The following is a 60948-nucleotide window of genomic DNA, read 5'->3' on the forward strand; positions in this document are numbered from 1 at the left end:
CTACGTTGTGGTTTTAGCAGCCGTTGAGCACCAAGGCTGTTTGAGACATCTCGTTGTTTTGCACTAGCGGTTCTCTACACCACCCTGCTTGGCAATTCAGCTCCCAGGGGGCTGGGGGACTGTGCCCGGCGTAAAAGTCAGTTCTTTGCTGGCCAAGGAGGCAGACAAATTGCATAGCAGTTAGCGCCTTGCCTTTCATACCAGCTGGGAGGGCCTTGCCCTGCCCGTGCTGCGCTGTACTCCTACAGAGCTCCCGGCTTGTCCTCCCTCCTGGCACAGCCCCGCCCTTGCTGCTCCCAGACAGCCAGCTGCTGCCCCCGCCACCATGCAGGGTGCCAAGAGAGCCAGAGAAAATCCCCAACCCCTCCTCTCCATGCCTGGTGCCATTCCTGTCCTGCCCAACACTGCTGGAGGTGGAGGTGGTTCCCAGTCACCACAGGGCAGGGCTGGCCCAGCTGGACTGGGTGGTGGCCAGTCTTAAATGCTGCAAGGCATCCCAGGAAGGCTCTGGGCAGCCTGAGCTGGTAGAGCCTCCTGGTGAGGGTGAGGGATGAGGTGGCACTGCTGTGGCCTGCATTTTTGGGCTCTGTCTGCTCGTTTCCTGTCCCATCCGCAGGCCAGAGAATGCAGCAACCAGGTAGAGGAGACAAGCAAAAGCGGGATGGAGATGGCTGGCAAGTGGGTGCAGACATGAGCATGGGGAGTGTGGCCCCAGCCTGCGTGCTGCAGGGGCTATTGCTCAGCGGAAGGTATTTCACTGCAGATCAAGAGGTCCCTGGCACAGCTCCAGGTGCCCTCTCCATTGGCCCCTTTCCTTCTCCATTCATACTGACAATCTCTCTGAGCTGCTTCTTCCCTTGCAATGCTTCCCTCACCCACAGTGGAACGGCTGCGGGGAACGGACAATGCACCAGCAACCAACCGTCAGGGTTTCCCTTTTCCTTAAGATGCTGCACCATCCAGGCAGGCTACCGGCAGCTCCTCCTCTGCTGCTGCTCTGTTGGGAGCAGCTGGGTAAGGGACTGAAAGAAGCCCTCTGGGAAGCCTCCAGCTCTTTTCTGTCCCACCCATGAGGGTCTGTGATGGCAGGGGATGGTCTCCTGATGCCACAGTCACCACCATGTCCTCTTTTGCACTTCCACATCTTTCCCAGAAGAGGCGGAGACAGGAGAAACCCACCCCTCATCATCTCATCCTTAGGTTAAATTTGGAAAGCCCCTTGCGAAAGCTTGTCCATGTGTGCAAGGGCTGGGGAGGGGTCAGGCAGAATACCCCCAGAACCCCAGACAAGATCTCAGACCTATGACGTGTCTTCACTTCATCGTTAGCACTGCGGCCCATGTATGCACAGAAGGACCTCTTCTGTAGGTCATAGTCAGTGCTGTCCCCTTCTTGCTGTTCCCCCACTTGCTTGCTGCTCCACACCGGTCTGCCTGCCTTCGTGACACCTAAAGTGAGGGGCGCTTTGTGAGTGCTGGCAAGATCTCAGATCCATGAGGTGTCTTCCCTGCTTTGTTAGCAATGAGGGCCATGTTGTGGAAGCTCTCTTTGGAGGTGAGCTGCTGTAGTTTCAGGTGTAGGGAAGACAGCTGGTGACGCTGTGCTGCTTGGGATGTCAGAGCGAGACCAGGCTCTTAAGTTCTGCTCAACAACCACCTAACAGTGGACCCCTTATCACGGCCCATACTCAGCACTGGTCCGTTCCCTTCCCCCGACTTGCCCACCTTGTCAATGGGAGCAGAATTTCCCATTAATCCAGGAATTTGGGGGGGGAGGGGCGAGGACAAGTGCAGTAGGCAAGGGGGTTTTGCTGTCTCCCTGGGCACCACGTACAGTGTGGAGCTGAGCCCCACAGCTGCAGTGGGGTCAACTGCAGGCAGCCCAAAAGGCGACTGCGCGCCGTAGTTGGCAGGATTCGAACCTGCGCGGGGAAACCCCAATGGATTTCTAGTCCATCGCCTTCACCACTCGGCCACAACTACCTGCTCCAGCCCTCTCTGACCTGCTGATCATAGGCCCTCTGCAACGACGCCTGCCTCCCTGGCAGTTTCAAGGCCAGGCCTCATGCAAAGCCCTGCGGTTCAGACCTCCACTGAGCATGACGGGCACCTGGTGCCAGGCTTCCAGAGCCCTTGAGGGGCGTAACCCCAGGGGCTACAGCTGCAGCTCCCAGCGCCTTGTCCTCAGCCGGGCATCTGGGATATCCTGCCATGGGGGATGTTTTCGCTCCCAAGACGGCATCTCATCTGCTCCCAGGGAAGAAATGAAGGCTGCTGTGTGGAGGCAACCAGGGATGGCCGTGACTGTGGGGTGGGCTATTAGACCCCGCCTTGCTTCTCAAATTTATCTGAGGGGGACTCCAAGCCTGCTGTGAGCACTAGGGTGGAGACGCTCCTGCAGGGAAGATGGTGACCTCCTGGCAACACCTCCAGCCTCTTGGGGACGTAAGGTGGTGTCAACCCTTGAACAAAACCCACAACTGCCGTGCAGGTTGTGGGTGTGTAGAGGGAACGGTTTGCAAGAGTGGGAGAGATCTATGGAAAGGGCAAGGTGGAGCCTGGCTGAGGAAAAGTGTGGACGGGAAAGGGAGAATAAATGGGAGGTGTGGATGACTTAAAGGGAGATAGGAGAGACTTTGTTTTTGTGGAACAGGAGTGTCTAGGTCTTTTTCCAGCTCCGGCCAGCATTGTCCAATTCCTGAACATGGACTAAAATACCAAGCGGCCTGCAAAACTGATCATTTCCATCACTAGATGAAAGTAGCTCCTGTTCCCTTTTGGCTCTGGAGCAGGACTTATTGGGAAATGGCGTTGAGTAGTTGGTACGGAGGTAGTACATGTGGCAGTGCGTGTCTGCATGCAGAGCAAGGGTAGGAGGTGGCTGCAGTCGAGAGGCTGAGCATGAGGAGTGACTTGAGGAAGTGGGGGCGGGTGGTGCTGGAAGGAGGAGGTCAGCCAATGTGTGAAGTGGAGGAGCAGGAGGCAGGCCAGGCTCTGATCTGGAGGAGCAGGAGGCAGCGCTGCCCACAGGTGCGTTGGTGGTATAGTGCTGAGCGGAGCTGCCTTCCAAGCAGTGGATCCCGTTTCTATTCCTGGCCAATGCTGGCAGACGTCTCTTCAGCCTGGCTCCAGGGTGCCTTATATCTTCTGCAGGTAGCCTCTCCTGCTGAAATACCACCCAGCTTTCCCCTGAGGGTTCAAGCCATTCCCCTCGCCTCCCTGTAGCCTTGAGACCAACTGAGACCTGTGCTTTCTGCCTGCAGGGAGGGCTGCAGGCTGGGCTTCAGACTGCGGTGCTGGTGCAGGAGCCAGGAGAGAGGCATTTTAGTCCTGGAACTGGTGGTGCTGCTAGCTGCAACTGGCAGGAAAAGCATGCTGCTGTGGCAGGGTACAAATGAAGATCAACAATGCCTAGGTAGTCACCAGGGCACAGACTGTGCTTCATGAGGCCACCTATGCAATTTTGGAGTGCGGTGGGAGGAGGTCTATTGGCTCAAAGGCCTGTCTGTCTGATCTGAAGTCACCCTGGAGATGCTGACCTACCCCGTCCAGGATCCGGCATTGCAGAGACATCCTGAAGGTTACTGGAACTGGGTTTAATGATATTCCTGGTAGCTGAGAACTGAGGCACCCTCATTTTTTTCGCAGCTTATGGCCTGTGGGCCGAGGGAAACACAAGGAGCCTCTCTCAACAAGACTTTCTACCTGAAGGGGACGAAGCTTCCTAAGCCTCCGATTCCAAGGTTGCTTAAAGAAAAAAACAACGTTCTTTGCTGTGCTCTCAGGGTTGTATGGGGGGGGTTGTGTTAGCACAGTATTTACAGACTCGCACTCTGTCGTCAGCAATGCTACAAGTCGGTGGAACTACAAAGAGGGGGATCGTGGCTGCGCCTGCTCCGTTCCCTACTGAAATGCCCACCCTAACCCCACCTTGCAGTCACACTGCCTACGTCCAGACCTGAAAACCAGCGCTTTCCTCCTTTCCACTCCGTACCCATCCCCTGAGTTTATTTCCACAGCACCAATGAAACGGCGAATTGCAATGGCTGTTTTTCATATGAAGATTGCGAACAACAATTGAGAGGACCTATCAAAAGGTCTGTATTAACATTCACATCTGACCAGTGGGGACACTGACCACCCTCACAGTAAAACAGGGTTACTATGTGTGACATTTCTTGTATTTCCACCTCTGTCCATCGCCTCTTGCCCTCTCACTGGGCACCACTGACAAAAGGATGGCGCTCTCTTCTTTACTCTGCCTGTCCACCCTCCCATCCCAGCTGTTTAGACAGACGCCTAAGATGCCACCTCAGCCTTCCCTTCCCCAGGCTAACCAACCCCAGCTCTCCCAGCCTGTCCTTGTATGACAGATGAGCCAAGTCCTTGATCACCTCAGTGTCCCTTTGGCAGGGCGGACAGAGCCCTAGCTGTGCAGGAGGTGGAATCAGCCACACAGCGACACCCATGGAGTCCCTATGAAGGCACCTGGCATGCCGATGTCCAGGTCTCCTGCAGAGGAAGGAAACTTTGCAGAAGGCTTTCCACTTGCTTCCGGAAGCAGATTAGTCCAAGAGAGAAAGCGGAAGCAACAGCATTCAGTCAGGGGAAGACGTGCACCTGCCCCAGAGCCGATGCACCTTAAGCAGCAATGACTGCTGAGAGGCTTTGGTGGCGCAGTGTTGAGGAGAGTAATGCATCATCTGGGAGACTAAGCAGCGACACTGGATCTCGCTTTGTGCTTCGCTGCACGCTTGCATGTAGGGGGCCTTGGTTTACTGCTGAGCAGCTTAGGTGCTTTTTTCCTCCAAAACAACTGTGAGCAGCAAGGTGCATCACCAAAAGGAAAGGAGCTATAAAACCTGACTTCCAAATGCCAGGGCTCTGGCTGAGATTCAGGCTCAGAAAGGCAAGTTGTCCCAGCATGTTTCTGAAGGCACCCTCCACAACTCAGCTGAGCACGCGTGTCCGTTATTTCCTGCGGCCTCAGAAGTGTTGTCACCTCTGCCCAGTTCATAAGCCTGCTTCTGTCCTCTGTCAGGGGGTACTCAGGGCAGGCAGTGAAAAGTCACTGCTTCCTGAGCGTACGTGCAAGACACACTGGGTGCACTGGCAGAAGAAATTATGTTAGCTCTTGAATGCTTTCCATGGTGGTACTCAAGGGTGACGCTCAGAGATACCACAGGGCCGTGATGACTGGGTTACAGACTCACACTCCATTTCCCGAGGCTTTTTGGTCTTTCTCTTGCCCGCTTGCTTATTTTTGGTGCATTGGAGCTCCACCCTCAACTGGCGGTAGAGCTCGGGACAGAGTCCAGTTGCTCTTCCTTGCAGAGCAGGTGGCTAGCTGAGGGGGGAGAAGAACAAACCAGCACCAGTCTCCAGCTACGCTGCACAAAGTCTTTAATGAGAAGGAGCAAATGCAGTGGCACAGAACAGAGTGCCACTGAGAACACGCAGGCATGATGGTGTCCAAAATGGTTGTCAGGCAATCACAGAGCAATATGAGAACCCACGGGGAATGACGCTGTCAAAAGTTGCCTCTTCCCTGTATGTAGAGAGTGGGGGCTGCCTTTCCAGATGGGCTTCTGGGCACACGGGTAGGGTTGGCTGGTCCTGACAGCCAACCACAGGTCTGCCTGAGAGCAGGTGGGTAGGACGGGGTCAAGAAATGGCTGTCAGCCCAGGAACAGGTAATGGGTAGAGTCCTGCAAAACAAATTACTTATGGGCATGCAGCGTGGCATGTGGCAGATGCTCGTATCCAACCAAGTTATATAGGCCAAGAAACCTCTGCTAGAAACGATCCACCTGGCCTACTTGCACATTATACGACAGGGTAGAGAATCGTTACCCTAGCATTGCCCGCTTTTCACTCACCGATTGCCGAGCTGATGTACACTAGGCAAGTGTACAAGATATGGACATATCCGGTGCCTAAGAAGAAATCCAGGCTAGTTGCTGTGCCTTTTTAATTCAACCAAAGGGCACATTATGCCAGCACACGTTAGCCTGGGACAGCGTGAATGTGCCTCTGTCTGGGGCAGAGGGAGACCTGTGTTAGCTCAATGTTATGCCCTACGGTATTCCCAAAGGGCACCGTATTGGCTATATGTGCCTAGGTGTTGGTAGTGGAGGGGAGAGGGGGTGCTGCAGGGTGGCCCCTGTGAGACAAGGTAAGGGGCTGCCCTGTGTCAGACACAGCCAGTTCCAGCTCCACAGTGGACCCAACGCACGACACAGCTGAGCCATCAGCATGCCACTTGGGCAGCTAAAGGAGTGTGGTGTGAAGGAGTCAAGTTGAGCCCGGGACAGGGGAGAGGAAAGGCGCTGTTTTAGGTTTGTCTTGTTGTTTCTCACTGCGTGAATCTGTCTTGATTGGCAAGAAATTAATTGTCCCCAAACCAAGCCTGATTCACCTGCAACAATTTTTGCTAGGCCTTGTCCCTGTGTTTATCTTGACCCATGAGTTTTCTCATCCTGTTTTCAGGGCTCTGCATCCCCCGAGGGTGGGGAAAGGCGTGAGCAAGTGGGTGGGTGTTCGTCTGTGCTTAAACCACCACAGGTACATACACACAAACACAGGTACGCTTGCACAGGGCATGCACAGCTGGCACACGCATAAACGCCGATGGGGAGCGGCACCATTACCAGCACGCAGCAGCTCGCGTTTCCCTAGCCAACATCTCACACACAGAGAAGCGTGCGCGCACACCCCCACCCGCACCCCCACACGCACGCTGGATGTGGGCTGCTGGAGGTGCGTTGGTGGTATAGTGGTGAGCATAGCTGCCTTCCAAGCAGTTGACCCGGGTTCGATTCCTGGCCAACGCAGGGAAACTTTTCTTCAGCGGGGCTCCACAGGGCCTTGCCTCTCCTGCGCCAAAAGAGCCCAGCTTCCCTCAGCAAGTGCAGCTGCCGTAGGGTGGTCGAGCCGCTCCCCTTGACTCCCCCTGCAGCCTTGCCTCATGGCCAGGCCTCTGGGCACCTCCTAGCCCAGCAGACACAGGCCGGGCTTTTAGCAAGGCCCGCCTTGGCAAAAGCAGGCTGAGGGGGCTGCTCTGCACCATGCAGAGATTCTCAGGGAGCGTTGAAGCACTGGAGCAGGTGCCCAGAGAACTGTGGGATTCTCCGTGCCGGGGTATCCCACTCAAGTTTCAATGGGGCTCAGGCACTGAGCAGCCTGCTCTAGCTTTGGGGCTAGCCCTGCTTTGAGCAGGCATTTGGACTAGTGACCTGCTGAGATGCCTTGCAGTCTAGCTCCTTCCGTGAAGCTCAACAAGTCCCAGACAGAGCTGTGCCCTCCTTCCTCTGCACCATGGGCAGTAAGCGAGCCGCTTCCCCACAGGAACCGGAGCTCAGCCACAGACAGAGCTGTGCCCTCCTTCCTCTGCACCATGGGCAGTAAGCGAGCCGCTTCCCCACAGGAACCGGAGCTCAGCCATTGCTCAGCCCTCGGCGCATCTCCTGTCCTTTCTCCTTGACCCTCCAGCCCCTTTCCCACACACTGACTCCTTGAGACCGGCACAGCATTCCCCCAGGGGTTGGTGTGGCAGAGCCCTCCTTGCCCAGCCTTCCAGGCCCCGTGCAGGGAAGAAGGAAGCACCCTTGTTGCCCCAGGAACCACCCACGAGGCAGCACTGCCGTCCAAGTGCTTGGCTCACCATATCGTGAGGGAATGGAGGAAGTCATGGGAAAGGCAGACCTGGGCCTGGAGCCCACTGACCAGGTGTCGGCATGTGCAGAGTCATAGTTTGCTGACGGTTCTGTTGCTTGCTCCCATGAAGGATTGCCTTGGCCTTGCGAGACGCTGTCCCCGTGCTGGGTACTGTGTGGTCGGAAGTGCGTGTAGGAGCTGCGGTTGCCTGTCAGCAGCCCTTGGTGGGAGCAGGGCAAGGGTGCTCCCTGGAGCCAGCTCCCCCTGCAGCAGTGCCCGGAGGAGGCTGGCTGAGCTGGGCTGGCTCTGGCAGCTGTGGGGGAGCAGCAGCAGCAGCAGCAGCAGCAGCAGCAGCAGCAGCAGGAGGAGGTCAGGATGTCCGCGCAGTCTAAGGCACTGCATTCAGGTTCCCGTCTCCCAGGGAGACATGGGTTCAAGTCCCGCTTGTGGCAGGCTCTTCTCTACGGGTGGCCTCCTTCATGGCTTCTCTCTCTTGGCCTCCTTCTCTCTCCGCTGGGGGTTCTGCTCAGCCTGCTGACTATGTCTTGCTGCAGTCCCAGCTCCTGAAGAAGAAGAAATGGGCATACCCATGTGGCCACCAGTTGCAGGTAGCTACGCCTAGAACAGAAATTCCACTTTTCCACTCTCCCCTGCAAAACTCACATTCTGCATGCCTCTCACCTAAAATGTGGATCATGGGACATTCTTCAAACATTCACCCACAAAATGCTCTCTCCCTGCTTCCACCTTATCCTCCAACAACTCTTCTGGTTGGAAGGCATTTCAGGCAGTCAGAGAGTGCATCCTCCTGCTCCAAGCAGGCTCACACCAGCTGATCAGTGCTCTGTCCTCTCGGGTCATAAAATACCTTGAGGACAGACATTTCACAGCCTCTCTGGACCCCTGTTCCCTTGCTTTGGCACCCTCTGGGTGATCCTTTTTGTTCCTCTAGCCAGTCACAAACTGCCTGTTCAATTTCTGACCGTCAGCTCTCATCTGCCAGCCATCTCAGTAGCCTCCTTGTAGGCACTGGGAGGCTCCTATTAGATCCCCGCAAAGCCTTTTCTTCTCCCAGCTAAGCACGCCTTGGGTCCTCAGCCTCTCCTCACAAGGCCAGAGCCCCCGGCCCCTGACTATCCTACGAATCCTCCGCTGAACTTGCTCCAGTTTATCATCACCTTTCCTTGGTTCCCCAGGTAGTCCTTTTTCCCCTTTTTTGGAGACTGGGGCAACTTTTCCCTCTCGTTAGTCACCTGGGAGCCCCTCTGCCCTCTGCTCCCGAAGCTGGAGGGCTCCTGAGATGCATCCTTCCCTCTTTCAGGCCCAGTGGCACATTCTATAGGTGCCAATCTAGGATGTGGCATTGACCAGCAGGATTTCAACCCACAAAGTTTCCCTGAGCTGGCGGTTCCTCACCAGCAAACGTGGACAGCACCAGTAGGAACAGGGGTAGGTGGGAGTAAAGGCCCACAAGTAAGAGGCCAACAGGGACATTGCAGGCTCTGGGGCATTTCTCTCCAACGCCGCTGACAGGACAGAGACAGCCTCACGCCATCCCACCACAGGTTGCCTGAGCACTGGTGGCATTTTTCGGAAGGACCGCAGTCAGGAAGTGTGAGCCATAGAAGAGGTCTTCCTGTGCACGTGGGAAGAGGAAGAGGGGACATGCACAAGGTGGTATGAGAGCATGCCGGAGCACGTGGTGATTGAGGGAGCTGCTGAGGGAGCCGGGCTTGTTCAGCCTGGAGAAGAGAAGGTGAGGGGGCACACCTGGCTGCAGTCTTCTGCTGTGTGAAGGGGGCTGTCTGGCTTGCCAAGGCCTGCCCTCAGCCAGACAGAGCTCGGGAGTGCAGGGCCCAGGAGCGGCCTGGCCTCCTGTGTGGGTCAGCCTGGCCTGAGCTGCAGCTCCCAGGTTCTGGGGAGCTCTGGGAGATCTCGGCTTCCCACTGAAGCTTGTAAGGGGGACACAAAGTGTCCTCCCTGCAGTGTCCCAAAGGGAGGAGCAGCATCGGAGGCTCCTGTCATGGGAGAGAGCAGGTTCTCCCTCTTCCTTGCAGAGCAGGTGGCTAACGGAAGGGGGAGAAGAACAAACCAGCACCAGTCTCCAGCTATGCTGCACAAAGTCTTTAATGAGAAGGAGCAACTGCAGTGGCACAGAACAGAGACCAAGAAACACGTCTGCAGGGTTCAGGGAGGCACGGAGAACGGCCCATTTCCCAACAACAAGCTCCAGGCAAAGCGCTTGCCTCTCCCCGTTCTGCTCTCGCTGCTGGCAATCCCAGCCCACCAAGAGCAGTCCCTAACTCCGGCACCCTCCCCCGTCAGCAGGAGGTTCAGCAAAGCAGAAGAGAACGAGCCCTTTCTCAAGGAGCCCAGAGCAAAGCAGAGCCAGAGGAGGCACGGCGAGGCCTGCCGTGCAGCGAGGAGCAGCGGGCACAGGTCCCTCCTGCCAGGTGGGATGCGGACACCCAGCCCATCTGCAAGCCGTGGCCACGCTCCTGCTGCTGCAGGGTCCCCGTCTTCCTTCCTGCTCCGAACGGGATGATCCGCCGGCTTCAGCAGTTCAGACTGCAGCGAGGGGGAGGCAGACACAGCCCTGACCCCCCCAGACCAAGGGAGCCCCCAGAAGAGATGGGAACCCCCGCGGCGCTGAGGGAGCTCCCAACAGCAGCTGACAGAGAGGATCCCACAGCTGTGCTCTGAGGGAAAGAGGTGAGGATGGGGCCCGGCAGGGTCACCACCACCGGGGAGGCCTGGATGGCCACCGTCGAGTCGGCGCAGCGGGCGACACAGGGCTCACTGCAGCTGCTTGCAAGTGGGGTTGGGCCAGAAGCCCCACAGGGCGGTGGGAGACAGGGTCTGAAGCAAGACATCTCTCAGTGAGGGAGGCAAAGCTGAAACACAGAGCAAGGAGGGAGCACGAACCTCAGTATCAGTCTGTCTTTCTTTTCCTCAGCTCTCTCTGTGGACGCTCTTTGTTTTAAAAACACACACTGTGCCTACAGCTGCCACAGCACTCATCGTGCCCTCCGAGCTCCACAGCACAGGAAGGCTGACCCGCTTGTGGGATAGGAGCCAGCACAGGGGGTTTAAAGCACCTGTGGAAAGACTGATCATAGCCCATCTCCAGAACAAACGTTGCTGCATTGCAGAAGGCACTGGATGCGCTTGTCCGTTTGGTTAGAGACCACCTGCCTTAGGCAGTAATTCTGGTGGGCAGACCTCCTTGCAGCGGAGCCCCATTGACGCCGTTCTGCTTGAAAGAACCCCCCTCTTCCCACCTCTCCCCAGCCACCTCCACCAAAAGGGCAAGAGGTGACAGCCCTTCAACAGTTCTATTGCAAGGCCAAGCTGAGGCAGCCCAAGTATCAGCCTGAGTAGCCACCATGACAGCAGCTCAGCCCACAGAGAAAGACGGAGCAGACTCAGGCTTACCTCGTTCCTCGAGGAAAGGGAGGCAAAAGAGGAGGATGCAGAGCCTGGAGCAGCACAGGCTTTTATGCTGTGTCCCGCGTGCCCCATGGGGCCCCAAACATTCCTCGCTCATGAAGCATCTAAACACCTAGTAGTTGCCGCTTGCCGAGGCCTCGCTGGTGATTAAGCCCTTGTCTCTTTCACTCAAAATGTTTTTCTCCCACTTCATACCACCTAGAATTGTAGAATGAAGCATAGAATGGTTTTGGGTTGGAAGGGCGCCTAAAGATCATCTAGTTCCAATGCCGTTGCCATGGGCAGGGATACCTTCCACTAGATCAGGTTGCTCAAAGCCCCATCCAGCCTGGCTTGAACACTGCCAGGGAGGGGGCAACCGCAACTTCTCTGGATGACTTGTTCCACTGTCTCACCACCCTCCCAGGAAAGAATTTCTTCCTAATACCTAATCTAAATCTACCCTCTTTCAGTTTTAAGCCATTACTCTTCGTCCTATCCCTGCACTCTCTGATAAAGAGTCCCTCCCCATCTTTGCTGAAGGTCTCTTGGGAACCTTCTCTTCTCTAGGCTAAACCACACCAGCTCTCTCAGCCTGTCCCCCTAGGGCAGGTGCTCCAACCCCTTGATCATCCTTGTGGCCCTCCTCTGCACCCACTCGAGGAGGTCCATCTCTTTCTTATGCTGGGCGCCCTGGAGCTGAACACGGTATTCCAGGTGTGGTCTCACGAGAGTGGTGTAGGGGGAGAATCACCTCCCTCGACCTGCTAGCCACGCTTCTTTTGATGCAGCCCAGGATATGACTGGCTTTCTGGGCCGCAAGCGTGCGCTGCCAGCTCATATTCAGTTTTTCATCTACCAGTACCCCCAAGTCCTTCCCCGCCCGGCTGCTCTCAATCCACTCATGGGCCAGCCTGTATCCATGTCTGGGATTGCCCCGCCCCACGTGCAGGACCTTGCACTTGGCCTTGTTGAACTTCATGAGATTCGCACGGGCCCACCTCTCTAGCCTGTCAAGGTCCCTCTGGATGGCATCCCTTCCCTCTAGAGCATCAACCACACCACTCAGCTTGGTGTCATCTGCAAACTTGCTGAGGGTGCACTCAATCCCACTGTCCATGTCCCCGACAAAGATGTTAAATAATACTGGTCCCAGTACGGACCCCTGAGGGACACCATTCATCACTGGTCTCCACCCGGACACTGAGCCGTGGACTGCAACTCTTTGAGTGTAACCATCCAGCCAGTTCCTTATCCACTGAGTGGTCCACCCGTCAAATTCATGTCTCTCCATTTTAGAGACGTGGACGTTGTGCGGGACAGTATCAAATGCTTCGCGCAAGTAGATGATGTCAGTCGCTCTTCCTTTATCCGCCAATGTGGTAACCCCGTCGTAGAGGGCCACTAAGTTTGTCAGGCACGATTTTCCCTTAGGAAAGCCATGCTGGCTGTCACCAATCACCTCTCTGATTCCCACATGCCTTAGCATAGTTTCCAGGAGGATCTGCTCCATGACCTTGCCGGGCACAGAGGTGAGACGGACCAGCCTGCAGTTCACCAGGTCGTCCTTTTTTCCCCTTTTTAAAAATGGGGGTTATGTTTCCCCTTTTCCAGTCGCTGGGAACTTCACCGGCCTGCCACAACTTTTCAAATGTGATGGACAGTGGCTTAGCAGCTTCATCTGCCTGTTCCTTCAGGACCCTCGGATGCATCTCATCAGGTCCCATGGACTTGTGCACATTCAGGTTCCTTAGATGGTCTCGAACCTGATCTTCTCCTACAGTGGGTGGTACTTCATTCTCCCGGTCCCTGCCTTTGGATTCTGTGAATTGGGAGGCATGGCTCGAGCACTGGCTGGTGAAGACCGAGGCAAAAATGTTGTTGAGTACCTCAGCCTTCTCCATGTCGGTTATAGCTAGGTCTCCCAGTTCGTTCTTCAGAACGGGGGTGGGGTACAGCTTCTTTCACCTTCCTTTGTTGTCCTGTGTTCCTGAAGAAACCCTTCTTGCTATTTTTCACGTCCCTAGCCAAGTTCAGCTCCAGCTGTGCCTTGGTTTCCTGATCCCTTCCTTGCACTCCTGGGCCATTTCCCTATAAACTGCCCGGGATGGGTGTCCCTACCTCCACTGCCCATGCATTTTGGTTTTGTGTTTCAGTTTGGCTACGAGGTCTTGACTTAGCCAAGCTGGCCTGCTGCCTCCCCTGCCTGACTTCTTGCACGTTGGGACTGACAGCTCTAGCGCCCTAAGAAAAATGTCTTTCAATACCTCCCAGTTCTCGTTCGCTCCTTTATATCTGAGGGCAGTTTCCCAAGGCATCCCATGCACTAGCACCCTAAACAGCCAAACCTTACCCATCCTGCACCCCTCAAGACTGAGAATTGCACCAGGGCATGATCACTGCAGTCCAGGCTACCTCCAGTCTCGACCTCTTCTACTGAATTCTTCCGCACTAGTAAACAACACTTTGTTGTTGTTTAAACAGCAGGCTCTCCATCACCTGTACTAGGAAGTGGTCCTCAACACACTCCAGTAGTTTCCTGGACTGGTTGCAGTTCGCTGTGCCACTTTTCCATCAGATGTCTGGGTGGTCCAGATCAGTCCCCTATCAGGATCACGACCTGTGAGCGTGAGCCTTCCTAGCGCTGAAATGATTCGTCTGTGTCCCAGATTCATAAGGCCAATTAACTCGGAGGTCTCAGGCTAGTGTGGAGGAAGATTTTAAGTGGGTTTGTGTCATACGGATTGCCATTGTCACGTTGCCCTCTTCATGGCGAGTGTGGCCACCAGTCGCGGTGAAATTCAGCTATGAGCTCGCGAGTGCTTTCCGTGCAGGCACTCAAGCTAATCCTAAGAGACGTTTCTCCAATGGGTCATCGTAGACACACAGGAGACAGTGGGTAAGTTCAGGCAGAAGGTCAAGACTGCACAATCCCATACGGGAGAAGAGACGCACCTCTCCAGGCACCTAGCAAAGCTCAGTGGCAAAGAAGGATCATTGTGGGCTGGAGGGAAGCCCCTTGCGGGCAGGACTGAAGGCCACGAGGACCTTGCTTACAGTCATCAGGCTCTGCCACAGCCTGTTTTCCTGTTTTTTCTGCCCACAAGCCCAGGGAACAACGGCAGATGCTTAGCGATGAAGAGCAGACCAGAGGGTCAGGCGGGTCTCTTTCAAGTGACTTCTCCCTAGGCTCTCCATTGCCATGTCCCTTGATGACTTGGCCAGGCCCTCACGCTTCTTCCAACCAGGGGTCTGGGCCCAGCTTGGGAAGTGGAGAACCTGCTGGAAACAGGCAAATCAAGGCGTAGGAGGGTGATCAGAGAGGTGCCCGCATCCTTCCCTGAAAGAGACCCACACCCAAATTGACCTGTTTTGCTCAGCACGGTCACCCCAGAGGCCAAAGCCCTGGATGGCCTGCTTTTGAGGAGAGGCGCAGGGCAGGGAGCCAAAAGCTCATGGCCCTTTTTCCTGGGTCAGGCATGGGGTGGCCCCATTCCACGCATTTCAAACTATAAAGGGACGTGGGATCAGTCTCCCAGAGCACCTGGGAGTCATCGTGATGTGGAAGAGTTGGGGAAACCCCTGAACTCCAGGCAAACATGAGTCACCCTGCTGCGGACTTCAGTGGACACCGTGCCCTGGTCTCAGGCATGCCAGGGATTACCAGAGCTCATAGCCTCATTCCTCCCAAAGTGCCGCTTTCCTCAAGGGCATTTCCACACATTGTAGCACCATTTCTGAAACAACTGGTGCTTCTGTGCAATCTCGTGCCACTGCTGCCTTCCAAGGCATTGCCTTTCAGTGGCTCATCAAGGGCCCGTGAGACTCAGTGCACCTCAGAATAACGAAGGTTAGAAGGGACCTCTGGAGGTTCTCTGGGACCCAGACTTCCTGCCCCGAGCAGACTAAGCTTCCCATTTACCTCAGGAAGCTCTGGGCCTTGCCCCATTGACTTGTGAACACCGCCACTGTCAGAGAGCTCACTGCCTCTTGGGCAGCTCTTGCAGGGCTGCACTGTGCCCCCTGTCACTTCTTCTCCCCCAAAGACAGCTGGCATTTCCCTTGTTGCAACTTGTTAGTGTCGATCTTGCCTTTTTGCAGTGCACCTCTCTGGAGAGACTGGCTCCATCCTTACACAGCCTGCTGTAGCTGTTGGGAGAATGCAGTTCTTCACTTGCCTGGAATTTTCCTCTCACTGGCCCATCTGCTACTCAGGTACCAGGGACCTTGCAGGCAGCATCCAAGCTGCTGGCCTAGCAGGCAATTAGGCAGAAGGGAACTTACAAGCACATAGCCCAAAATGTGCATGCTGCTGCTTATCAGGAACACAAGCACCTAGCACAAGCCTTGTTCCTGCAGATGGCCTGCGGAACCAGAGGTGACAACATCCAAGGAGGAGTCTCTGGTGACAACCAGAGGAGTCAACATCCAAGCCACGTTCTGGCTTCTGGCCAATCAGGTACTCAGGTAGCAGGGAGCTCCCTTGCAGATAGATACCCATGCCGTCCTCCTGCTGCCAGCTTGTGAAGCACTCAGACAAGGAGGACTTCTGGAAGAGGCCACTCTGGATTGTCTTTGCAAGGTGACGGCAATTGGCAGAGGTTCCTGAGGCCTGAAAGAAAGTCAGTGTCACTCCTATCTTCCAGAAGGGCACAAAGGAGGACCTGGGGAACTGCAGGCTGGCCAGCCTCACCTCGATCCCTGGGAATGGGAAGGAGCAAGTCATCCTGGAAACCCTTTCCAGACACATGAAGAACATGAAGCCCGTTTCTGTGTGACTGTGCTCTCCTCTTTTTGGGTGTGGGTGTGGGTGTGGGGGTGTGTGTGTGTGTGGGTGTGTGTGTGTGTGTTTGTGTGTGTGTGTGAGGTGTTGGCCAGGAAACTTCAGCTTGCATCAAACCAAAATGGGGCACACCAGTCTGAATGTGGCCTCTGCAGTGCCGAGGGAAGGGCAACGATCCTTCCCCTCAGCTTTCATCCATGAGCTTGTGTTAGAAGGGAGCTTTCGAGATGACCCCCTCCAACCATGTGTCCACCAAACAGGCACGCTTTCACCTGAGCAGGAGCTTGAGGCATGGTCCCCATCCTACCAGCCAGGAGCTCTCACAGCTGAGCCTCCCAGGCCCACAAGTGGGCCACCAGAAGATGACAGTGAGGGTGCCAGCGCTGGTGAGAAGATTCCAGGGTTATGGGGTAATGTCTGGTGGTGGACAGGAGGTAACTATAGGATTAGGCGTGAAGGCTTCCTTTGCGATTTGCAGTGAAAGCTGTGAGCCAGACTCTTCTCTTAGAAGAGGGCACTGCAAAAGGGCAAGAGGCAACAATCACAAGTTGGAACAAGGGAAATGCCAGCTGTCTTTGTGGGTAAAGAACTGACAGGGGGCACGGTGTAGTCCTGGAAGGGCTGCTCAAGAGACAGTGACCGCTCCGACAGTGGTGGTGTTCAGAGGTTGACGGGAGCCTTCTGAGGTAACTGGGGAGCTTGGTCTGCTCAGACCAGGAGGCTGGCCAGAAGAACCTCCAGAAGTACCATCCCTCCCGCATTATTCTGGGGTGCACTGAGTCTCATGGGCCCTTGAGCAGCCACCAGAAGGCAGTGCCTTGGAAGGCAGCAGTGGCACGAGATTGCACAGAAGCACCAGTCGTTTCAGGAACGGTGCTAGGACCTGAGGAAACGCCCTTGAGGAAAGTGGCACTTTGAGGCTATGAGCTCTGGTATCCCTGGCATGCCTGAGACCAGGGCACGGTGTCCACTGAAGTCCGCAGCAGGGTGACTCATGTTTGCCTGGAGTTCAGGGGTTTCCCCAACTCTTCCACATCACGATGACTCCCAGGTGCTCTGGGAGACTGATCCCACGTCCCTTTATAGTTTGAAATGCGTGGAATGGGGCCACCCCATGCCTGACCCAGGAAAAAGGGCCATGAGCTTTTGGCTCCCTGCCCTGCGCCTCTCCTCAAAAGCAGGCCATCCAGGGCTTTGGCCTCTGGGGTGACCGTGCTGAGCAAAACAGGTCAATTTGGGTGTGGGTCTCTTTCAGGGAAGGATGCGGGCACCTCTCTGATCACCCTCCTACGCCTTGATTTGCCTGTTTCCAGCAGGTTCTCCACTTCCCAAGCTGGGCCCAGACCCCTGGTTGGAAGAAGCGTGAGGGCCTGGCCAAGTCATCAAGGGACATGGCAATGGAGAGCCTAGGGAGAAGTCACTTGAAAGAGACCCGCCTGACCCTCTGGTCTGCTCTTCATCGCTAAGCATCTGCCGTTGTTCCCTGGGCTTGTGGGCAGAAAAAACAGGAAAACAGGCTGTGGCAGAGCCTGATGACTGTAAGCAAGGTCCTCGTGGCCTTCAGTCCTGCCCGCAAGGGGCTTCCCTCCAGCCCACAATGATCCTTCTTTGCCACTGAGCTTTGCTAGGTGCCTGGAGAGGTGCGTCTCTTCTCCCGTATGGGATTGTGCAGTCTTGACCTTCTGCCTGAACTTACCCACTGTCTCCTGTGTGTCTACGATGACCCATTGGAGAAACGTCTCTTAGGATTAGCTTGAGTGCCTGCACGGAAAGCACTCGCGAGCTCATAGCTGAATTTCACCGCGACTGGTGGCCACACTCGCCATGAAGAGGGCAACGTGACAATGGCAATCCGTATGACACAAACCCACTTAAAATCTTCCTCCACACTAGCCTGAGACCTCCGAGTTAATTGGCCTTATGAATCTGGGACACAGACGAATCATTTCAGCGCTAGGAAGGCTCACGCTCACAGGTCGTGATCCTGATAGGGGACTGATCTGGACCACCCAGACATCTGATGGAAAAGTGGCACAGCGAACTGCAACCAGTCCAGGAAACTACTGGAGTGTGTTGAGGACCACTTCCTAGTACAGGTGATGGAGAGCCTGCTGTTTAAACAACAACAAAGTGTTGTTTACTAGTGCGGAAGAATTCAGTAGAAGAGGTCGAGACTGGAGGTAGCCTGGACTGCAGTGATCATGCCCTGGTGCAATTCTCAGTCTTGAGGGGTGCAGGATGGGTAAGGTTTGGCTGTTTAGGGTGCTAGTGCATGGGATGCCTTGGGAAACTGCCCTCAGATATAAAGGAGCGAACGAGAACTGGGAGGTATTGAAAGACATTTTTCTTAGGGCGCTAGAGCTGTCAGTCCCAACGTGCAAGAAGTCAGGCAGGGGAGGCAGCAGGCCAGCTTGGCTAAGTCAAGACCTCGTAGCCAAACTGAAACACAAAACCAAAATGCATGGGCAGTGGAGGTAGGGACACCCATCCCGGGCAGTTTATAGGGAAATGGCCCAGGAGTGCAAGGAAGGGATCAGGAAACCAAGGCACAGCTGGAGCTGAACTTGGCTAGGGACGTGAAAAATAGCAAGAAGGGTTTCTTCAGGAACACAGGACAACAAAGGAAGGTGAAAGAAGCTGTACCCCACCCCCCGTTCTGAAGAACGAACTGGGAGACCTAGCTATAACCGACATGGAGAAGGCTGAGGTACTCAACAACATTTTTGCCTCGGTCTTCACCAGCCAGTGCTCGAGCCATGCCTCCCAATTCACAGAATCCAAAGGCAGGGACCGGGAGAATGAAGTACCACCCACTGTAGGAGAAGATCAGGTTCGAGACCATCTAAGGAACCTGAATGTGCACAAGTCCATGGGACCTGATGAGATGCATCCGAGGGTCCTGAAGGAACAGGCAGATGAAGCTGCTAAGCCACTGTCCATCACATTTGAAAAGTTGTGGCAGGCCGGTGAAGTTCCCAGCGACTGGAAAAGGGGAAACATAACCCCCATTTTTAAAAAGGGGAAAAAAGGACGACCTGGTGAACTGCAGGCTGGTCCGTCTCACCTCTGTGCCCGGCAAGGTCATGGAGCAGATCCTCCTGGAAACTATGCTAAGGCATGTGGGAATCAGAGAGGTGATTGGTGACAGCCAGCATGGCTTTCCTAAGGGAAAATCGTGCCTGACAAACTTAGTGGCCCTCTACGACGGGGTTACCACATTGGCGGATAAAGGAAGAGCGACTGACATCATCTACTTGCGCGAAGCATTTGATACTGTCCCGCACAACGTCCACGTCTCTAAAATGGAGAGACATGAATTTGACGGGTGGACCACTCAGTGGATAAGGAACTGGCTGGATGGTTACACTCAAAGAGTTGCAGTCCACGGCTCAGTGTCCGGGTGGAGACCAGTGATGAATGGTGTCCCTCAGGGGTCCGTACTGGGACCAGTATTATTTAACATCTTTGTCGGGGACATGGACAGTGGGATTGAGTGCACCCTCAGCAAGTTTGCAGATGACACCAAGCTGAGTGGTGTGGTTGATGCTCTAGAGGGAAGGGATGCCATCCAGAGGGACCTTGACAGGCTAGAGAGGTGGGCCCGTGCGAATCTCATGAAGTTCAACAAGGCCAAGTGCAAGGTCCTGCACGTGGGGCGGGGCAATCCCAGACATGGATACAGGCTGGCCCATGAGTGGATTGAGAGCAGCCGGGCGGGGAAGGACTTGGGGGTACTGGTAGATGAAAAACTGAATATGAGCTGGCAGCGCACGCTTGCGGCCCAGAAAGCCAGTCATATCCTGGGCTGCATCAAAAGAAGCGTGGCTAGCAGGTCGAGGGAGGTGATTCTCCCCCCTACACCACTCTCGTGAGACCACACCTGGAATACCGTGTTCAGCTCCAGGGCGCCCAGCATAAGAAAGAGATGGACCTCCTCGAGTGGGTGCAGAGGAGGGCCACAAGGATGATCAAGGGGTTGGAGCACCTGCCCTAGGGGGACAGGCTGAGAGAGCTGGTGTGGTTTAGCCTAGAGAAGAGAAGGTTCCCAAGAGACCTTCAGCAAAGATGGGGAGGGACTCTTTATCAGAGAGTGCAGGGATAGGACGAAGAGTAATGGCTTAAAACTGAAAGAGGGTAGATTTAGATTAGGTATTAGGAAGAAATTCTTTCCTGGGAGGGTGGTGAGACAGTGGAACAAGTCATCCAGAGAAGTTGCGGTTGCCCCCTCCCTGGCAGTGTTCAAGCCAGGCTGGATGGGGCTTTGAGCAACCTGATCTAGTGGAAGGTATCCCTGCCCATGGCAACGGCATTGGAACTAGATGATCTTTAGGCGCCCTTCCAACCCAAAACCATTCTATGCTTCATTCTACAATTCTAGGTGGTATGAAGTGGGAGAAAAACATTTTGAGTGAAAGAGACAAGGGCTTAATCACCAGCGAGGCCTCGGCAAGCGGCAACTACTAGGTGTTTAGATGCTTCATGAGCGAGGAATGTTTGGGGCCCCATGGGGCACGCGGGACACAGCATAAAAGCCTGTGCTGCTCCAGGCTCTGCATCCTCCTCTTTTGCCTCCCTTTCCTCGAGGAACGAGGTAAGCCTGAGTCTGCTCCGTCTTTCTCTGTGGGCTGAGCTGCTGTCATGGTGGCTACTCAGGCTGATACTTGGGCTGCCTCAGCTTGGCCTTGCAATAGAACTGTTGAAGGGCTGTCACCTCTTGCCCTTTTGGTGGAGGTGGCTGGGGAGAGGTGGGAAGAGGGGGGTTCTTTCAAGCAGAACGGCGTCAATGGGGCTCCGCTGCAAGGAGGTCTGCCCACCAGAATTACTGCCTAAGGCAGGTGGTCTCTAACCAAACGGACAAGCGCATCCAGTGCCTTCTGCAATGCAGCAACGTTTGTTCTGGAGATGGGCTATGATCAGTCTTTCCACAGGTGCTTTAAACCCCCTGTGCTGGCTCCTATCCCACAAGCGGGTCAGCCTTCCTGTGCTGTGGAGCTCGGAGGGCACGATGAGTGCTGTGGCAGCTGTAGGCACAGTGTGTGTTTTTAAAACAAAGAGCGTCCACAGAGAGAGCTGAGGAAAAGAAAGACAGACTGATACTGAGGTTCGTGCTCCCTCCTTGCTCTGTGTTTCAGCTTTGCCTCCCTCACTGAGAGATGTCTTGCTTCAGACCCTGTCTCCCACCGCCCTGTGGGGCTTCTGGCCCAACCCCACTTGCAAGCAGCTGCAGTGAGCCCTGTGTCGCCCGCTGCGCCGACTCGACGGTGGCCATCCAGGCCTCCCCGGTGGTGGTGACCCTGCCGGGCCCCATCCTCACCTCTTTCCCTCAGAGCACAGCTGTGGGATCCTCTCTGTCAGCTGCTGTTGGGAGCTCCCTCAGCGCCGCGGGGGTTCCCATCTCTTCTGGGGGCTCCCTTGGTCTGGGGGGGTCAGGGCTGTGTCTGCCTCCCCCTCGCTGCAGTCTGAACTGCTGAAGCCGGCGGATCATCCCGTTCGGAGCAGGAAGGAAGACGGGGACCCTGCAGCAGCAGGAGCGTGGCCACGGCTTGCAGATGGGCTGGGTGTCCGCATCCCACCTGGCAGGAGGGACCTGTGCCCGCTGCTCCTCGCTGCACGGCAGGCCTCGCCGTGCCTCCTCTGGCTCTGCTTTGCTCTGGGCTCCTTGAGAAAGGGCTCGTTCTCTTCTGCTTTGCTGAACCTCCTGCTGACGGGGGGGAGGGTGCCGGAGTTAGGGACTGCTCTTGGTGGGCTGGGATTGCCAGCAGGGAGAGCAGAACGGGGAGAGGCAAGCGCTTTGCCTGGAGCTTGTTGTTGGGAAATGGGCCGTTCTCCGTGCCTCCCTGAACCCTGCAGACGTGTTTCTTGGTCTCTGTTCTGTGCCACTGCAGTTGCTCCTTCTCATTAAAGACTTTGTGCAGCATAGCTGGAGACTGGTGCTGGTTTGTTCTTCTCCCCCTTCCGTTAGCCACCTGCTCTGCAAGGAAGAGGGAGAACCTGCTCTCTCCCATGACAGGAGCCTCCGATGCTGCTCCTCCCTTTGGGACACTGCAGGGAGGACACTTTGTGTCCCCCTTACAAGCTTCAGTGGGAAGCCGAGATCTCCCAGAGCTCCCCAGAACCTGGGAGCTGCAGCTCAGGCCAGGCTGACCCACACAGGAGGCCAGGCCGCTCCTGGGCCCTGCACTCCCGAGCTCTGTCTGGCTGAGGGCAGGCCTTGGCAAGCCAGACAGCCCCCTTCACACAGCAGAAGACTGCAGCCAGGTGTGCCCCCTCACCTTCTCTTCTCCAGGCTGAACAAGCCCGGCTCCCTCAGCAGCTCCCTCAATCACCACGTGCTCCGGCATGCTCTCATACCACCTTGTGCATGTCCCCTCTTCCTCTTCCCACGTGCACAGGAAGACCTCTTCTATGGCTCACACTTCCTGACTGCGGTCCTTCCGAAAAATGCCACCAGTGCTCAGGCAACCTGTGGTGGGATGGCGTGAGGCTGTCTCTGTCCTGTCAGCGGCGTTGGAGAGAAATGCCCCAGAGCCTGCAATGTCCCTGTTGGCCTCTTACTTGTGGGCCTTTACTCCCACCTACCCCTGTTCCTACTGGTGCTGTCCACGTTTGCTGGTGAGGAACCGCCAGCTCAGGGAAACTTTGTGGGTTGAAATCCTGCTGGTCAATGCCACATCCTAGATTGGCACCTATAGAATGTGCCACTGGGCCTGAAAGAGGGAAGGATGCATCTCAGGAGCCCTCCAGCTTCGGGAGCAGAGGGCAGAGGGGCTCCCAGGTGACTAACGAGAGGGAAAAGTTGCCCCAGTCTCCAAAAAAGGGGAAAAAGGACTACCTGGGGAACCAAGGAAAGGTGATGATAAACTGGAGCAAGTTCAGCGGAGGATTCGTAGGATAGTCAGGGGCCGGGGGCTCTGGCCTTGTGAGGAGAGGCTGAGGACCTAAGGCGTGCTTAGCTGGGAGAAGAAAAGGCTTTGCGGGGATCTAATAGGAGCCTCCCAGTGCCTACAAGGAGGCTACTGAGATGGCTGGCAGATGAGAGCTGACGGTCAGAAATTGAACAGGCAGTTTGTGACTGGCTAGAGGAACAAAAAGGATCACCCAGAGGGTGCCAAAGCAAGGGAACAGGGGTCCAGAGAGGCTGTGAAATGTCTGTCCTCAAGGTATTTTATGACCCGAGAGGACAGAGCACTGATCAGCTGGTGTGAGCCTGCTTGGAGCAGGAGGATGCACTCTCTGACTGCCTGAAATGCCTTCCAACCAGAAGAGTTGTTGGAGGATAAGGTGGAAGCAGGGAGAGAGCATTTTGTGGGTGAATGTTTGAAGAATGTCCCATGATCCACATTTTAGGTGAGAGGCATGCAGAATGTGAGTTTTGCAGGGGAGAGTGGAAAAGTGGAATTTCTGTTCTAGGCGTAGCTACCTGCAACTGGTGGCCACATGGGTATGCCCATTTCTTCTTCTTCAGGAGCTGGGACTGCAGCAAGACATAGTCAGCAGGCTGAGCAGAACCCCCAGCGGAGAGAGAAGGAGGCCAAGAGAGAGAAGCCATGAAGGAGGCCACCCGTAGAGAAGAGCCTGCCACAAGCAGGACTTGAACCCATGTCTCCCTGGGAGACGGGAACCTGAATGCAGTGCCTTAGACTGCGCGGACATCCTGACCTCCTCCTGCTGCTGCTGCTGCTGCTGCTGCTGCTGCTGCTGCTGCTCCCCCACAGCTGCCAGAGCCAGCCCAGCTCAGCCAGCCTCCTCCGGGCACTGCTGCAGGGGGAGCTGGCTCCAGGGAGCACCCTTGCCCTGCTCCCACCAAGGGCTGCTGACAGGCAACCGCAGCTCCTACACGCACTTCCGACCACACAGTACCCAGCACGGGGACAGCGTCTCGCAAGGCCAAGGCAATCCTTCATGGGAGCAAGCAACAGAACCGTCAGCAAACTATGACTCTGCACATGCCGACACCTGGTCAGTGGGCTCCAGGCCCAGGTCTGCCTTTCCCATGACTTCCTCCATTCCCTCACGATATGGTGAGCCAAGCACTTGGACGGCAGTGCTGCCTCGTGGGTGGTTCCTGGGGCAACAAGGGTGCTTCCTTCTTCCCTGCACGGGGCCTGGAAGGCTGGGCAAGGAGGGCTCTGCCACACCAACCCCTGGGGGAATGCTGTGCCGGTCTCAAGGAGTCAGTGTGTGGGAAAGGGGCTGGAGGGTCAAGGAGAAAGGACAGGAGATGCGCCGAGGGCTGAGCAATGGCTGAGCTCCGGTTCCTGTGGGGAAGCGGCTCGCTTACTGCCCATGGTGCAGAGGAAGGAGGGCACAGCTCTGTCTGTGGCTGAGCTCCGGTTCCTGTGGGGAAGCGGCTCGCTTACTGCCCATGGTGCAGAGGAAGGAGGGCACAGCTCTGTCTGGGACTTGTTGAGCTTCACGGAAGGAGCTAGACTGCAAGGCATCTCAGCAGGTCACTAGTCCAAATGCCTGCTCAAAGCAGGGCTAGCCCCAAAGCTAGAGCAGGCTGCTCAGTGCCTGAGCCCCATTGAAACTTGAGTGGGATACCCCGGCACGGAGAATCCCACAGTTCTCTGGGCACCTGCTCCAGTGCTTCAACGCTCCCTGAGAATCTCTGCATGGTGCAGAGCAGCCCCCTCAGCCTGCTTTTGCCAAGGCGGGCCTTGCTAAAAGCCCGGCCTGTGTCTGCTGGGCTAGGAGGTGCCCAGAGGCCTGGCCATGAGGCAAGGCTGCAGGGGGAGTCAAGGGGAGCGGCTCGACCACCCTACGGCAGCTGCACTTGCTGAGGGAAGCTGGGCTCTTTTGGCGCAGGAGAGGCAAGGCCCTGTGGAGCCCCGCTGAAGAAAAGTTTCCCTGCGTTGGCCAGGAATCGAACCCGGGTCAACTGCTTGGAAGGCAGCTATGCTCACCACTATACCACCAACGCACCTCCAGCAGCCCACATCCAGCGTGCGTGTGGGGGTGCGGGTGGGGGTGTGCGCGCACGCTTCTCTGTGTGTGAGATGTTGGCTAGGGAAACGCGAGCTGCTGCGTGCTGGTAATGGTGCCGCTCCCCATCGGCGTTTATGCGTGTGCCAGCTGTGCATGCCCTGTGCAAGCGTACCTGTGTTTGTGTGTATGTACCTGTGGTGGTTTAAGCACAGACGAACACCCACCCACTTGCTCACGCCTTTCCCCACCCTCGGGGGATGCAGAGCCCTGAAAACAGGATGAGAAAACTCATGGGTCAAGATAAACACAGGGACAAGGCCTAGCAAAAATTGTTGCAGGTGAATCAGGCTTGGTTTGGGGACAATTAATTTCTTGCCAATCAAGACAGATTCACGCAGTGAGAAACAACAAGACAAACCTAAAACAGCGCCTTTCCTCTCCCCTGTCCCGGGCTCAACTTGACTCCTTCACACCACACTCCTTTAGCTGCCCAAGTGGCATGCTGATGGCTCAGCTGTGTCGTGCGTTGGGTCCACTGTGGAGCTGGAACTGGCTGTGTCTGACACAGGGCAGCCCCTTACCTTGTCTCACAGGGGCCACCCTGCAGCACCCCCTCTCCCCTCCACTACCAACACCTAGGCACATATAGCCAATACGGTGCCCTTTGGGAATACCGTAGGGCATAACATTGAGCTAACACAGGTCTCCCTCTGCCCCAGACAGAGGCACATTCACGCTGTCCCAGGCTAACGTGTGCTGGCATAATGTGCCCTTTGGTTGAATTAAAAAGGCACAGCAACTAGCCTGGATTTCTTCTTAGGCACCGGATATGTCCATATCTTGTACACTTGCCTAGTGTACATCAGCTCGGCAATCGGTGAGTGAAAAGCGGGCAATGCTAGGGTAACGATTCTCTACCCTGTCGTATAATGTGCAAGTAGGCCAGGTGGATCGTTTCTAGCAGAGGTTTCTTGGCCTATATAACTTGGTTGGATACGAGCATCTGCCACATGCCACGCTGCATGCCCATAAGTAATTTGTTTTGCAGGACTCTACCCATTACCTGTTCCTGGGCTGACAGCCATTTCTTGACCCCGTCCTACCCACCTGCTCTCAGGCAGACCTGTGGTTGGCTGTCAGGACCAGCCAACCCTACCCGTGTGCCCAGAAGCCCATCTGGAAAGGCAGCCCCCACTCTCTACATACAGGGAAGAGGCAACTTTTGACAGCGTCATTCCCCGTGGGTTCTCATATTGCTCTGTGATTGCCTGACAACCATTTTGGACACCATCATGCCTGCGTGTTCTCAGTGGCACTCTGTTCTGTGCCACTGCATTTGCTCCTTCTCATTAAAGACTTTGTGCAGCGTAGCTGGAGACTGGTGCTGGTTTGTTCTTCTCCCCCCTCAGCTAGCCACCTGCTCTGCAAGGAAGAGCAACTGGACTCTGTCCCGAGCTCTACCGCCAGTTGAGGGTGGAGCTCCAATGCACCAAAAATAAGCAAGCGGGCAAGAGAAAGACCAAAAAGCCTCGGGAAATGGAGTGTGAGTCTGTAACCCAGTCATCACGGCCCTGTGGTATCTCTGAGCGTCACCCTTGAGTACCACCATGGAAAGCATTCAAGAGCTAACATAATTTCTTCTGCCAGTGCACCCAGTGTGTCTTGCACGTACGCTCAGGAAGCAGTGACTTTTCACTGCCTGCCCTGAGTACCCCCTGACAGAGGACAGAAGCAGGCTTATGAACTGGGCAGAGGTGACAACACTTCTGAGGCCGCAGGAAATAACGGACACGCGTGCTCAGCTGAGTTGTGGAGGGTGCCTTCAGAAACATGCTGGGACAACTTGCCTTTCTGAGCCTGAATCTCAGCCAGAGCCCTGGCATTTGGAAGTCAGGTTTTATAGCTCCTTTCCTTTTGGTGATGCACCTTGCTGCTCACAGTTGTTTTGGAGGAAAAAAGCACCTAAGCTGCTCAGCAGTAAACCAAGGCCCCCTACATGCAAGCGTGCAGCGAAGCACAAAGCGAGATCCAGTGTCGCTGCTTAGTCTCCCAGATGATGCATTACTCTCCTCAACACTGCGCCACCAAAGCCTCTCAGCAGTCATTGCTGCTTAAGGTGCATCGGCTCTGGGGCAGGTGCACGTCTTCCCCTGACTGAATGCTGTTGCTTCCGCTTTCTCTCTTGGACTAATCTGCTTCCGGAAGCAAGTGGAAAGCCTTCTGCAAAGTTTCCTTCCTCTGCAGGAGACCTGGACATCGGCATGCCAGGTGCCTTCATAGGGACTCCATGGGTGTCGCTGTGTGGCTGATTCCACCTCCTGCACAGCTAGGGCTCTGTCCGCCCTGCCAAAGGGACACTGAGGTGATCAAGGACTTGGCTCATCTGTCATACAAGGACAGGCTGGGAGAGCTGGGGTTGGTTAGCCTGGGGAAGGGAAGGCTGAGGTGGCATCTTAGGCGTCTGTCTAAACAGCTGGGATGGGAGGGTGGACAGGCAGAGTAAAGAAGAGAGCGCCATCCTTTTGTCAGTGGTGCCCAGTGAGAGGGCAAGAGGCGATGGACAGAGGTGGAAATACAAGAAATGTCACACATAGTAACCCTGTTTTACTGTGAGGGTGGTCAGTGTCCCCACTGGTCAGATGTGAATGTTAATACAGACCTTTTGATAGGTCCTCTCAATTGTTGTTCGCAATCTTCATATGAAAAACAGCCATTGCAATTCGCCGTTTCATTGGTGCTGTGGAAATAAACTCAGGGGATGGGTACGGAGTGGAAAGGAGGAAAGCGCTGGTTTTCAGGTCTGGACGTAGGCAGTGTGACTGCAAGGTGGGGTTAGGGTGGGCATTTCAGTAGGGAACGGAGCAGGCGCAGCCACGATCCCCCTCTTTGTAGTTCCACCGACTTGTAGCATTGCTGACGACAGAGTGCGAGTCTGTAAATACTGTGCTAACACAACCCCCCCATACAACCCTGAGAGCACAGCAAAGAACGTTGTTTTTTTCTTTAAGCAACCTTGGAATCGGAGGCTTAGGAAGCTTCGTCCCCTTCAGGTAGAAAGTCTTGTTGAGAGAGGCTCCTTGTGTTTCCCTCGGCCCACAGGCCATAAGCTGCGAAAAATGAGGGTGCCTCAGTTCTCAGCTACCAGGAATATCATTAAACCCAGTTCCAGTAACCTTCAGGATGTCTCTGCAATGCCGGATCCTGGACGGGGTAGGTCAGCATCTCCAGGGTGACTTCAGATCAGACAGACAGGCCTTTGAGCCAATAGACCTCCTCCCACCGCACTCCAAAATTGCATAGGTGGCCTCATGAAGCACAGTCTGTGCCCTGGTGACTACCTAGGCATTGTTGATCTTCATTTGTACCCTGCCACAGCAGCATGCTTTTCCTGCCAGTTGCAGCTAGCAGCACCACCAGTTCCAGGACTAAAATGCCTCTCTCCTGGCTCCTGCACCAGCACCGCAGTCTGAAGCCCAGCCTGCAGCCCTCCCTGCAGGCAGAAAGCACAGGTCTCAGTTGGTCTCAAGGCTACAGGGAGGCGAGGGGAATGGCTTGAACCCTCAGGGGAAAGCTGGGTGGTATTTCAGCAGGAGAGGCTACCTGCAGAAGATATAAGGCACCCTGGAGCCAGGCTGAAGAGACGTCTGCCAGCATTGGCCAGGAATAGAAACGGGATCCACTGCTTGGAAGGCAGCTCCGCTCAGCACTATACCACCAACGCACCTGTGGGCAGCGCTGCCTCCTGCTCCTCCAGATCAGAGCCTGGCCTGCCTCCTGCTCCTCCACTTCACACATTGGCTGACCTCCTCCTTCCAGCACCACCCGCCCCCACTTCCTCAAGTCACTCCTCATGCTCAGCCTCTCGACTGCAGCCACCTCCTACCCTTGCTCTGCATGCAGACACGCACTGCCACATGTACTACCTCCGTACCAACTACTCAACGCCATTTCCCAATAAGTCCTGCTCCAGAGCCAAAAGGGAACAGGAGCTACTTTCATCTAGTGATGGAAATGATCAGTTTTGCAGGCCGCTTGGTATTTTAGTCCATGTTCAGGAATTGGACAATGCTGGCCGGAGCTGGAAAAAGACCTAGACACTCCTGTTCCACAAAAACAAAGTCTCTCCTATCTCCCTTTAAGTCATCCACACCTCCCATTTATTCTCCCTTTCCCGTCCACACTTTTCCTCAGCCAGGCTCCACCTTGCCCTTTCCATAGATCTCTCCCACTCTTGCAAACCGTTCCCTCTACACACCCACAACCTGCACGGCAGTTGTGGGTTTTGTTCAAGGGTTGACACCACCTTACGTCCCCAAGAGGCTGGAGGTGTTGCCAGGAGGTCACCATCTTCCCTGCAGGAGCGTCTCCACCCTAGTGCTCACAGCAGGCTTGGAGTCCCCCTCAGATAAATTTGAGAAGCAAGGCGGGGTCTAATAGCCCACCCCACAGTCACGGCCATCCCTGGTTGCCTCCACACAGCAGCCTTCATTTCTTCCCTGGGAGCAGATGAGATGCCGTCTTGGGAGCGAAAACATCCCCCATGGCAGGATATCCCAGATGCCCGGCTGAGGACAAGGCGCTGGGAGCTGCAGCTGTAGCCCCTGGGGTTACGCCCCTCAAGGGCTCTGGAAGCCTGGCACCAGGTGCCCGTCATGCTCAGTGGAGGTCTGAACCGCAGGGCTTTGCATGAGGCCTGGCCTTGAAACTGCCAGGGAGGCAGGCGTCGTTGCAGAGGGCCTATGATCAGCAGGTCAGAGAGGGCTGGAGCAGGTAGTTGTGGCCGAGTGGTGAAGGCGATGGACTAGAAATCCATTGGGGTTTCCCCGCGCAGGTTCGAATCCTGCCAACTACGGCGCGCAGTCGCCTTTTGGGCTGCCTGCAGTTGACCCCACTGCAGCTGTGGGGCTCAGCTCCACACTGTACGTGGTGCCCAGGGAGACAGCAAAACCCCCTTGCCTACTGCACTTGTCCTCGCCCCTCCCCCCCCAAATTCCTGGATTAATGGGAAATTCTGCTCCCATTGACAAGGTGGGCAAGTCGGGGGAAGGGAACGGACCAGTGCTGAGTATGGGCCGTGATAAGGGGTCCACTGTTAGGTGGTTGTTGAGCAGAACTTAAGAGCCTGGTCTCGCTCTGACATCCCAAGCAGCACAGCGTCACCAGCTGTCTTCCCTACACCTGAAACTACAGCAGCTCACCTCCAAAGAGAGCTTCCACAACATGGCCCTCATTGCTAACAAAGCAGGGAAGACACCTCATGGATCTGAGATCTTGCCAGCACTCACTAAAGTAAAATAAAAATAGAACAGTAGTAATAGTAATAATAACAATAATAATAAAACCAAGTAATAATAGTACAATAGTAATACAAAGCAAGCGATGCACTCTACAGTTGCTCACCACCCGCCGACCGATGCCCGGCCCATCCCCCAAGCAGCGATCGTTGCCCCTCCCCCGGCTAACTCCCCCAGCTTATATACTGAGCATGACGTCACATGGTATGGAATAGCCCCTTGGCCAGCCTGGGTCAGCTGTCCTGGCTGTGCCCCCTCCCGGCTTCTTGTGCACCCGGCAGAGCATGGGCAGCTGAAAAGTCCTTGACCACTGTGAGCGCCACTTAGCAAGTGGGGGAACAGCAAGAAGGGGACAGCACTGTATCATCGACATTGTCCTCATCCTAAAGCCACAACACAGCCCCATACCGGCTACCAAGAAGGAAATTAACTCTATCCCAGCTGAAACCAGGACAGTATGCACCCCTTATTCCATAACATTTACATCATGCCCAGGTCCCACATTATCCAACACATCCTCATTAACGACCACCCCTTCCTTTCCTTTGATACAACACACGAGTATCATTCCGTTAGTCTATATGCTATCCCTCTAGAACACTTGTTGAGTTCATTCAGTTTATGACTTTGGGATTCATCTGTCATAACGGTCTTTCTGGGCAGGAGAGGTAGTACGTGGTGCCGCAGTGCTAACGATGAAGTGAAGACACGTCATAGGTCTATCATCTCTGCACTTTGCTTGGTTTCCTCAGAGCTCATTCTTCGTTAGTTTGGGTGATTCTTGCTGTATACTGTTGATATGTCATATAGTAATCACAGAAGTGATGACATCCAGTATTATATAGCAACTAACATTATATAATTCAGTTCATTGGCTATTTTCACCCCAAATCAAATCTCCTCGAGGTACACATTGGGCTTCCCCATCCTCCCGCATCACCCACCAAGTGCACCCAGGTCCTTGAGCAAAAGCAATCCCACGAATGCGTTTACCTTTGCCTAAGGCGGGAGTAACCCAGACTGTCTTCCCCATCATATTTTTTTATGTGCACTACAGGGACTTTATCCCCTTCCACAGTACGTAAAAGTCTTGATTGGGCAGGGCCAGCTCGATTGGCAGATCCCCTGGTGTTGACTAACCAGGTGGCCTTTGCTAAATGCGTATCCCAATGTTTAAATGTTCCACCGCCCATTGCTCTCAGTGTAGTCTTTAACAGTCCATTGTATCGTTCTATTTTCCCGGAGGCTGGTGCGTGATAGGGGATGTGATATACCCACTCAATGCCATGCTCTTTGGCCCAGGTGTCTATGAGGCTGTTTCGGAAATGAGTTCCGTTATCTGACTCAATTCTTTCTGGGGTGCCATGTCGCCACAGGACTTGCTTTTCAAGACCCAGGATAGTGTTCTGGGCGGTGGCATGGGGCACGGGATATGTTTCCAGCCATCCGGTGGTTGCTTCCACCATTGTAAGCACATGGCGCTTGCCTTGGCGGGTTTGTGGGAGTGTGATGTAATCAATCTGCCAGGCCTCCCCATATTTATATTTCAGCCATCGTCCTCCATACCAAAGAGGCTTGAACCGCTCGGCTCGCTTGATTGCAGCGCATGTGTCGCATTCATGGATAACCTGTGCAATAGTGTCCATGGTTAAGTCCACCCCTCGATCGCGAGCCCATCTATATGTTGCATCTCTTCCTTGATGGCCTGAGGTGTCATGGGCCCACCGAGCTAGAAATAATTCACCTTTATGTTGCCAGTCCAGATCCACCTGAGCCACTTCAATCTTACCAGCCTGATCCACCTGCTGATTGTTTTGATGTTCTTCCGTGGCCCGAGTCTTGGGTACGTGAGCATCTACGTGGCGTACTTTTACAACCAGGTTCTCTACCCGGGCGTCAGTATCTTGCCACAATGCGGCAGCCCAGATGGGTTTGCCTCCGCGCTGCCAGTTGCTCTGCTTCCATTGCCGCAACCACCCCCACAGAGCATTTGCCACCATCCATGAGTCAGTATAGAGATAGAGCGTTGGCCACTTTTCTCGTTCAGCAATATCTAAAGCCAGCTGGATGGCTTTCACCTCTGCAAACTGACTCGATTCACCTTCTCCTTCAGTAGTTTCTGCCACCTGTCGTACAGGACTCCATACAGCAGCTTTCCACCTCCGATGCTTCCCCACAAGACGACAAAAAAATTATTTATTTAGATAAATATAAATAGATAAATTATTTATTTAGATAAATCTGAGAAGCAAAGCGGGGTCTAATAGCCCACCCCACAGTCACGGCCATCCCTGGTTGCCTCCACACAGCAGCCTCCATTTCTTCCCTGGGAGCAGATGAGATGCCGTCTTGGGAGTGAAAACATCCCCCGTGGCAGGATATCCCAGGTGCCCGGCTGTGGACAAGGCGCTGGGAGCTGGAGCGGTAGCCTGCCTGGATGGTGCAGCATCTTAAGGAAAAGGGAAACCCTGGCACCAGGTGCCCGTCATGTTCAGTGGAGGTCTGAACCGCAGGGCTTCGCATGAGGCCTGGCCTTGAAACTGCCAGGGAGGCAGGTGTCATTGCAGAGGGCCTATGATCAGCAGGTCAGAGGGGACTAGAGCAGGTAGTTGTGGCCGAGTGGTGAAGGCGATGGACTAGAAATCCATTGGGGTTTCCCCGCGCAGGTTTGAATCCTGCCAACTGCGGAGCGCCATCCCTTTTGACCACGCTGCAGCTGTGGGACTCGGCTCCATAGATAGGGTCCCTCCAGCCGCCCAGGGACTCGGCAAAACCCCGTTGCCTACAGCACTTGTTCTTGCCTCGTCCCGGAATTGCCTGCATGGATGGGAAATTCTTCTCCCCCTTTACAAGGTAGGCAAGTTAGGTGAAGAGAAAGGGCCAGTAAGAAGTCAGGTGAATGGTGGAGCCAGACTCACTGTGCGAATCCCCATAGGATATCATGTACCCAAATCCCCTACTGGCCTCCACCTCCTGAAACGGAACCTTTGAGCACCCCTATACTGTTAGGTGGTCTCCTGCATGGTGTGTACAGATTCCGAATCACCCAGGCCAGGAATATGGTAAAATTAATAGAACCCGATATGAGTGGGCTTGGTTTATCAAACGTATGTCGTATGGAGACACTGACCCCAACCATCCAGTTGATGAGAATTATGTTGAAGCCCCCTCCCAGGATACTCCCAGTGGATGAACTGTAAATTGCACCACGGGTGCAGGAAACCCCATTGAGACATGGTACATCCCTGAACTCCGAGCCTTTTGTGATATGTGCACTTCCGATACCCTTCCCGGGGTTTCCAAAATTTGGACAGTAGGTGCACCTTACCCGGGAAACGGGAGAAACTGCAGTCAGGTGCGGTATTCCCACAAGCTCTGGTCCAGAACACCAAAAGGTGTGGGACAGGACCTACAGGGTACTTGGGTACGCAGGGACAATGGTTCCCAAGGTAGTAGAGTGTGGTACCCTGCCCCACGAGGAAGGTTATGGGGATGTTCAAATGGAAAAATATATTCCCATCTCAATGTGAGGCAATATGCGAGATTACAATGTGGAACAGGAGTTCCTACAACGTGTCCTTCTACAGTGTTCAATTTCTCAGCGCCTCACCAAAACAGAAAGCACCGGAAGGTGATGAGCCCCAGGTGCGGCCCGAATGGACAGTGCAGGGAGTCCGAGTACCCGATTATTATACCTGGGGCATGACAACGTCTCCGATGTTAGAAGATATATTTACATATGTAACCCCTTAAAGACACCAGTTTGTCTTAGAGAACCTGACCTGGCAAGTACATGTCTTGAGCGATTGGACCAGATGTGCTTTTGGGGAAAAAAACAGTCCAACGAGTGTCTAAAATGACTTTACAAAACAGATTAGCTTTAAATATGTTAATGTTAAAAGAGCAGGGAGTATGTGGCATGTTAAATCTCACCGATGGAGAATGCTGTCTAACCATTCAGAACGCAACTACCGCCACAGAAGAAGCACAAAAGAAGATGAGAGAGGTGTCCGAGCAGACCGGAGAGCTTTCCAGGCAATGCAACCAAAGGACAGGTTTAAGACTGGCCACCACCCAGTCCAGCTGGGCCAGCCCTGCCCTGTGGTCTCTTGGACTCCTGGGGTGGGGAAAATGGCTTGTAAATATTGGTATTATGATTTTAACGATATTTCTGGCAGTGATAATAGGCCTTGCAGTAGTTTGGTTTATGATTCTAAGCTCTTGGCCTCTCTTTTCTGCCTCTATCCCCTGCATTCGAATCACCACTGAAGATGAAGATGTAAAATACGGAACTCAGACCGCACTGCTGTTTGAGCCACAGGGTGGTGTAGAGAACTGCTAGTGCAAAACAACGAGAGATGTCTCAAACAGCCTTGGGGATTTTCTCTGGCTCTCTTGGCACCCTGCATGGTGGCGGGGGCAGCAGCTGGCTGTCTGGGAGCAGCAAGGGCGGGGCTGTGCCAGGAGGGAGGACAAGCCAGGAGCTCTGTAGGACTACAGCGCAGCACGGGCAGGGCAAGGCCCTCCCAGCTGGTATGAAAGGCAAGGCACTAACTGCTATGCAATTTGTCTGCCTCCTTGGCCAGCAAAGAACTGACTTTTACGCCGGGCACAGTCCCCCAGCCCCCTGGGAGCTGAATTGCCAAGCAGGGTGGTGTAGAGAACCGCTAGTGCAAAACAACGAGATGTCTCAAACAGCCTTGGTGCTCAACGGCTGCTAAAACCACAACGTAGAGCAGCGGTCGCTAGGACTGCAGGACCGGACAGTACCAGGAGTGGGGCTGAGGGAGGGAGTCCTGCGAAGGTGGGACGGTCTTGCCTCGGCCCCACCCCCCGCGGTCTATGAAGTGTCTTATTTCTCCCCACACATGGGGCCTGGGGGAGGGACCTGGTATCACTCCTCTTGGTTTGACTGGTTGCCCCTCTGAATTCGACTGGTATCTCTACCACTCCTGGAACTGGGACGAGAGAAGGTTCCAGAGGTCCCGAGACGGAAATCTATAAATAGGGAGTGAATACCCCCGTTGGCAGGTCCAGCGCTGCATCCAGGACCGGTGATTCTCCTCTTCTTTCCTCTTTCTCTCTCTCTCCCCCTCTCTCTTTCACCTCTCCTAAGGTTGTTAAGCTGTTAAGGTGGTTAAATTGTCGTGAAGTACTGCACGGCCTACCTCAATTTTCCATAAAGCTGCATAGCTTAGCCGCATAGCCGGGGTAGATATAATTGCGAGAGGGCTGGCGAGCATCCAATATTCGTACTCGATACTTGTTTCTGTAGAAGCTTTCCATTAAAGCTGGTGTTTGCGTACGGACCTTGAGTGTTGGCTCACCTTAATCCACACCGAGAGGATTTGCGAATCTTAGTCACTCGCCCTCTTCCCCCAGGTGGGACGTGACAGGTTGCAGCCCTCATGAGCTCGCTGGAGAGCAGCTCCTCTCCGCCCTGCAAAGCAACAGGGCTGCCCTCTCGCGCCGGCGGTTCCCTTCAGCGCCTGCAGAGCCAGCCCGGGTGGTCAAAGAGGAAGTCCCCCTGCAGGGTTCTGCGCAGGAGGTGTGGGGAGAAGGACAAAGCAAGACCCTTGAGCTACCCACCACAGGCCCCAAGCAGGCAAAGTTTCCAGGGAGACAATTTTCCTGCGCAGGTGAGGTCACAGGTAAGAGGAAGGGAAGGAGGCAGGAGTGCTGGCAGTGCCAGGGAGCATCAGGCAGGGCTGCGGGAGGTCCCAGCCAAGGCGCTGGGGGGAGCAGAGTGGCGCAGCGGAAGCGTGCTGGGCCCATAACCCAGAAGTCGATGGATCGAAACCATCCTCTGCTAATTGCTCTTTTTCCCCTGCGCCTGGCAGCTGCTGCCTCTCCCAGCAAGTTTTAACCTGCACTGCTGCAGCCCTCTGGGCACCCATGCCCATAGGCCTCCTGTTCCCTCAGCTCCTTCTCTCTGCCGCTGCTGCCTTCTTTCTCCTTTGCCTTCTGAGGAGCCAGCACTCCCAAAGTGCCCCTCAGCAAGGCAGGCGGGTGGGTGTGGAGCAGCAGGCGGAGCTCTCCCCAAAAGGCAGTGAGCGGCCTGGAGACACAGGTGTTTCTCCCTTCCCATCAGGCAGCTCAATCCCAACTTCCCAGCCACAAGCACAACCTCCAGGGATCTGCAGGTGGGGAGAAGGACAAGGCTGGTGCTATTTTGGCAAACACCAGTGCGATCAGCTTGACCACCTGGGGGTTTTCTCCATCCTAGTCTCTTTGCTGCCTTGCCCACGCGCAGGTCCAGCCAGGAGCAGGGCTGAGCAGGTATGCCCAATGGGCACCGTATTGGCTATATGTGGCTAGGTGCTGGTAGTGGAGGGGAGAGGGGGTGCTGCAGGGTGGCCTCTGTGAGAAGAGGTAAGGGGCTGCCCTGTGTCAGCTCCACAGAGCTGGTTCCAGCTGCCTCCAGCAACACCGAGAACGTCTGTGAAAACGTGTTCCGGGAGGGGCAGAAAGCACCAGACAGGGACAGGAGGAAGGAACAAAAAGAGTGAGAGCTCCAGAATGAATTGCATCCTTCTCTTGGCCAGGCCATGACCTTTCAATTGCCAAGTTGAGCCCTTCAAAGACGATCGAGAGTGGCCTCTTCCAGAAGTCCTCCTTGTCTGGCAAGTGTCTTCAAACCGAGCCTGATTCACCGGCAGGAGGACGGCATGGGTATCTATCTGACCCAAAGGGAGCTCCCTGCTATCTGAGTACCTGATGGGCCAGAGGCCAGAAGATGGCTTGGATGTCGACTGTGAGGTCACCTCTGGCTCTGCAGGCGATGGGCCGTCCACAAGAACATACGGTTGCGCTAGGTGCTTCCGTTCATTCCATAAACGTGGATACCGCTGCATGGTGTATCTTTTTATATCCGAACACTTCTTGGTCCAAAGGAAGTGGACAGCCCATCGGAGGGAGAACTGAGAACATGCGGGCATGACGGTGTCCAAGCAATGGTCGTCAGGCAATCACAGAGCAATACGAGAACCCAGCGGGGAATGACGCTGTCAAAAACTGCCTCTTCCCTGTATGTGGTGAGTGGGGGCTGCCTTTCCAGATGTGCTTCTGGGCACACGGGTGGTCGAGCCGCTCCCCTTGACAGCCAGCCACAGGTCTGCCTGAGAGCAGGCGGGTATGACTAGCCCAGCAGACACAGGCCGGGCTTTTAGCAAGGCCCGCCTTGGCAAAAGCAGGCTAGAGTCCTGCACCAAGCAGAGATTACTTGTGGGCATGCAGCACTGGAGCATGTGGCAGATGCTCATATCCAACTCAAGTTATATAGGCTCAAGAGCAACCTCTGCTAGAAATGATCCACCTGGCCTACTTGCACATTATACGACAGGGTAGAGAATCGTTACCCTAGCATTGCCTGCTTTTCAGCTCACCGATTGCCGAGCTGATGTACACTAGGCAAGTGTACAAGATATGGACATATCCGGTGCCTAAGAAGAAATCAGCCACAGGCTAGTTGCTGTGCCCTTTTAAATTCGACCAAAGGGCACATTATGCCAGCACACGTTAGCCTGGGACAGCGTGAATGCGCCTCCGTCTGGGGCACAGGGAGACCTGTGCTAGCTCAGTGTTATGCCCTATGGTATTCCCAGTGGACGTTGTGTCGGCTCCATATGGCAAGGTTTTGGAAGTGGAGGGGTTAGGGGGTGCTGCAGGTTGGCCTCTGTGCAGACAAGGTAAGGGGCTGCCCTGTTGTCGGACACAGCCAGTTCCAGCTCCACAGTGCTTGACCCACTGCATATCAACACAGCTGAGCCATCAGCAACAGCCTGTGGCCCCTCTGTGAAAACATATTCCAGAAAGGGCAGAAAGCACCAGACAGAGAGAGGAGGAAGGAACAAAAAGAGTGCTGGGTACTGGGTGGTCGGAAGTGCGTGTAGGAGCTGCGGTTGCCTGTCAGCAGCCCTTGGTGGGAGCAGGGCAAGGGTGCTCCCTGGAGCCAGCTCCCCCTGCAGCAGTGCCCGGAGGAGGCTGGCTGAGCTGGGCTGGCTCTGGCAGCTGCGGGGGGAGGAGTGGCAGAGGCAGCAGCGGCAGCGGCAGCAGCAGCGGCAACGGCAACGGCAACGGCAACGCCAAGAGCAGCAGCACGTCAGGATGGCCGAGCGGTCTAAGGCGCTGCATTCAGGTTGCAGTCTCACAGGGAGGCGTGGGTTCGAGTCCCACTCCTGACAGCCTGTTCTCTCTTGCTGCATGCCCCAGCTGCCACCCCTAGCTAGGGAGGCTTAGAAGATGAAACATGGCTGGAGGCTTCCCACATTTCCACTCTCCCCTACTGAACTCGCATTCTGCATGCCTTGGATAATCTTCTGCATGCTCTTGGATAATCTTCAAACATGCACCCACAAAATCCTCTCTCTCCCTGTCACCACTTTACACTCCAATCAACCCTTCTGCCTGGGAAGGCCTTTCAGGGAGCCAGAGAGTGCTTCAAGCGGGCTCACACCAGCTGATGGGCGCTTTGTCCTCTCGGGTCGTAAAATACCTTGAGGACAGACATTTCACAGCCTCTCTGGACCCCTGTTCCCTTGCTTAGGCACCCTCTGGGTGATCCTTTTGTTCCTCTAGCCAGTCACAAACTGCCCGTTCAATTTCTGACCGTCGGCTCTCATCCCCCAGCCATCTCAGTAGCCTCCTTGTAGGCACTGGGAGGCTCCTATTAGATCCCCGCAAAGCCTTTTCTTCTCCCAGCTAAGCACACCTTGGGTCCTCAGCTTCTCCTCACAAGGCCAGAGCCCCCGCCCCCTGACTATCCTACGGATCCTCCGCTGAACTTGCTCCAGTTTATCATCACCTTTCCTTCGTTCCCCAGGTAGTCCTTTTTCCCCTTTTTTGGAGACTGCGGCAACTTTTCCCTCTCGTTAGTCACCTGGGAGCCCCTCTGCCCTCTGCTCCCGAAGCTGGAGAGCTCCTGAGATGCATCCTTCCCTCTTTCAGGCCCAGTGGCACATTCTGTAGGTGCCAATCTAGGATGTGGCATTGACCAGCAGGATTTCGACCAAGAAATTTTACCTGAACTGGCAGTTCCTCACCTGCAAATACAACCAGCACCAGTGGGAAGAGGGGCAATTGGGAGTAAGGATGTCACCGCCATGGTGTCATCGGGCAGGTGTCAGTCCTTTTCCTGAGATAATCCAGCAGAACAGCCCAGCCATGTCTCTCCAAGAGAGAGACATCCCTATGTCATCCCACTGCAGATTGCGCAGGAACTGGTGGCTTTTTCCAGAAGGACCGTGATCAGGAAGTATGAGCCACAGAAGGGGTCTTCCTGTGCACATGTTTATCAAGAAGAGGGAACATGCAAAAGGTGGTATCAGAACATGCCGGGGTTGGCCCTGAAGACCAGATCTGCCCCATGCCCCCAGTTCTCCTTGTCAGGGGTCCAGCCCCTACTAGATGGTTTCCAGCAGGGCTGCTCCCCTGGATGGCTGTGCACACGTGGGTTACAGGCAGCAATAAATCTCAAAGATGCTGGAAGCTCCACTGGGCTGAGTCCTTCCTGTCCAGACATTTGCCTCCTTCCTCCTTGGCCTTTCTGCAGGTTCTGGTTTTGCGGTATGGGACCAGCGGGGCTGTTGTTCTCTGCAGAAGTTGGAAAGCCCTTCCTCAGGTCATTCTGGCTGAGGGCAGGCCTTGGGAAGCAAAAGAGTGGCTTGTCCATATGCCTCTGGCCTTGCAGGCTGTTGGGAGCCCCACTGGGCTGAGATGTGAGTCAGATGAAGGTGTCTGCTGGGAGCCAAAGCCTGGGAAAACTTCCAGGGCTTCCTTTGCATGCCCACAGGGGAGAGGCACAGGGTAGATGGGCAAAAACTACCCACTCTCATCTCCAGCAACATTTGCAGGAAGGCATAGCACTCCTGCAGGGGCCTCCTGCAGCCCGTTAGGAGCCCTGGGTGTTGCAGGGCTTTGGAGGAGCTCAGCAGCGCCGAGCCCTTCCTTCCCACCATGTAGTGACCAGACCAGATGCTGTGCCAGGAGCCAAGTACAGGCCTGGCACCAACCGCCTCTCCCGGGCAAAGCCACCACCATCACCAGGAAGGAATCATAGAATCATAGAATCGTCAAGGTTGGAAAAGACCCTTACGATCATCGAGTCCAACCGTCAACCTTTCACTGCCAAGTCCATCTATACCATGTCTTCAAGCACCGTATCTATCCGTTCTTTAAATACATCTAGGGATGGAGACTCAACCACTTCCCTGGGTAGCCTGTTCCAATGCTTGACCACCCTTTCGGTGAAGAAGTTTTTCCTAATGTCTAACCTAAACCTCCCCTGGCGCAGCTTGAGGCCGTTTCCTCTGGTCCTATCACTTGTTACTAGGGAGAAGAGACCGACCCCCACCTCGCTACAACCTCCTTTCAGGTAGTTGTAGAGAGCGAGAAGGTCTCCCCTCAGCCTCCTCTTCTCCAGACTAAACAACCCCAGTTCCCTCAGCCGCTCCTCATAAGACATGTGCTCTAGACCCTTCACCAACTTTGTTGCCCTTCTCTGGACACGCTCCAGCACCTCGATATCCTTCTGGCAGTGAGGGGCCCAAAACGGAACACAGTACTCGAGGTGCGGCCTCACCAATGCCGAGTACAGGGGCACTATCACCTCCCTGGTCCTGCTGGCCACGCTATTCTTGATACAGGCCAGGATGCCATTGGCCCTCTTGGCCACCTGGGCACACTGCTGGCTCATGTTTAGGCAGCTGTCGACCAGCACCCCCAGGTCCTTTTCTACCAGGCAGCTCTCCAGCCACTCCTCCCCTGGCCTGTAGCATTGCATGGGATTGTTGTGACTGAAGTGCACCGAAGTGACCCGGCACTTAGCCTTGTTGAATCTCATGCAGTTGGCCCTGGCTCATCAGTCCAGCCTGTCCAGGTCCCTCTGCAGGGCCTTCCTATCCTCCAGCAGATCGACACTTCCACCCAGCTTGGTGTCATCTGCAAACTTACTGAGGGTGCACTCAATACCCTCATCCAGATCATCAATGAAGATATTGAACAGGACCAGCCCCAGTACTGAGCCCTGGGGAACACCGCTCGTGACCGGCCGCCAACTGGATTTGACTCCATTCACCACCACTCTCTGGGCTCGGCCGTCCAGCCAGTTTTTAACCCCGCGCAGGGAGCACCCATCCAAGCCGTGTGCAGCCAGCTTCTCCAGGAGAATGCTGTGGGAGACAGTGTCAAAGGCCTTACTAAAGTCCACGTAGACAACATCCACAGCCTTCCCCTCATCCACTAAGCGGGTCACCTTGTCATAGAAGGAGACCAGGTTAGTGAAACAGGGCCAGGGACTGCTTTCATAAACCCATGCTGGCTGGGTCTGATCCCCCAATTGTCCCGCACTTGCTGCATAATGGCACTCAAGATGACCTGCTCCATGACCTTCCCCGGCACCCAGGTCAGGCTCACAGGCCTGTAGTTCCCGGGATCCTCCTTCCGACCCTTCTTGTAGAGGGGCGTCACATTTACTAGCTTCCAGTCATCCGGGACCTCCCCGGTTGACCAGGACTGCTGATAAATGATGGAGAGTCGCTTGGCCAGCTCCTCTGCCAGCTCCCTCAGTATCCTTGCATGGATCCCATCTGGCCCCATGGACTTGTGCGCATGCAGGTGGAGGAGCAGGTCAGTGACTGCCACCTCTTCGACAACTGGGACTTCACTCTGCATCCTATCTCCATCTCCCAGCTCAGGGGCCTGAAAAACCCAAGGATGACTAGCTTGACTATTAAAGACTGAGGCAAAGAAGGCATTAAGTACCTCTGCCTTCTCCTCATCCTTCGTGGCAAGGTTACCTTCTGCATCCAACAAAGGAGGGAGATTCTCCCTGGCCCTCCTTTTGTCACTAAAATATTTATAAAAACTTTTTTTGTAGTCTTTAACGGCGGTGGCCAGTTTAAGTTCCAGCTGCGCCTTCGCCTTTCTGATCTTCTCCCTGCATATCCTCACAACATCCTTGTAGTCCCTCTGAGTCGCCTGCCCCTTCTTCCAAAGGCGGTAAGCTCTCCTTTTTTTCCTGAGTTCTAGCCAAAGCTCTCTGTTCAGCCAGGTTGGTCTTCTCCCCCATCTGCTCAACTTGCGGCACATGGGGACGGCCTGCTCCTGCGCCTTTGAGATTTCCTCCTTGAATAACGTCCAGCTTTCTTGGACTCCTTTGCCCTTCAGGACGGGCTCCCAAGGGACTCTGCTAACCAGACTCCTGAACAGCCCAAAGTCCGCCCTTCTAAATTTCAGGGTAGCGGTCTTGCTGACCCCCTTCCTTACCTCTCCTAGAATTGAACACTCTATCATTTCATGGTCGCTGAGCCCAAGACAGCCTCCGACCACCACATCGCCCACCAGGCCTTCTCTGTTCGCAAACAGCAGGTCCAGCGCGGCACCTCCCCTGGTTGGCTCACTTACCAGCTGCGTCAGGAAGTTATCTCCGACACACTCCAGGAACCTCCTAGACTGCTTCCTCTCTGCTGTGTTGTATTTCCAGCAGATATCTGGTAAATTGAAGTCTCCCACAAGAACAGGGGCTAGGGGTTGTGAGACTTCAGCCAACCGCTTGTAAAATACTTCATCTGTTTCCTCATCCTGGTTGGGTGGTCTGTAACAGACTCCCACCAGGATATCTGCCTTGTTAGCCTTCCCCCTGATCTTAACACATAAGCACTCAACCTTATCATTACTGTCGTTGAGCTCTAGACAGTCAAAACACTCCCTAACGTACAGGGCTACCCCTCCACCTCTCCTTCCTAGCCTGTCCCTTCTAAAGAGCTTGTAGCCATCCATTGCAGCACTCCAGTTATGTGCGTCATCCCACCATGTTTCCGTGATGGTGACCACATCATAGTTTTCCTGCCGCACAGTGGCTTCCAGCGCCTCCTGTTTCTTGCCCATGCTGCATGCATTGGTGTAAATGCACTTCAGTTGGGCTATAGATCTCTTCACCAACACAGGCATGCTACCCCTAGGCTCATCCCTAGCAAGCCTGGTTTTATCCCCTTCCACCTTCGCATCTAGTTTAAAGCTCTCTCAATGAGGCCAGCTAACTCCTGGGCCAGGATCCTTTTTCCCCTTTGCGACAGGTGAACCCCATCTGTCTCCAGCAGGCCTGGTGCCATGTAAACTGCCCCATGGTCGAAAAACCCAAAGTTCCGCCGCTGGCACCAGCCTCCAAGCCACGTGTTGATGAGGTGGGTCTTCCTGTTCCTTTCCATATGCTTCTCGGCTACTGATGGGATGGAGGAAAACACCACCTGTGCTCCTGATCCTTCAAGCAATCGCCCTAGTTCTCTAAAGTCCCTTTTGATTGTCTTGATGCCACTATCAGCTACCTCATCACTGCCGGCTTGAACAACCACTAGTGGATAATAATCAGAAGATCTCACCAGCCTGGGGAGCTTCCTGGTAATAGTTCTTATCCTTGCCCCAGGGAGGCAACAGACTTCCCTATGGGATGGGTCCAGTCGGCATATCGGGCCCTCTGTTCCCCTCAGAAGGGAGTCACCTACGACAATTACCCTTCTTTTTTCTCGCCAATGGCCGTTGTAATGCGCGGGGCTGACTGCTTTCCCCCAGTCAACCCTTTGGATGGATCCCTGTCTGTATCTTCATCCTCGGGGCCCTCAGGTTCCAGAGCCTCATACCTGTTGTGTAAGGGCACCTGAAGGGGTGAGGTTGGCCGGGAGAGGATTTGCCTGCTGCGCCGGGCTGGGATCCGCATCCATCCTTCTCCTTCTCTTGGGTCCCCTCCCTCTGCCTGACGGCATGAGGGCAGGGGAACCTCTCCCTCACTTGATGCTTCCGTCATCTAAGCCTGGATCTCTTCAGGGTCTGTTGCCAACATCCAGGAGCCTGTTCACATCTTATATTGACACCTTGCATGTTCCACAGGATTGGCACATATGAAGCAGAACCAAGGGGATTCCTGTGTCTTTCCAGAGCATCAGGTGGAAGACGCACAAGTCTCTTATATGATGTCTATAGATGCCTTTTCTTAGGCAACCAAATCACATTTGTGCTCTTATAGTGAGTACTGTTTTAAGTGCCTCACTGTCAGATGCTTAATGCTATTGCATGGATCTGAATTGTCAAGCTTTCTCAAATCTGTGCATTGCAAAGGCATAGCCAACTGGGTCAAGGTATCATCTCTAGAAATCATACCTACAGCCAGGAGTTTGCCCCCCATTCTCTGCATCTAGGCCATTATGCAGACAATTCAGAGCACCCCTTTATTCTGTCCTCACTAATCCAAAAGGCAGACACAGCACATCTAGTGCCCGAGAATGTCATATGCCTTTCATCTAACTCAACATGGAACTGCAGTCCAGGCTACGACTGAAGGTGGTGAATGTCTGTGTAAAGAACCACAGCACCTAAAAATGAAGCACTTATAAACCGCTGCACCCCACATTAAAATTGGGATTTAGTGCCTAAGTATAAGTAGATATCTGGTGTTACTAGAAATGTCCATACTTCACAGGCATGAAGTACGACAAAGGACCTGCAACAGGCCTGTTCTGTTCTGGATCCACAGGCAAAGTCTGGGTAGGATGCTTTGAGGACATTCAGCATGTCTGCAGCAGTCTGTGTAAATGCAAATCAATTGCTTCATCATTGACCATAATGTGAATCTGGAAAAGTAGCTAGACACATAAATACATTTAAGTATATAAATCTAGGCAAGATAAGCCACACTGCTAAAGCTAGTAGAGGTCAAGCTCACATCCATTTTTAAGTTCACATTTAAATCTACGGTCCCCTTATACTTAATGGAAAGAAACAGATTCCTCCAGAGGGCTGACTCAAGTCAAATGTTGACAATATCATTCTCAGGCTATGCCCACCCAAAATGTGACACATGCTAGCTCCCTTCAGCTCTACAGAAGGTCTGAATGACAGGAGAGTCATTCAGCTGCCTCAACATAGCCGTCAAGTAGTCATTTAATACCATAGATTATCCAGGACAACTGCATGGGGCTGTCAGCTATGCCTCAAATTGTGCAAGAGACACACATGCTTCTGTCTTGGAAGATGGAGACCAGATGGGGTACCATAAGGCACCTTAAAATGATGGAAGAAGACTCAAGTCCTTGAATATCTCCTCTGATTTAGATCTACGGAATTAAATTCTAAATGTGTTAAACTACACGAGATAATCAGTAGTTCTTCAGTCTCTTGCAATACAGTGTCCTTTTGACCTCTTTCCTTATAAATACGAGAGGTGGAGTAACCACATTCTGAGCCTTGTCCTTGTTTTAGTCACTTTCCTCCAGGAAAGCGTTTTCTCCCTAACATTTTTTCCAGGGCAGATCTCACCTGCTGGTTCCTAAGAGTGTAATTCAAGGCGTTCAGAGCTGGGGTGACAGCACTGTACATGAGAGACACTTGCACATCCCTCTTAGGGAAGCTTCCTGAGGCAGGTGGTGTATAGTTGAAGGTCACTGGTATGTAAAGCAGTGCCACAACGGTGAGGTGGGAGGCGCAGGTGGAGAAGGGCTTCCATCTTTCTTCCTGGGACCGGACTTCATAGAAGAGGAAGGAGATAATATAGAGATAGGAGAGGACTATGAGAGTGAAGGGGCCTAGAGCAATAGACGTGGTGACAACATTGAGGAGGGCCATGTTGAGGCTGGTACTACTGCAAGCCAAGTTCAACAGTGGCTTGATGTCACAGAAGAAGTGATGAATGTGGTTGTGGCCACAGAAGCTCAGTTGAGAGGTCATGACTGAGTGCACCATGGCATGTACAAAACCAGTGGACCAGCTGGCCACAGCCAGCAGCAGACAAGTCCGTGGGCTCATGACAAGGGTGTAGCGCAAAGGGTTGCAAATGGCCACATAGCGGTCGTAGGCCATGGTGGCCAGGAGCACAGCCTCAGTACTGCCCAGGAAGTGGAAGAAGTGGAGCTGGGCCAAGCACCCACCAAAAGAGATGGGCTGATGCCCAAAGAGAAAGCCAGTCAACATCTTGGGAACAGTGACTGTGCAGTAGAAAGTATCCAGGCAGGACAAGTTCCCCAGGAAGAAGTACATCGGGGTGTGGAGCCGGGGCTCAGCTATCACCATGGTCACAATGGCACCATTTCCCAGAAGACCAGTCAAGTAGAGCAACAGAAAGGAGATGAAGAAAAAGTGCTGCAGCCCCTGGATATCGGTGAGGCCCAAAAGGATGAACTCACTGACCTCTGTCTGGTTCAGCATTGCTAGAACAATAAGAAGCAAAGGCAAAACATCAAGGTTCCACAGTTGTGAGGAGTAACAGCATTACAAAACTCGTTTGCTTCTGTGCTATTTTAATACAAACAAATGCAGAAAAGGGCAAAACATAACACATGTAATCAAATGTAAAAGCTGCATAGAAACTCAAGAAATTAGCATGGACAAGGAGAACTTTAATGTAGTCTTCTACTTTCTGTCTAGAACAAAGAAAAGAGTAAAATATTACCAAGGGGAAAATATTAAAATAAAAACTTCTATCTATGCATAACAGCAGAATATGTAAGACGTAAAACATTGCTGCTTCTTCACCTTCAGCCACATTCATATTTCAATTCTGCTCATCTGTAACTTCCTGCTACAACCTTTGATCTCATCAATAAAACTTCTAACTCATAATGTGAATCACTCCTGACGCTTTCTTTCTACTATTGTGCCTACATTTCATTAAGCCAATTTCAACTTTCACATTTCTAATGGTTACCATGTCTTCCAGACAGTTCTTTGATCTTAAAAATTGCACAACTTCCATGTTTTTATCAACAGCCACCAGAAGGTGCTCCAAGGTACCATACCATCATCAGCATTTCTTTTGTGTGTTGCTGAGAATAAAGGAAAAGGATGCCTTAGCATGTGGTCACAAACTGTTTTTGTTACTGGACTGTATACTTCGCCTAAAGAATGTCTTTCTGTTGAGCAGCAGCAGATGAATGGGACAAAAGCCAGCATTTCACCTCCTACAACACTGTGATGGAGCAAGACTGAATTTGCAGGAGGAGAGTTAGCTGATGCAAGTTCCAGACAAATTGGCTCATCCCACTGAAAGCTGATCACACTGCCCCACTGAGACAATACGATCAGTTCTGTCAGTATCGCTAGTCTTCTAAAATGCAAATGACTAAGCACATGCTTTCACTTTTTTTCTGTTTCAGGTAAGTTTGTTTATTGCTATGGGTAAGTCCCAACCATATCCCATAGAGAACAAAGTCCTGAGATTATTTCACTAGGGCAGGTAGGCACAGGTATTTCTAGCTTACAATATAGACTGCAAATTCTACAAGATGAGTAGTTTTCTCTGTACATTCAATGCAGTGATGATGAATATTGATGAATACAACTGATGAAATAATAATTACTCCCAAAATATTTCTTGTAAAGAGGTTAAAACACATATAGATAAGTTTCACAGCTGTTCTTGTCCATTCCACTTTACCATATAATGTTATTGAAAATAGGTGATTTTTGAAAGTCATTATGATATATCTCCAGCCCAGTCACTCTCTTCTCATACTTCTTTAGCTTATTATTTCAGCATGAAAACAGTAAACAAACAGGCAACTTCTAAACTGGTTTCATAATAAAAGAACATGAGCATGTAGCCTAAAGGTAATTTACACACATATGCGTCTGCTCTAAAAAACTGGTCATATTTCTCTGAAAATACTTTTACTCTGATCTTTGAACAAGCTCTATTGGAAACACTAGATTTGATAATATTATAGACTTATCAAAATTTTAGTCAGTCACCTGCACTTGAAGAGGTATAGATGCAATTCTCTGAGAAATACAACTGCTTCAGTTTCTTACACGTTATTTGCCACCTTTAAGCACCGAAGTCCTCCTCACTGAAATCCATCTGCGGAAAGACATCACCCCGTTATGGTGTGTTCCGCAACCTCCTCTGATTTGGCCTGTTTTTCTCAGTCAACCATAGGTGATCTAATCCCTTTCTTCTATTCCTTCTCTTTCTAACACTCCCCTTCTGTTTCACAGATGCTGACTAATGTTTCTCCAATTAACTGATTAACACATCCAGTCCGAGGAAAATAGTTCTCCCTATCTTCTTTTTTTTATTTTAAGACTCTTGCTTAAATACAAATGCAAAGAAAAGACTGCATGCTGAAGCTTGCCTATTTTTCCAACTAAGTTACATAATAAAAAAAAAAGATAATCCTGCACAAACCTCACCTCACTATCAACCGGCACTTTTCTCATTGTAGTAGGGCGCTCTGATAGTGAGCCAGAAAGCAAAGCTGAGGACAAAACAACTTATTTTGTAGAGTTAAAAGACTGAGAATTTCTGTTCTCCGTTTTTCTTCCATATCTACCTGGCATGCTTCCAGCTGAGAGATTAATCTGCACCTGTGATGATAATGACTCCCGCAAGTTCTCAGGAGCTTGTAGTTATTCAGGTAGGATGTAAGCAGGAAGCTTTGCAAACTATACCATAAATCTCTGATGACCTAGTTAGAGGAGGGAAAAAAGTCTTTTTAGCATGCCCAGAATGTGCAAAATACCAACAACATCATGCCGGAAGTAAATTTCCTATTGTTTTGGTCAGTCTCCTGAGATGAGATTTGCGAATCAATGGTGAGTTGCAGAGCAACAAACAAAGTGTTCCCTAAACATAATGCATAGATGAGCCACATGCAAAACATGACAAACAAAGACAAGCAGGATGAAGCAGCCCACAGAGACTAGCTAATAACAACAACCACAAGTCCAAAAAAACACACATACAAAAAAGCAAACACAAAGATCTCCATCTCAGTGCACAGAGATGGCTAAAAAGTCTCCTGGCAATAGAGGCATGAATCGTGCAACCTCAGCTGAACTGGAGCAGCGTTTAGGCAACGTTTCCTAAATCTCTTTCAAATATTAGAATTTGAGAAGCCAAGTATGTGTTCCATCCATTCTGATCTGTTAGGATTTCTGATGTTTGGTTTTTGGTTGGGTTTTTTTTGTTGGCATTTCACAGATAAGGAGGAGTTTCTGGCCTCTTTGTAGTCAAAAACATCCCAAATTTGCATCTCAAGCTTAATTTTCAATCCTGTGGAAAAATTTCCATAACTGTTTACAGAAGTAACATGTCCAGTTCTACTCGAAGTAGTTCAGATGTCGGTGTGTAAATCCCACAGGAACTTTTGAATCACACAGATGCCTCTTTCTAGGAAGGTGGCTTTAACATTTCCTCTATAAAGCTCCTGGAAGCTCAGCTCCAGGCTGATCTCGGGTTTGAAAACCCAGTATGTTCAGCATAGTTTTGTAGACACACAGAATACGGTAGGTTGGAAGAAACCTCTGCAGTCTCCAGTCCTTCCCCCGCTCAAAGCAGGCCACCTGGATAGGGTCTCGTTCAGTAAAGTTTTCAACAATTTCAACAATATTTAGGCAAATCTGGGCGGCCTGTTCCAAGTCTGAATACCCTAAAGGTGAAAAAGTATTCCCTAGTATCTAATCCAAATTTCCCATGTTCCGACTTAGGCTCATCACCTTGCGTCTTATCACTGCGCTCCTTTGAGAAATACTTGCTCCCATTGTCTCTAAAAAAATCCACACCCACACTAAGTAGTTGCAGATAGCAATATGATCTCCTTCCCCTAGGGAGGGACAAGGATGAAGAAACCCAGTCTCCCAGCCCCTCCTGGTCCTCGAAGTGTGTCAGACCACTACTCACCCTGGTGTCCCTGTTTTCCCCCACTGGACTTGCTCCACTAGGCAATGTCTTTCCAGTACTGGGCAGTCCAAGGTTGGGTACATTCTTCCAGATGTGATCTCAGAAGTGCCATAGAGAGGGGAAGGATTGATCCTCTCCACCGGCTGTCTGTGCTCTTGCCAGTGCAGCCCAAGATGCACTTGGACTTCCTTGAAGCAAGAACATGCTGCTGGCACACATTTGACTCCTTGCCCACCAAACCCCCCAAAAGCTGCTTTTTCTGCAAACCTGCTTTCTACGCAGTCATAGAATCATAGAATCGTTTAGGTTGAAAAAGACCTTTAAGATCAAGTCCAACTGTTAACCTAACACTGCCAAATCCACCACTAAACCATGTCCCTAAGCACCACATCTACACATCTTTGAAATACCTCCAGGGATGGGGACTCAACCACTTCCCTGGGTAGCCTGTTCCAATGCTTGACCACCCTTTCGGCGAAGAAGTTTTTCCTAATATCCGATCTCAGCCTCCCCTGGTGCAACTTGAGGCTGTTTCCTCTAGTCCTATCGCTTGTTACTTGGGAGAAGAGACCGACCCCCACCTCGCTACAACCTCCTTTCAGGTAGTTGTAGAGAGCGATAAGGTCTCCCCTCAGCTTCCTCTTCTCCAGACTAAACAACCCCAGTTCCCTCAGCCTCTCCTCATAAGACATGTGCTCTAGACGCTTCACCAGCTTCGTTGCCCTCCTCTGGACGCGCTCCAGCACCTCGATGTCCTTCTTGTAGTGAGGGGCCCAAAACTGAACACAGTATGGAAGGTGCGGCCTCACCAGTACCGAGTACAGGGGGACGATCACTTCCCTAGTTCTGCTGGCCACACTATTCCTGATACAAGCCAGGATGCCATTGGCCTCCTTGGCCACCTGGGCACACTGCCGGCTCATATTCAGCCGGCTGTCGACCAACACCCCCAGGTCCTTTTCCGCCAGGCAGCTCTCCAGCCACTCTTCCCCAAGCCTGTTAGCGTTGCATGGGGTTGTTGTGGCACAAGTGCAGGACCCGACATCCCCTGGCCTGCCCTGTGACATGGGATTGTTCCTTTCTTCCCAGATGTGCAAGTTTTCATTTGCTTTTGTCGAACCTCAGGAGGTTCCAGTCAGACCATTTTTCTGGCCTGTCAATGTCCTCCTGAAGACAGCTCTTCCCTCCAATGCATCACCACTCCCTCCAGTTTGGAAGCATCAGCAAACATGCTGAGAGTGCACTCTATTCCATCATTCTGATTGTCAATAAAGAAATTAAACTCTGTAGTAGCCACAGTACTGATCCCTGAGAAATACCACTAGTAACTAGCTGCTAGCAGGACTTCTTACCACATAGCCATTTGAGCCTGGCAATCCTGACCGTTGACATTATTACCCACTTGCCCAGTGCATATCTTCCAAATTTAGATGTAAGGCGTCTGTAGGAGACTGTACTGAAGGCCTTGCTCAAAGTAAGGTATACAACATCAACTGCCCTCCCATGTCTGTCCAGACAGTTATCTCATCATAGATGTCAGTCAGATTGATCAGGCCTTCTATGTACTTCCTTTCTTGTTTGAGCCAGGGGAGTCAGGAGTCACCCCAAGGGGTCCATACCAGGATACCACCTTTCTGAAGCAAAACTGCCTCCCACACAAAAATGTAGGAGCAATACAGAGATTTGGCTGCCCTACATACCACTCGAATAGTAAGACAGTTTTGGTTATTCTCCTTCTGTGACCTCACTCGCTCCGGTAGCTGACACCACAGGCTGCAGGGCATCCACACCCCCAGTCTGACTCCAGTAGCTGGTACAAATTTTCACTCACAGACACACAGGGCCCAGCGGTAGCTGAGAAAAGATTTAAAAAGAAGATATAAGATGATGGGACAGACTGTGGAGATGAGGCACGGGGCTCAGCCAGACAAGTGCTCTGACTGGCCCCGTTTTACATGTGACCAGCCCATTTTACACCCTCTTCAGTCTACCTTCCCTTTGTTCCTCCCTGTTTCCCCTTCATTGGGTCATTGATTGACCAGGTTGGGTTCTCCGCACTGTCTCCCTTATCATTTGTCGGTCAGATTTGTGTCCCTGTAAGTTCTTGTTCATTGCTTCCTCCCTTTCTCATCATCCCTTGTTGCATCGAAAAAGGTCCTTGACCACGTAGTTCTAAAGGAGCAGGCACTGCCCTTCCACATATCCAAAGGCCTTCAAACTTTTTCACCATATAGGCTATGACTACTCGATATGTTCAGAGGAGAGATTCACGCTGTCCAAATGAGAACCAAAGTGTCAGGATGCGGTGACTTCAGGCTCCATGCCAGCATAACACCACAAGGAGGAGCATTGGGAGGATATGTTTCAACTGAAGACGTGTTTATACAAGCACAAGGTATTTACTGAACGCAGAAGTAAAAGTGGAAAACTGTTTGTATGAGGGAGTGGGTTAACTGCAAAAGGCCAAGTGACTCAGTTTGTTCTTTTCTGCAACTGTATAAGCCTCCTACCTCTTGCCCACTCCCCTCTCCCATGGGGAGAAAATCAAAGGGAAGTGAAAAGACTCGTGGATCAAGGTAATAATAATAAGGTTCAATAAGGAGAGCAAAAGCTGTACACACAAGCAAAAAATGAACTAATTCACTATTTCCCGTCGTCAGGCAGATGTCCAGCCACTTCCTAGGAAGCAGGGGCTCAGCATGCCTAGCTGTTGCTTGTGAAGACAAACACCTTAACCATGAACATTTCCCCTTCCTCCTGCATTCCCTGAGCTTTTATTGCTGAGCAAAACAACATATGGTACGGAATATCCCCTTGGGCAGTTTGGGTCAGCTGTCCTGGCTGTGTCCCCCTACCAGCCTCTTCCCTACCCCCACCCCACTGGTCTTTGTGGGGGGTGGGACTGAAGAGCAAGACTTGACTCTGTACAAGCACTATTCAGCAACAGCCAAAATGTGTGTGTTTGAGCCACAAAGGCAAAGCACACACCATAGGGGCTGCTATGAAGAAAGTTGGCTCCGTCCCAGCCAGACACAGTACAATCTCCACCCCTTATTCCATACCATCTGCGTCGTGCTCAGGTCCAACATTACCTGATACGTCGAAGTATCCTCTGACCATCCCATTCACACGTTGTTTCATCTCTATAGCCTACTCAAACCTTTCCGCCTACCTAACCCACACTGCATTAAAATATTTCATCCTTCTACCCCATACCTTTCTTTTTATTTCCCATTTTATCTGTTTCTTATTCCCAAAATCCCCTCTTACCAACACTTGTAACTCATACTACTGTGGTGGGTCGACCGTGGACTGCAGCCAGACTCCCACCTAGCTGTTCTCTCATGCCCCCTCCTCCACAGGACAGGACAGGAGGAGAAAATAAGATGAAAAAGCTCTTGAACTGAGGTAAGAACTGGGAGACCATTGACTGATTACCGTCACGGGCAAAACAGACTGACTTGGGGAAAACTAATTTAATTTATTGCCCATTAAAATAGATTGGATGGTGAGAAACAAAGACAAAACTAAAGCACCTTCCCCCTACCCCTCATTATTCTTCATAGGCTCAACTTCACTCCTTCATTCCCAAATCTTCTACCTCCTCCCAGCCCCAAGCTGCGCAGGCGGTATGAGGAATGGAGGGTTGTGGTCAGTTCATAACCATTTGCCTCTGCTGCTCCTTCCTCCTCACGCTTTTCCCCTGCTCCAGTGTGGGCCTTCTCTGGGGGCTGCAGTCCTTCAGGATAAACCTGCTCTAGTGTGGGCTTTCCATGAGCTGCTGTTCCCCACTACCAAAACCTCGCCACATACACCCAATACACCAGGAGTTGTGTAATTGTCCTTTTGTATTTGTGGTAGAGTGCCTTTGTTACTTCTGGTCTAAGAGACAGTTGTGCAAATTAGGTATTAATCACACAAATTGGAAGAGAAAATGCTGCTCAGATACAAGCAAGACCAGAATTGGGGTTGAAGTTAGATCGAAATAGGCAGAGAGGAAAAAAAAGTGCAAGTCACATTTCGCTTTGATGAACACTCCATCTGGCAAGCCAGAAAAGGAATCAGACAGAAAGTATCAGGTTCAATGAGTTAAGAAACAATCCTCTCCCATAGCTTTCTTTCAGTCAACATGAGAAGGGAATGAATTACAACAAAGCTACTGCAGCTGGCTGGCAATGTTTCAGTTTACCCTTTCTGTTTTGAACTGAGCAAGTTACTAGCTAGTTTGGGAGAGATCTTTGTTCTGAGAGGAAAAAAAGTCAGATCAAGTCTAGACTTGAACCCAGTCTCTCCCATCAGTAGGAAGGACACTTCCAGGAGACACAGCTCCTCCCCTCCAATCGCAAGGTACTAGCTCGTTTCTCAACTCATTTTTGAGGTGGTTTGTGGGTTTGTTTTTTTTTTTTGAGGGGGGAAGTTGCAGGCTATCACTTTTGCTTTCATGGAGAGGAAAGCAAACTTCTTTTTTCCCAAGCCAGAGACATCATATACTTGTGGACATAGAGGTAGAATGATGGGGGAGGATAAGAATTTTATAATCCACTTTTGTAATATTCCTACGCTGAGTCAGGTTTACTTATTTGTTTGTGAGGCCAGAGGTACAACAACAACAATTTGTTCTAATACACCGAGTAAAAAAGGCCAGATATTTTATGGATTTAACAGCAAAGGATTGCTAAAGTAGCGTGGGTCTTTTTGAAAGGCATTTCACTTCATTCATAAATTCCATTTAATATTTTTACTAGAGAAACACTTATGCTCTGTGCAGCTACAAGGGATCCATCACCTGGATGGACAAAAACCGGCCATCTGCTTCCTAAGTAACCACTTGTCAATGCATCTGCTCAGGCTTTGCTTGACTTCCTGATTCCTCAAGCCGTAGATGATGGGGTTGAGCATGGGGGTGACAACTGCGTGAGACAGGGAAACCGTTTTCTTCATGCTGGATGAGAGGCTGGACTTGGGTCGCAGGTGAGTGATGCCAGCTGTGCTGTAGAAAAGAGTCACTACCACCAGGTGAGCTGCACAGGTGGAAAAGGCTCGCCTCTGGCCCACAGCCGAGGGTATCTGAAGAACAGCATGGATAATGCGAAGGTAAGAGATGGCTATCAGAGAAGAGGGAATCATCACTATTATGACAATAGCAATAAAAATCAGTAGTTCAAGCAAGGCTGTGTCTGCACCCGCCAGCTTCAACACAGGAGAAACATCACAAAAGAAATGATCGACCTTATTTCTCCCACAGAAGGGCAGGGTGAATAACCATGTCGTGAAGTCCAGAGTCACAGGGACACCACACAGCCAAGACCCAATGGCCATCTTGAAGCAGCGATCCCTGTTCATCATGCAATGGATGGCATATTGCCGCTTGCCGGTCATAAGCCATTGCACCTAAGAGGAAACACTCACAGGTGACAAAAAGAACAATGCAGTTGAGCTGCAAGGCACAAGCTGTGAAGGAAATAATTTTTGTCTCCACCAGTAGAATCACAAGCATCTTGGGGACAATGCTCAGGCTGTAGCAGGTCTCTGTCAAGGCAGGATTCTTTAGGAAGTGGTACATGGGCATGTGTAGGACAGGGTCAATGGTTGTGATCACAACAATGAGAAAGTTCCCTATCAAGATGGCCAGGAACATGATGGAAATCAGCGTGAAAAACAGGAGTTGCATCTTGCCATGGAAGGCAAACCCCCAAAGTAAGATGTGAGTAGTGGCGGTTTGGTTTCCTGGCTTCATTTCCTCAACGGGTCCCATCCTAAAAGAGAGGAAAAAAAAACCCCCTACACTACAAAAGGATTAGTAGCTTGGGACAGACTTGTGGTCTCAGAAATAGCTACAGTTGCAAGTAAAATGGGGTTTAAAACACGAGGCGAAACTTGGATTGGATATGAGAGTGACCCCAGTGTAAAAAATCTCAGCTGGGGAATCTGTACAAGATCATCTTTAACAGTCACAGGCTGGGATTCATCTTCTCTAAATTAGGTGAACAGAAGATAGACATACAAATTTCAAATAACCATTCTGTGTTTATTTTATACAGAAAGAAATGGATACCTCCAAAGGGCAGGTCACCTTAGCGTAACAGTGGCATCTATGATGAGACAGGAGAATTTCACTTTGGATGGGCCAGATGTCTGCCAGTTAACTTCAGCATCTAAATGTCTATAGACATCTAAATTTGAGCCAGTCATCTTAGAATCACTTTATATTTAATGATGAGAAACGCAGCACAAGACAGAAGCACAATTTCTTTCCTTCTAAGATGGACGTCCAAGGATGCCAGGCTTGGTGGTATCATTAATAATGAAGTGAGTATACAATGACCAAATCTTTGGATAGCTGGAATTAACTGAAATTCATTTAATTGCTGGTGCTCTAAGCTAGGTGATACGGAGATCGTGTGGCTTTCCACCTACTGGTTTGACTCAAGCAGCAGTGATCTACCTATGTTCTTTTCATTGTTAACCCTGCAAAAGTACAATCCAAACCTAAACAAGTTTAAATTCATAAAAGCGTTCATGCACTTACGTTTGTTTCATCAAATCGTATAAAGCCCATATTCTGAGTTTTCATTTAAGACAAGCTCTGCAGAGTAAAAAGATGCTCAGCATACAAACAGCTGCCCACATAAAAGTGTTCGCCAGCATCTACGCCTTTTTCTGGGAATTTATCGTCTCATCAGATCTGCTAACAGAATTACGTGTCTGGGAAACTTCCTGGACTGTTTCAGCCAAAACATACTTGGCTGATTTTTGAAAGACACATAAAGAGAACAATAGAATCTTTTTTTTTTTTTTTTTTCTGTGTTTACACCATTGGGATTGAGATAATGTGGCCCGCAAGATCATGGAGTTCAGTTTTACTCTTAGAGAACTAAAGATTAACATTTTGTCTTCAGGGTTCACGTGCATGAGATGAGAAAATACGTGTATATATATATATATATATATATATGTGTGTAACAAAAATTCCAAACTAATAATGAGAAATAAATTGCTTAGAGTCCCATGAAGATAGCCGTATGTCCAGTGGAATTGTGGTTTCCATCCACAGATGAAGGAAGACTCTTGCTACCTAGGCAGCAGTCAAACCTTGTCACTAATAATGATAAAGTAGCTTAAGATTTTGGAGTCTTTGGCATTTCAGGATTTCTGAAAATGCCTTTTTTCTTTTCCTTGGCAATGACAAAAGAGAAATGAGGAGAGGAGAAAGTACAGACACTGTGATTCATTTGCTCAACATATTTATCAGCAAAATAGGCAGCTACAGTTGCCAAAGTTTTCTACAGAAAATAGAAATAAGCAAGTCTACTGTCAGTATCATTCATGTTTCTCCACCATAGACATCTAAAATAATACGAATCGCTGATGCCGCAGAGGCTCCTATTTCTCTCGGAGGGGTGAGTGAGTAATTCAGATGTAAAAATCTGCATTGCCAGTGCCTAAAGGTAGGTGGGATAGATTCCTCTTATATATCATAATTGGAGCTCCAGGCTCCAATTAGAAAAATAAACCATGGAAACACACTTATGTTTTGGTTTTGCCTTAGGAACCAACTAAGAATGAGGAATAGAAATTGAAATGTTACCTTATGTTACTAAAACTGGAGAGTTTTCTCTCTCTCTCTTCAGTAGGGGCAATAATTCGAAAGGCAGAGAGGAAGAGAAATTATGAATAGAGAGAAAAAAAGAAAAAAAAATCCCTTTGTTTTCCTCTGCAAGAGGCAGCATCTCCTCTCTGCTTCCAAAGGCTCCTACAACTAATGGGTGGAGGTATTTGAATTTTCATGTGCTCCCAGTAGGATCAGGTCTCCAGGCAGATACTTTTTGGTATGATGAAATCATATGTTAAGTGATCTTTTGTTATCCATGGTCTATATAAATATGCAGTATGTTTTAGGACATACTAGCAGTCTAAGTATAGTATAAGCAAAGTTTCCTTCCACATGTTCAGTGTTGTACAAGTAAGTGATATAACTGTTAACAGTAATAACTTTATCTTATTCTTAATATCTTTTTTTCTTATCTAGTTTACCAATATTAGGGAAAAAAATGGAATTTGACATATGTTGATTTCCCAGTAGCCGAAGAGACTTTCAAGAGATCATTAAAAAATACTTGAGTAGCAATGGTGGAAAATTAATTTAATTTATTGCCAGTTAAAATAGATTGGCTGGTGAGAAACAAAGACAAAACTAAAACACCTTCCCCTTTTTCCTGGGCTCAACCAGGAATGGGGGGTTACCATCAGTTCATAACAGTTTACCTCTGCTGCTCCTTCCTCCTCACACTTTACCTTTGCTCCAGCGTGGGTCTTCTCTGGGGTCTGCAGCCTCTCAGGATAAACCTGCTCTAGCGTGGGCTTTCCATGAGCTTCAGTTCCCCGCTACTGAAACCTTGCCACGTACACCCAATACACCAGGAATTGTATAATTGTCCTTTTATATTTGTAGTAGAGTGCCTTTTTCTTTTTAATCTTCTTTTCAATCTTTTTAAGTCTGACCTTTGGCATTTAAAGGGTAAAAATATCCTGCCACATTGAGTTACTTTGGCAGCTGTCCTTCTGCAGCATGTGCATAAAGAAACTACAGGTAATACACATCTTTGTCTCTCTGTGTCGTGGAGTTAAGTTGTCTACCAACCTGACCTACTTTTCTAAGATCTAAATGCTGTAGTGACCTCTTTCTTGTCTAAGAGCCTGGATGTATATTCTCTCCGCTGACTATAAAGGCAGGCTCAAATTTAGATTCCTGCCTTTAGGATGATGGACTAACAGAACCCCATAGCTGAGTTACCTTCATCAATAGGCACCAATCCCTTTCTTACCTGTTTGGAGTGGCACAGTGCAGCCTAATATGAATGTCTAAGATGCTTTAGATGAAATTGCCCATGAAGGAACATCTTTCTGTCCACTGCAGATGAAGCCTTCTTACACAACCAGCTAAAGCGAATAGCTTAACCTCAGACTTCACCTGTGCTGCAAGTATAAAGCTGAAACTCTTTCATTACTTGGTGAATTACTGTAGTGAAAGAGCATTGCTACAGAAAAAAGAGAATCACCCCAGCAGCAAGAGCTTCAGACCCTATACCCCGAGGCCAGGAACTACCTAAGACAGCAGTATCAGCAGAGCAAGTGTTGCAAGGAGCCCACCCCACTGTTTTTCTCTCAAGCAATTTTCTTGTTTGAAGCTTCAGTAACTCACTGGCCCTTCACAGCTAACCTAAGAAGCTGATGCTGTTTGGAGCCTGTAGGAGGGGACAACAGCCTTGTACTAGAAGTGACCAGCAACTGATGAGTGAGTTTTAATTTTTGACATTGTTACCCTTTAACTATTGTTATCTGTTTCTTACTGAGCTAGTATAATCATTCCACCTTTGGAGGTACTAATGTGTTAAGATTTAAATGCTTAACGAGTAGCCATTTATATTTTAATTAATTGTTGACTGTTTGTAGTCATTACGGAGAGAAACAGAAATTCCAAAGGAATTATCTATCATCTCATCCATGAGATAAATGCCAAGAAAATATCTATTTCTCTCCACTAGTTACAGATTAATCCTTACTAGGTAAGAGGTGGATTTCTGTGCTCTAGATTTTCAGACATGATGTGGTTGTTTTAATATTAAATTAAACAGTTTTCATTATTTATTTCTGTCTGAATGCCTCCTTCGTGGAGGAGGGACTGAGATATTATTTTTTATGAGCAGCAAAATCACCAAGAAAGTATGGAGTTGTAAAGAGGGAGATAAATACATTAACATAAATAAATTAGCAAATTGCGAGCAAATGAGGCAACTATTTGCTTGTCTCCTTCTCCTTAAATGATGTTAGAAAAACTAAGTATTTTATCCTAGCTTTTTTTCCAGATAAATATTTAGGTCATTCATTGATACAAAACTAGGAGGAGCTGTGGACTCCCTCAAGGGTACAGAGGCCTTACAGAGAGATCTGGATAGGCTAGAGAGCTGTGGGCAATCACCAACCGTATGAAATTTAGCAAGAGCAAGGTCAGGATTCTCCACCTGTGTCGTGGATGGAGTGATGCACTTTACTCATAAGAGAGAAGCAGCAATATGTTTATTGACATAAACCAGTGATTTAACAAAGTTTAATAGTAAATGCGACAGTGGTTTAACAAGATTCAGTTGCAAGAACCTCATGAGGTTTAACAAGGCCAAGTGAAAGGTCCTGCACCTGGGTCGGGGCAATCCCCAGTATCAATACAGGCTGGGGAATGAAGGGATTGAGAGCAGCCCTGTGGAGAAGGACTTGGGGGTACTGGTGGATGAAAAGCTGGATGTGAGCCGACAATGTGCGTTTGCATCCCAGAAGGCCAACCGTATCTTGGACTGCATCAAAAGAAGCGTGGCCAGCGGGTCAAGGGAGGTGATTCTCCCCCTCTACTCTGCTGTCATGAGACCTGCCCTGGAGTACTGCGTCCAGCTCTGGAGCCCTCAGCACAGGAAAGACATGGACCTGTTGGAGCAGGTCCAGAGGAGGGCCACAAAAAATGGTCTCTGACCATTTGGGATGGAGGGATGGAACACCTCTCCTATTTAGGAAGGCTGAGAGAGCTGGGGTTATTCTGCCTGGAGAAGAGAAGGCTCTGGGGAGACCTTATTGCAGCCTTTCAGTACTTAAAGGAGGCTTATAAGCAAGATGGGGACAAACTTTTTAGCAGAGCCTGTTGTGACAGGACAAGGGGTAATGGTTTTAAACTGAAAGAGTGTAGATTTAGACTAGATACAAGGAAGAAATTTTTTACGATGAAGGTGCTGAAACACTGGAACAGGTCGCCCAGAGAGGTGGTAGATATCCCATCCCTGGAAACACTCAAGGTCAGGTTGGATGGGGCTCTGAGCAACCTGATCTACTTGAAGATGTCCCTGCTCATTGCAGGGGGTTGGACTAGATGACCTCTAAAGGTCCCTTCCAACCCAAACTATTCTACGATTCTATGATAAGGTACACTTGATTATTTACTGCATAGAGGACAGGGTAAGTAAGTCAGACGCATCGGGGAGACCCTCCCGTTGAGTCACAAGGTTCAGAGAGGACCCCTTTGCTTTCTAAACTCCTACTCAGAGGAGTCTAGGTGTGGCTGAATCCAGTCCTAATCCCAGACTTGGTCAACAGTTTATGTCTAAAGGATTATATGTGCACAATCAATCTAAGATACAATCTTAGTGAAGCTTA

At 51.6% G+C, this 60948-nt stretch overlaps 2 protein-coding genes and 6 non-coding genes across 8 annotated transcripts; 4 read left to right on the forward strand and 4 right to left on the reverse strand.

Moving 5' to 3' along the window:
- Positions 1-1900: 1900 nt before the first annotated feature.
- On the reverse strand, positions 1901-1982 carry TRNAS-AGA (transfer RNA serine (anticodon AGA)). The gene has a single exon. It is a non-coding gene; the product is annotated as a tRNA-Ser (tRNA).
- Positions 1983-6760: 4778 nt separating this feature from the next.
- TRNAG-UCC (transfer RNA glycine (anticodon UCC)) lies at positions 6761-6832 on the forward strand. Its single transcript has one exon. It is a non-coding gene; the product is annotated as a tRNA-Gly (tRNA).
- A 17886-nt stretch (positions 6833-24718) lies between these two features.
- On the reverse strand, positions 24719-24790 carry TRNAG-UCC (transfer RNA glycine (anticodon UCC)). Its single transcript has one exon. It is a non-coding gene; the product is annotated as a tRNA-Gly (tRNA).
- Positions 24791-29565: 4775 nt separating this feature from the next.
- On the forward strand, positions 29566-29647 carry TRNAS-AGA (transfer RNA serine (anticodon AGA)). Its single transcript has one exon. It is a non-coding gene; the product is annotated as a tRNA-Ser (tRNA).
- Positions 29648-32694: 3047 nt separating this feature from the next.
- Positions 32695-32776, forward strand: TRNAS-AGA (transfer RNA serine (anticodon AGA)). Its single transcript has one exon. It is a non-coding gene; the product is annotated as a tRNA-Ser (tRNA).
- Positions 32777-38189: 5413 nt separating this feature from the next.
- TRNAL-CAG (transfer RNA leucine (anticodon CAG)) lies at positions 38190-38272 on the forward strand. The gene has a single exon. It is a non-coding gene; the product is annotated as a tRNA-Leu (tRNA).
- A 7066-nt stretch (positions 38273-45338) lies between these two features.
- LOC104008530 (olfactory receptor 12D2) lies at positions 45339-46280 on the reverse strand. The gene has a single exon (XM_009464065.1). It carries the CDS (start codon positions 46278-46280, stop codon positions 45339-45341), a length of 942 nt encoding a protein of 313 aa, XP_009462340.1.
- An 8254-nt stretch (positions 46281-54534) lies between these two features.
- LOC104011770 (olfactory receptor 10A7-like) lies at positions 54535-55423 on the reverse strand. Its single transcript, XM_009464066.2, is given in 2 exon segments — positions 54535-55096; positions 55098-55423. Coding segments are annotated over 2 exon segments (888 nt in total).
- Positions 55424-60948: the final 5525 nt, after the last annotated feature.

Source organism: Nipponia nippon, unplaced genomic scaffold (assembly GCF_047370975.1).
Source record: "Nipponia nippon isolate SJK-2023a ecotype South Korea unplaced genomic scaffold, ASM4737097v1 scaffold_62, whole genome shotgun sequence".
NCBI classification, from domain to species: Eukaryota; Metazoa; Chordata; class Aves; order Pelecaniformes; family Threskiornithidae; genus Nipponia; species Nipponia nippon.

Excerpts from the sequence above, each read along its gene's own strand:
- LOC104008530 (XM_009464065.1), bottom strand. The coding sequence starts at position 46,280 with ATGCTGAACCAGACAGAGGTCAGTGAGTTCATCCTTTTGGGCCTCACC.